The 60,948-nt window shown below is 40.2% G+C and overlaps 2 protein-coding genes across 2 annotated transcripts; one reads left to right on the forward strand and one right to left on the reverse strand.

Moving 5' to 3' along the window:
* The first annotated feature begins 46,671 nt into the window (after positions 1–46,671).
* Positions 46,672–53,760, forward strand: LOC128746151 (tyramine beta-hydroxylase). The gene is made up of 5 exons (XM_053843196.1): positions 46,672–46,684; positions 50,439–50,474; positions 51,860–53,124; positions 53,186–53,373; positions 53,436–53,760. The coding sequence occupies exons 1-5, from the start codon at positions 46,672–46,674 to the stop codon at positions 53,758–53,760; spliced, it is 1,827 nt and encodes a 608-aa protein (XP_053699171.1).
* Positions 53,761–53,895: 135 nt separating this feature from the next.
* On the reverse strand, positions 53,896–54,824 carry LOC128745295 (mediator of RNA polymerase II transcription subunit 8). Its single transcript, XM_053842329.1, has 2 exons — positions 54,561–54,824; positions 53,896–54,498 (listed from the first exon to the last, which is right to left on the reverse strand). Exons 1-2 carry the CDS (start codon positions 54,723–54,725, stop codon positions 53,917–53,919), a joined length of 747 nt encoding a protein of 248 aa, XP_053698304.1. The 5' UTR covers positions 54,726–54,824; the 3' UTR covers positions 53,896–53,916.
* Between the last annotated feature and the right edge of the window lie 6,124 nt (positions 54,825–60,948).

A 60,948-nucleotide genomic window follows, 5' to 3' on the forward strand; every position in this document is an offset into this window, starting at 1 on the left:
ACAGTAACCACAAAATATATTGTTTTTCCAACAATTATTGTTTCTCATCCATAGCTGTACAGCAGAAAAAATCATCCCGATCTGAGAACACAAACTGAAAATAATGATAACTTAAGTTGTACAATTATCAAAGTTTTGGAATCGTATTTTATTGGTTAAGTATATAATTTTGTTTAAATCAATGAATATGTTATGGCAAAGAAATTTCCGCCAGCAAAATCAAATGGGCAAAACATCTCGTTCCAAATAAGTCGAACGAAATAAAGACTCGAATGAATATATTTCTAGCAGCAGAATGTAACGCTAGACGAGCATTTGCTCTTTTGAAGTAGGACTACTTCTTTGATGTCTATATTGGGGTGCACTTTACAAAAACGAAAAGGGAACATGTAACGAAAAGTGGTTATGGTTTGCACGCCTATAACTCAGTCATCCGTCAACAGATTCTAGAGATATTGGTATCAATCGATTGGAAATTTTTCAAAAAATCCATAACAATACAATAGATTCCATGTTTCCCAAACAGACGTTTAATAATTGAGAAAATGTTAGACTATATTCATTATTTCATTATTTTCATGTTTTTGCCTTCCCACGCCAATGCTTCCCTAGCACAGATGACAGAAATATATACGAGATGAGCTATGGGTTTTGATTGTATTTAATTTACGCTCTATAGATTCCGCTCGAAAATTGTTGAGCTTCAGTGGGTGTTGCTTGCTCGGAATAAGGCATCGAAGACATTCAAATTCACCAAGCAAGACGCCAACAATCCGAAGAAGCCACCGACTCGCCCGCCAGCGAACGATATGGTTTTTGCTGCTATCAATACCCAGTAAAATCAATGGATCCTCGCTGCAAGCCGTTAGAAGTAAATCGCCGCTAGCCACAATTGTGACGTTCCAAGGTTGGACACATTTGTGGAAAAGGTTTTGAAATTAGCTGTCGAAAAGCTGGTCCAAACAAAAAGAACAGGCGCTTCCGATTTGTTCAAGGTTGATAAAACGGACAAAAACAATATCTTTGCTAACTGCTGCAAAGGCGGCTCCAATTAAAGCTGTACTACTGGAGTAAAGATGCGGGTGCCCCGAACAAAAATCTACTAAGCCAATGAAAACCGTAGCAAAGGCACCGAAAGCCCCAGTCAAAGGAAATCGTTCCAGCGGAGAAGGTGCCCGAAAAAGACTGTTGCCTAGATGTAAATTTCCTTGATTTGCATTACTAATATCTGGTAGAAAACAATCAGTTCTTTTAAGAACTACTGAATAAGAAGTATACGAAGCAGTTAAATTGATTTTTCTCACATTTTAAAGTGATGTTGGCAGTTTAGTATGAGCGTTCGAAGTATGAGCCCGTCAGAAATTACATGTTTAAACTGTATTAAGACAAACACAACTGTGAGTGCACGTCTGCCATGCTCGTTGCCGTGCCATCCCTGTGTTCAAACAATGTACGGAGTACGGTTTCATTGTACCGCCTTTCTTTCGTGTCTATGATTCTCTGCCCTACGTTGATCCGCCTTTGTTACAACTTGCTGCCATTTGCTCTGGTATATAATCAGAAGTAAGTCGGCAAACGGCATCATTTTTGCATTGGCATTGGTACGGTGCAGAAGCAGAACAGACAGCAGAGAGTTGCGATTTCCCTCACTGGACTCGGCAAACTGGTAAAATGCAGCGCAGCGGCAGCAGCAGCAGCAGCGGCAGCGGCAAAGGCAGAGCAGCGGATCATTGTTTGGTGTAAAGTGCGCCGAACGCGTTGGTACCGGAGCATCGATCTGTTATCTGCTATATTAGAATATTTGGTTGCGGGAGCGGAAGAGCTTGAATCAATGGAAAATGCTCTGTCCGGTAACCATTGTCACCATTGCCCTGGGAGGTGCTGTTTCAAACATTCAAGCCATTCTGCTGGCCGGATTTTCAACCACATAATTTACCACAACACGTCCTTTTTAGGACGAACGAATTTGTTTATGAAGAGATGAAAATTTTCTGCATACTAAATTTCTTTACTTAAATTTCCAAATGTCGCTGATTCTTTAAATCATGAAGAATTTCTTCTGATTTGATCTATAAAACGATACATATGTGGTGACTCACCATGCGGTCTTCTAACTCATGACGTTGCTTTAATCTTATTTTTGCCTTCCCACGCCAATGCTTCCCTAACACGGATGACAGAAATATATAGGAGAAGAGCTGTGGATTAAATTCCCTTTGAATCAAAGTTTGATTGTATTTAATTTACGCTCTATAGCAGCGGTTCCCAAATGGGGGTTCGCGAACCCCCAGGGGTACGCCAAAACTTTAGTTCGCTTCAGAATAGTATAGGGAAATCCGTCAGGGGGTACGCGAAGCGAAAAAAGGTTGGGAACCGCTGCTCTATAGAATCCGCTCGAAAATCTTTGAGCTTCAGCTGTTGCTACTTCCCCGGAATAAGGCAACGAAGACATCCAAATTCACTAAGCGAGACGCCAATAAACCGAAGAGTCAACGGATCTTCGTTGCAAGCCGTCTAGAAGTATATCGCCGCCAGCTACAATTGTGACGTCTCAAAGTTGGACACATTCGTGAAAAAGGCTTTGAAGTTAGTTTTCAACAAGAGAAACCTGGTCCAAACAAAGAACTGGCGCTTCCGGTTCGTTCGCCTACCAAACTTGCTAGCGAGAAGCAAGATTACTAAGTCAATGAAGACCATAGCAAAGGCATCGAAAACTCCAAAGCCAAAAGAAGTTCTAACGGAGAATGCGGTCCGAAAAAAGCTGCTGCCAAGCAGTAAATTTCTTCGATTTGTATTATTAACAGCTGCTAGAAAACAATCAGTTCTTTTAAGAACTACTGAATAAGTATATGAAGCAGTTGAATTGATTTTGCGAACGGCATCATTTTCGCGTTGTTTGGGTTACAAATAATAAGAGTTACGACTTTATCTCCCTGTCCGGATCCGGACACGGCAAAGGTGGTAAAACTCGGCAGCAGCCGATTATTGTTTGGTGTGGAGTGGAAATTACGCCGACCGTGTAGGATTCGAAACATCGATCTATTATTGTCAATTGCAAGGAAAATTGTCCAATCAATAAGTGCGCAATCGCTCATAAAAGTACTATTTTAGCTTAAATCGTTTCGGTCTCTTCGGCGCACTTATTGCTTGGAAGATAACGAAAAAGTGCGCCGAAGATCGAAACGATTTAATGCAAAATAGCATTTTATGAGCGATATCGCACTTTGGATGGTACAATTTTACTTGCAATTGACAAATAAGCTGCTATAATAGAATATTAAATATGCTAGAAAACCCAAAGTTTGGTCGCGGAAGCAAAGGGTTTAAATTGGTGGGAATAGTGATGTCCGAAATTTTCAATTATTCGATTACCGATTAATCGGTGAGCCTTGTCTGCACTAATCGATTAATTCAACTATTCGTGCTAGAGAGCTTTCTGACAGCTCAAGCACCCACACTAGCGAACACGAAATACGCGTGTATATACATGATGTTTACCTCATTTTGGGGAACAGCTGATGCTGGAGGAACAAACCGAAAAATAGCGATTACTAGTTGTGTTTCTCCGTTTGCCACACTGCAGAGCACATATCTCGGTAAAATTTTTCATCCTGTTCCAAATTCATGCACATATTTTGAAAATTTGCTGGTGTTTAAGCCAGCGGAAGACGAAACTCATTCTGTACCTTGGTGACAAAGGAATGTATCTCTTTTGTTTACTGTTGTTGTTTGCCTCATTTTCAAGCGCCAATACACACATAACTGGAAAGGTCTAGTGGTCTTCGATTAGAAATATTCGCATATTTCTTTGCATAATTCGATTAATCGAACGATTATGAACGATTACCGAGCATTATTCGGGGAGTATACGTACTGATTGAACTATTCGATTAATTCAACTACTCGTGCTGGCATTATTCGATTAAAAATTATTCGAATATTCCTTGTGTTATTCGATTAGTTGAATTAATCGAACGATTAACGGACATCACTAAGCCCATCTGAAGGACGAAAGTTGACAATGGACACTACGAGTCAGAAATTTGAGAATTAGAGATTGATGAACGGACCTTTTCAGGTCCACCATATAAATTAGCTGAAGAGTTGAAATTATGAATTTCTCACATGTAAGAACACAATTCTTTAATGCGCAACTTGAGCATCTATATATGAAATTCATACAAAAATCGCCGGCTTTAGCATTGGGAGACGAATTGCGCTACATTCGTAGTCCTACTTCAAGCCTGCGCCCGTGCCACTAGGCATGGACCCTTATACTTTTTTGATGCTTGTTGATGTTAAGCCGACTGATGACAGATGTGAATGTTTCAAACATTCAAACTTCTCACAGTGAGCTAAGTGAAGATGTCGGGACAACGGAAACCTGGTACAACAATATCTCTCCGTGAACGAGACCAGAACCAGAAATGGAGTTGACCAAATCATATACTGCACTCTTGCGATAACCTCCGGAAATTCGTTTCCCCCAGGTATGTGCCGGCGTTGAACAGACTTGCAATTGATTAATAAGCAAGCAACGGTTTGCTTAGTCATAGCCATGGTGATGAGAAAAACTACAAGATATACAGTCCTAAGGGTTGTACGAAAGGGAGAAAATATGGCACAAAGGCAAAAAATTATGTTTTATTTGTATGAGAGTCCTTATGCTCTATAACCACAAACCATCATAAAATAAATGCATGCCTCCAAAAACCCCCACATGCCAAATTTGGTTCGATTTGCTTAATTAGTTCTCGAGTTATGAAGAAATTTGTGTTTCATTTGTATAGTTAAAAGACGGATGGGTTTCAGTTCACCATAAAAATAATTGCTGCCTTCTTAAACCACATGCCAAATATGGTTCCTTTGACTTGTTCTCGAGTTATGAGGAAATTTGTATTTCTTTTGTATGGGAGCCCCCCCACTCATAAAGAAAGGAGGGGTCTCAATTCACCATAAAAAAAATCTTGCCTTCTAAAGCCCCCACATGCCAAATTTGGTACCATTTGCTTAATTAGTTCTCGAGTTTTAAGGAAATTTATGTTTCATTTGTATTAGAGCCCCCCCTCTGCTCTCCCTAAAAATGCTCGCACCCCCTCCAGAAAATTGCTGGTCATTTTATCTATCTAAAGATATAAATTGTCCAGTTTCGTTCAGTAGTTCAGTAGTTATTAGTATTTGAAATCTTTCATTCAAACGTTACACTTTTATTTTCGTTTTCACAAAGTGCTACCCAGTCCCAGTATAGTAAACAGAGACGTAGCCCTACGTCCAAAAAGATAATCGTTTAAACAATTTGCTTGAAAAGCGGAAAAATGGGTCGCTTTGGCCTGTTTTCTGCGGACTTCCCGTCTCGTCTAGCTCAATTTACACTCGCAGACATCCCGTCTTGCCTAACTAAATTTACACTCAATTCACTTCAATTCACTGTTTTAAAAGTATTTTTACAATTCCTTGTAAAACAGCAAATTTTTTACAAAACCTGATGAAAATTTAGTAAATTTTCAATCGCAATCTAGCTAAAAATTTAATTTACTGAAAATTATTTATGAAATACATATACCGCAACTGACGTTTGTTTTCATATTTATCACCATATCAGCAAGTAGCGCCACGGCGGCAATTTTTACTCCAATTCGTCAATTTAGGGTTAACCAAATCTCTTCTGACAGCTAACTCAAAAGTTTGGAACAATAAGTTTTGCTACAAAAATAAATAAGCAAACTGGTACGATGAACAAGAATAAATTCCAACGACCAATTCAGGAACAAAAGAATCGCCAGCTTTAAATTGTGATTCATCTTATCAAGAATAACTTCGTTAAAATACACATTAATTATTCTGTTATCTACGTGTTCGTACGAGACTTCTGTTTTGATTAGATTTTAGTGACTGCTGGAGTGCTGGGTAAAACTGGTTAAAGGGAAGGGGTAGTTGGGCACTTCTTCGATACGGTTTACTTTCAGGACATCAACTTCGTATAGGTAAACCAGGAATGAATGACCGGGTCGAATTAGATTACTACTCTTTAGAACCGAGGCCAATGCAATCACAGGTGTATAAAATCGTCTTTGGGGTAAGGAAAGCAAAAATGTGCTTGCATGTGATTGGTTGAAAAATTAAAATAAAAAATAATTTTGACTATTTAACAACTGAATATTAAAATTGCTGGACATTCTTTCTATCCAACGATATATTGACGATTGAATTCCATGCAGCGATAGAAAAGTTAATGATGTTTAAAATCTTTTATTTAAACGTTTTACTTTCGTTTTCACAGAGTGCTATCCAATATAATAAATAAAGACGTAGAGTAACCAACGTATTTTGGACCCCATCAGCAGCTGTACATAATTTGGACACTTACAGCAAAATCAAATGGAAGTGTCCAAATTATGTACAGCTGCTGATGGGGTCCAAATTAGGTTGGTTACCCTAGTCCTAAATCAAAATCTTTTCTTGGAAGCATTTCACATGAAAATATATGTATTCGATACAGTTAACTTTTATCCAGACAAGTCATCAGTTGACAATTGGTTTACTTAAGTTAATTAAAACAGCCGTATTGTTTATGTTACGGCACATCTATAATCTATAATTATCATCTATAATAACATACTATTGAACCTTCGTGTAATTAAAGTCACATGTCTTTTAACCAATTGATATTTTTCTCTAAGAAATTCAATAACACGTTCCACATAAATACGAACTGTGGCAATCTTCCTCGTATTCTCAATGTCAATTGCCGATACTTGTCCTCCATGTCTCAAGAATGCCGGAATATTCAAATTAGTTTCCTTTGCCGCACGTCTTCTTCGATTTGAAAACCAAGATTTGCTAATATGACATCTTTCTCCATCACGTTATCCACAAACCCAGATGTTTATGTGCTCAGAGTTTTATCAGAAGCTCTTTCTCAGAACCCTCGGGAAACATACATGATAAAACTAGTAGAACAACAGTCAACAGTGATTACTATAATATCACTTCCAAACACATTCTTGAAACACTCAAGAGTGTGTTTCTGAGAAGTTCTCTATGGCCAGTACGCCATGTTTTGAAAACGTTATATTGCGTTTAAATAGTTGAACAAAACTATTGCGATGTAGTTGACAGACAAACCTCGTTTAGAATACATATAGTATTTCGAAATAATAATCAAATCTTTAGTTTTTAAATTCCCATTAAAAATCCTTGCTCCTTACTAAGGTAGAATGGTGCCTATAAGTAAGATTCAATGGCAGAAAAGACCATTTCAACGGTCTTGTGATCATCCAATCCGGTATCAAATTTTATTTTATCAAAATTTTCCGGTAGAATCCTCATATCAACCTTTGTCAATTTTGGTGCTCTTAAAATCTTCAATCTCTTCTCTCTCTGCTCTTCGATCGTTTTTAGCATTTTTTCAATCATGTCACCCTGATCCATTTCTATATTTGCGTTTGAAAGGCTGTTCTCCAATCAGTCACTCGAATAAATGAAGCGAAAGATGTGTTATCGAAAGCGCCTTCAATTCTAGGAAAAGCACAAAGTGTAAAACGAGAGTTAATTGCCAGATTTTACAAGCATCATACGGAAATATTCTCAACGTTGATATGTCCCGTCAGGAGCGAGATCCGTGGCCACAAATGAGCTGCTGCATTGCACACAGTCATTAGGCAATTTGTTACGGATGATACGGCTCGGTGATTTTTTTCCACAAATCCGACGGCACTTTCGAGTTGGCACGCTTCTTGTATTTGTCACAGAATGACGCATTTCCTTCCCTCTTTACTACATCTCTATGGTTACATGCACCGCTTAGTGACATCGGTTCTATTAGTTCTAAACAGTACGAAGATTTGAATACGTAGCCAGACGTTCGGTAGTGCCAAAATACGTCCACAAAATGCTGGAGAAAGGAAATGAAGGTTATAATAATAAATGTTTATTTTCGCTATCACATGGTATTATTGAAACGCCGGCACAGTGCACAGCGTAGGCATCCATTGTCCTCTGCGCTCGCTGATGTCCTGTTATCCGTGACCGTAGCTGGCGAGAATCACTTGACGACGACTAGCTCTAGTCGCAGGTCAACGCATATTATATGGACTGGCTACCAGAGCTTACAAAAGAAGCTGAATAAATACCATAATTTAGTGACGCGTGGCGGCGTTTTATGCCAAATCAATAGCGGAGTGTGTCGGCTCTTTCATGATGATACGACAATTATTAGTTTGTTTTGTATTGTAACCGACAGCCAAACTGGAACTAATGCTCGGGTAAACTTCTGATCTTTTTCTGCACCCTTTCGAGGATGACTTTCCGCTCTGACGGTATCGTGGCGTAGTAAAAGGCTGTACATGAATCGTTGCTTACTCTGGAAGCGTTTTAAAATCCTTTTAAGGATAATAATCAATAACCTCTGGGAAAGCCGCCTATTAAAAATTCATCATAAATCAAAGAATCGGCCAAGCACGGCATACATTTAAAAGCATGTGTAAGCTAGGGAAAAATCAGGAAAACAAAAATCAATCGGCAAATCCCGAAAAAGTGCCATCCATTATCTGATTTGCAACATAAAAGGTCTACATTTCATTTGGAACTTCGCCGGTTTGTTAAAAGTTCATCAATAGATGTTTATCTTCCGTATATCGCTCCCCTCTTTATTGCTTTGCTGAAATTTGCGGATTGCGAATGGTTCAGTGAGTAATCGTTTTTCGAAATCGATTGGCAAATTTAAAATGAATGGATATTTTTTTTATGTTTTCTACGCTTTGACTAATAAATTCGGTGTTTTTTAGTCGTAGCTCAAAATGAACGTTATTTAATAGCGTACCACTTGGGATAGAAATAGATTCATTTTGAACATTATGTTTTTGGTTCTGATTATTTGTAAACTTATTGAACCAGACAATTTGTAAATCATGAATTATTTCATAATCACTTAATTATAATACATATCATAAAATTTAAAAAATTTCACACAACCACAACAAAAAAATAGGAAAATTGAAGGTTAGAAAATCAAATCCTTCTGCACCTTGAAACATAAACATTTCATTGCGTTCTGCACTCCATCAAATCTGTTCTCTCAAAAAGTCAGAAGGGTCAAATCCGGTAGGTAAACACAATAAACCGGATTGATGTACTTATGATGATGATGATGATCCTGGCCGTCCACCGTCTTTGCACAGCTTCCAGCATCCCGTAAGAACATGTATTATGCTTCGGTCTGGGCCGTATATCCCACATTTAAGAGGGTGTGTATATATAACCTTTCACACTTATATGGAATTGTGGTGTATTTTTCACTTTTTGCCATTTTGCCTTTCGCTTCCTGGGAGAAATGGCTACGGGTTCGCTTAAAGGATTTACGTTTGGCCCCTAGTGGAGGGATTGCGACGCGCCAGCCTGGAACCGAGCCATAAAATTGTGCAAAACCAAAGAGCATTTTCTCTATGACGTGCGAGAAAAAAGCGAGAAAACACGATTCGTTTATTATACAGATATGAGACAAGCGGTATTGATGGTGATTCCAGGCAAAAGGATTTGTTGGGGATTTGAAGGAAGAGAGCTTTTCATGCCAGAACAAAAGGGACGACACCACAGCATAAAAAATCATCGTCTTTTTAGGGGAGGCCGCTTGATGTCTTTGTCCAGTAAAAGCCGCAAGCAGTGTCAATTTGAAACTGTCGCTATGAGTCAGCGAAATGGCAGTTAATATTTCAGATCCAATTTTCTCATTCTCATCCTATTCATGGGCAGTTACGAAACTATTATCCCTACAAATCATAGAACGGAGCAAGGCAGAGGTTGTTGATTTTGACGTTACGCAATGCTGGGCTATTATCGCATAATGTGCACCCATTTGCTACGCTTTTATGTTTGCTTAAATTTTGTTTACTGAATTCTTTTCACGCGACATTACGACCGGAAGCGGTGACTGTGACTGCAGTGGATATGTGTGCGTCCGTCGGAGTTCGGAAACTGCGAATCTGCATAAGACCGAAACTCGGAACGGAACCGAGAACCGAGCAGAGCGGCACAAAACGTGCAGTTTCGATAATATTTCCGGTTTGGCTTTCGGTTCGCATATACGGGAAAACTGTTATTTTTTTCTCGGCATTGACAAAGAGAGTCAAAAGGAATCACCAGCGGAAGGGATGTTTTATGGGTATGTTTATTCTTTTGCACAGGCTTCGTCTGGAGTTGGCATAACTGGAGAAAATTTCTTCGTTTCCGGTGCACATTTCGTTGTCTTGGTCTGGACTGATTTATGGATTCGGAAGAAGTTTGGAATATAAATTGTCTATTTGCTTGGCTATTGTTGCCTACCCGATTCAATTAGACGATTGAGGTTTGTTGATCCGGGTGTTCATTAGAAAGCAAGACTCAAATTAGTCTTAGAGGCAGCATATCCTACAAATTATTTTTTTGCCCCCCCGATTTTTCAAGCCAATTTCCAAGGGGGGGGGGGGGGTGACAAAAACTTTAAATATGATTTGCAATGGCCTAATTAGTGTAAAACCCCAGTTTTACTTTAACTACTTGACTGGGGGCGAAATGGGCACCCTTAGGTGGGGTCAAACGAGCACTATGTCGCATTAACTAACCTGTCAGTTTCTTTGTTTATAGCGTCAATGCTTGTTTACAGTGATGGTATCAATATGCCAAGAGAATCCGGAAGACATAATTGGTCAAAAAAGGCCTTGCAAGTGGCCTTGACCACTTTAAGGCGAGACCGAATATCCCCAAACAAGTCGCCAAGTACCACGGCATTCTGCGGCAGACGTTAGCTCGGTATGTGATGCTATTCAGCTTTTTACGAGCCATAATGGCCGACGAGTTCGTAATATTTGAACAGCTTTTTTGACGTTTCCCTAATACATCGCACGTTTTCTTTCCGGGCGTTCACGGTAAAACTAAAGGAATGTACGGAAATAAAACGTGCGATGTATTGGGGAAATACAGGGGCTTGCGATGGGTGCCATGTTTTTGTTGCCAACATCTCAGCACATATCGACAAGGTTAGCAGCAAATCTACCTGTCAGACGGGCGCTATTTCTTGCATTTCTTGAAATAGCGCCCTTCGTTAACCTTCCTAATGCATTAGAAAAAAGTTACATATTATACATTAAGGGTCGAAAACGACCCAAGTTTTGAAATTGTTCTCATTCATCCATTTTCAATCCGAATTTCGTTTTCTTTACCTCGTTTGAAAGCTATGGCCAAAAGCTAGCACCCAAGGTATGTTGGGGAATATTTGTTGACTGATGGCCACTTCTGCGTCGGTTCCGGAACACCCACTACCAGGTCCCGGGGAACATTTTTATATTTTGAGATAATTCATTTTGCGGCACATCAAATCACATTGGCTTGATAAAATAAGACTAGTGGAAGTACAATGGGGACATTTTGGACTCGAATGGCCACTTCCCCATCGGTTACGGAACATCCGGTACCTGGTTTTTGAGTCCATTTTTGAATTTTAGGATGATTTATCTTGCGACACGTCAAATTACATCAGCTTGATAACGTAAGACTATTGAAAGTATAATAAAGACATTTTGAAGGCAAATGGCTACATCAGCATTGGTCCCGGAACATCCGGTACCCGGGTTTTGGGGCCATTTTTGTATTTTAGGATAACCCATCTTGCGACACATCAAATAACATCGGCTTGATTAAATAAGACTGATGAAAATAAAATAAGGTCATTTAGAAGCCAAATGGCCATTTTACCATCGGTTCCGCAACATCCGGTACCTGGTTCCGCGGGATATTTTTGGATTATGAAATAATTCATCTTGCGGCACATCAAATCACAACGCCTTGATCAAATAAAACAGTTACAAGAGCTATGGGGACCATTTGAAGACAAATGGCCATTTCATCATCGGTACCGGAACATCGGGTGCACGGTTTGAGAACATTTTTGGATAGGATAATTCATCATGCGCCACATCAAATCACATTGGCTTGATGAAATAACACTAATGGAAGTACAATGGAAAAATTTTGGAGCCAAAATTACCATCTCACCATCGGTTCCGGACTATCCGGTATCCGGGTTTCGGGGACATTTTTGAATTACAGGGTAATTCATCTGCCCCGAGTTACCCCGTTTTACGGTTCATTACAAATACCGGGTACCGGATTATATGCGACTGACGCCCCATTATACTTCCATTGTTGTTATTTTATCAACGCGATGTGATTTGAGGTGCCGCATGGTGAATTATCTCAAAAGCCAAAAATGTCCCCCGAAACTGGTACCGGATGACCCAGTACCGATGGTAAAGTGGCCATTTGGCTTCTAAATGACATTGTTTTACTTCCATCAGTCTTATTTTATCAAGTCGATGTGATTTGATATGTCGCATTATGAGTTATCCTAAAATACAAAAATGTCCCCAAAAACCGGGTATCGGATGTTCCAGGACCGATGCTAATGTGGCGATTTGCCTTCAACATGTGTTTATTATACTTTCAATAGTCTTATGTTATCAATGAGATGAAATTTGACGTGCCGCAATAGAAATCATCCTAAAATTCAAAAATGGACTCAAAAACCAGGTACCGGATGTTCCGTAACCGATGATGAAGTGGCCATTCGGGTCCAAAATGTCCCCATTGTACTTCCACTAGTCTTATTTTATCAAGCCAATGTGATTTGATGTGCCGCAAAATGAATTATCTCAAAATATAAAAATGTTCCCCGGGACCTGGTAGTGGGTGTTCCGGAACCGACGCAGAAGTGGCCATCAGTCAACAAATATTCCCCAACATACCTTGGGTGCTAGTTTTTGGCCATATCTTTCAAACGAGGTAAAGAAAACGAAATTCGGATTGAAAATGGATGAATGAGAGCAATTTCAAAACTTGGGTCGTTTTCGACCCTTAATGCATAATATGTAACTTTTTTTGCTGTGGCTCTCCTAGATGTCGCTGAAAGCTGAAACTCCCCCACAATGCTAATTTTCCAAAGTTAGGAAAAGTCAGAAAATTTCAAGTCTCTAGCTCGTACCGTTACTGAGTATCAAGCTTTGTAAGTATGCCGATGGGTCGAAAACGACCCCAATGCACTAGGAAGGTTAAATCAGCCAATAAGTTAGGGTGCTCATTATGCCCCTAATACCCCTAAGCATTATGAATGCTATTCATCTGGTTTGGGTTCCTGGCCATTCTGATATAACCGGATATTAATGTGCTGATGAACTAGCAAGATCTGGGGCAGAAAAGTCGGTTTTCGGTCCGGAACCTGCTTCACCAATTGAGGCATGTTGGATAAAACAAAGTATTCGATCTTGGTTTTCATCAGAACATGAACGTTATTGGAGAAATCTTGAAACTTGTCGCAAAACGCCTTGTAAGAAGGTGACGAATTTTTTTTTGCAGGTCTCTAAGGTACATTGCACTGTTCTTGTCAGATCACTGACTGGTCACTGCAGACATAATTATCATATGGTGTGATATTGCCTCCGCCGTCCCAAGGTTTCTAGTAATGATGTCAAGATCGTCTGCAAAGGTTAAGAGTTGACTACTCTTGTTGAGGACCGTTTCGATGCCCGCTGGCCAGATCACTCCTTCAATAGCGATATTGAATAACATACAGTCCACACTCTTAAATGATTCTACCTGTAAATAGGTCGGATTTAGTTAAAGCTAGGTTGAAACTACTCAAAATGCCCTTAAAGTGTACAAACTCAAACTTTGGGTAAAAATTTCAACCAATTTTGGCTACTTGCTACCGATAATTGAATTATTCTCTATGACAAATAACGCAATTTTAAGTTCCTACTACCAATTTTTTGGTTGAAAAATTACCTCATTCGTTTCCTTGCACCTTTGCTATCTAAACCATAGCGGACGTGATTGAGTGAGCTGAAATTAGTCGTATTTAAATCTTGGTGATATTCCCTCTCATATCATAGCTACTTGTCCTGCATTACCAATAGGGTAGAAAAAGACGGCATCCGTTAGGTGGAAGAGGGCACGAATAGTGGCCGTAGAATAGCAAAATAAAAAGTCAAGTACAAACGGTTTATCAACACTTACGGCTCGTTTTAATGCAATTGACTAAATGCATTATATTGTTACGTTATATGCGCATATATTGCTTTCGTTAATGCCGATTTACGTTAATGCTTCTATGCATCAACAATGTTAATATACGTTTTATAAGCATCAAGATTGCTAATATACAAGAGTTTGGCACCAGGGATGCAGAATTATTACCAATATACGGTTTTGGATTAATGCTTATGGTTACTTGGGTACCGTAGTCGGATTCACATAAATAATTTTTTTCAGTCGTACTTAGTTCAAAACTTATGGATTTGTGAAATAACTCAGCAAACCAATAAGCATTAGTATAAGCAGTAAATTATTCGTTTATTAGCATCCCTAGCGTTTTATACTGCAGGTTGCTGTTTATCAGCCTTTTGACTGCATAACTGTTGTAAATTGGCATCCACAATTCTACTTAAATTCTTCTTGTCGGTAACTAGCTGCAAATAAGCATTGTCAGCACTATAAGAGGGCTAGCAGTAAAGTAGCCGCATATTTTGCCAAAATAGCATTCAAGTAGAATTTAAGGCAATTTAAATGTTACTTGGCTTGCATTTAAATTGCATTGGTAATGTTTATTGGTTACCTGGGAAGTGATGCAAGTGAAGTGAACAAATCAATAATTTTCTCTTGATGTTTTATGACCCCAAATTTTTTATATATTCATTTATTTCATAAGTCCATTACCTGTGCCCGCGTACAAAACTTTACAAAGTTTGCAGATTCGACCCAAATCTGGGTGATAATATTGATATTAGCTCAATAGCAGAATTAAAAGAAAATTTTCATATGCTTCAACAATTTTCCTCCTGCTAACAAAAAGTTACCGGTTCATTTAGCGGCACATACATTTAGCGGAAGCTAACAAAAACGCTAGTGGTTTTAAAAATTAGCGAAAACGCTAACCTCTAACCAAAATGTTAGCTGAGCTTGTTAGCGGATTAGCAGAATTGTGCCCACCTCTGGTGAAAAGCCTATTGAAATGCTATGTTAACCATATTTTTAGCGCTTATTTATTACAGCATGGATGAAACTTACATTCAAGTGGGAAAAAACTTCGATATAATTGTTTATCCACGCAGATAAAAATCATCTGATGACCTGTTCCTACTTTGGAGAGTCCCTCGTCACATGATGCTTCCCTTGGAAATATTTCATGCAAGCTTTCACATATTGAACGACTTTTTGTTTCCAGTCTCAGGGTGTTTGAAAATTCGCATTTTCTAGAGTGACTATATACAGAGTGGCGACAAGTCATCCCAAATGTATGCAATGCGGCTTTTCCAAGGTTATTCTTTCTCTTTCCTGCATACGCGTTGGATAGGTCGTCTGCTCGATTGGAATGACACTGACAGATAATTATCATTCCAATTTTGACATTGTCGCCACTCTGTATATAGTCACTCTAGCATTTTCTATTCTTCAACAAATGCTTTTCTAAAAAGCTGCAGCTCTTCAAATCGCCAATTACCAGACGCCTGGGTGTATATTCCGGCCGTTGTGTGAGCAGCAGCAGCATGTCGCGCAATAAGGACAAAGCTTTTTCTTTAACTTCCTACAAAAGCTTTGAATGGGTGCCATCTCTCGGCAAATAATAAATATCGATGTGCCTTTTCATTTCTTAGGGATTATATATAGTTTACGTAACATGTAGGGTTGAAAAATATCTGAACAGACTCTCTGTTGGAGATCATTTAAAAATAAATTAAAATCAGAAAGAATATTAATGTTCTGCGGCTGAGGTAGTCTGACAGGCACCAGTAATCAGATAAATAATGCCTAAGCTGTCGAATATGAGAATAGTGCTTCCCGATTCGTTCGAAGCAAACTATTCTTATACAAATGCAGGATACGACCGTAAACAAGAATAAATGTGAATATCTAAAATATAATTTGATAACATTTATTAAGTTAGGTTTAGGTGCATACTGTTTCACCTTATTCGCAGCGAATATACGTTGTCTTCAAGGATCCGCGTGTTCGAATGGTACATAAAAACATTGGCGGAACTAGGGGAGGGCTAGGGGGGGCTAAGCCCTTCCTAGAAAAGATTTAGCCCCCCCTTGAAAAATTGACTAAGTTTTTTAATTTTTGAAAAACCAATAGTTAGATAACTATAGGTACGAAAAACTTCAGAGTAAAGTTTATTTGCATGACTGTTATAAGATTCCAGGCATTAATGTGCATTAAATTTTAATATGCCGACGAAATAAAACGGTTGAAAAAAATTCTGAGGGCTATAGCCCCCCCTAGGAATGAGCGCTAGTTCCGCCAATGCATAGAAATATCGCCTGCATCGATTTTTTGTTATTTTGATTACTGAAAAAAACGTACTCAAATCACAGACAAACAGATGAGACACTAGCGTCAATTCCATCGTTCTCTCAAAAAACACTCTTTTTCTAAAAAGCATGTTTTGCAATATGACCAATCGCCACGCTCGAGTGTTGCTTTGAGTTTTTAGTATAGAACTAATGAAATTTAAAAATCTTAAGGTATAAAACCTTACAAGTACAAGCTACTCCGCAACATGCATAATAGAGGGTGCTAGTGTGCAAGAAACATGTATAGTACGATGGTTTTTGAAGGATTTTATTCTATATGTGTGATGTCAGTTCGCCAATGCTTAAATGCTATATTTCAAGTGACAATAGTACGTAACGTTTTTGTTTTTAAACTTGTTAGGTACTTGTGCAATTTTTTACAAGTTAACAAGTTTTACAAGTTATACGTATTAGCTGGATATGCGATATAAACGAATAAAATGCAAATATAGTTTTTATTGCAACACAACACTTATATTCGTTGTAAGTTCGGTAAGATAGTAAGAGTTATATTTCTATTGATCCCAGGGGCACATGCGGTTCCGATAAAGTAAGAACTGATAGACGAAAGAATGTTCAGCTCAGATTTAGAATACGGGTTAGAAACCTTACAGCAATCCAGTGCTATGCGCCAAGAGGTACTGTATCGACGATACGCTTGCGCCATGGCACGAGTTCAACGACGAAAGGAAAAGTAAAAAGTGGGTGAAAAGGGCCCTTGTTCTTGAATCTCTCGAAGCTCGGAACTGCTTCGGTGGGACTGTCGACAAGCAATGAACCGGCATCAAAAATGCCTTCATCACGACCAGCAACGAAACATTAGGCAAACTGTGCAGCGGGCAGAGGGAGTAGATTTCGAATGAAGCTTGGAGGATGATCGACAAGCGGAGAGAGACGAAAGCCGGTATTGAGCGAGTGGCGAACCAGAGCGGCCAAGATATGCCGCCTTAGTGGTGCCAGAATGCATACTAAGATGCCGCTGAAGATACCAAAAACAGACTCATCTTTGTCCGATCTCGACTCGACTCAGATAATGCAACTGCTATTCAGTAACATATGGGAAAGCGCTGCTTTAAACGGTGCAATCCTCAACCGGATCCAGGAAAAGAACGACGATACTCTTCGGCGGCAGCAAACTGGATTCCGTGCTGGCCGATTATGTGTAGACCAAATCATAGTGCTCCGCATTGTATTAGTTCAGGTCAACGAATTCCAGGACTTTCTTCTGCAGGTGTTCGTTGACTTTGGAAAAGCGTATAACCACCTCAACCACTAAAACATCGGGGGCGTAGTTAAGCGTAAAGAAGTTCCAGATAAGCTAGTTCATCTTATCGAGGCTCAGTTCTGTAGTATATATGTCAATGATCAGTAAATAGTCAGTAAGGTTAAAAGGTAATATGGATAACAATAAATTAGAGTGTACGGTTGGACTGCTCGAAAATCGGCAGATTGGGAGCACGGCTCAAGTATTGGCGCCATTTCGGCGGGATAAAAGCCAGAGCAGTGACTTCAAGCCCATGGCAGACAACCATGTTCTCGCCGCCAACATCTCGTGTGTGCGAAAATGAGATAGCAATTCAGCACTGCGTTTCACGCAACTGCCAGCAGTCTGATTTGGGCCCGCTGTCAAATTTTGAGCCCCGGACATGCTGTCGCTGACGTTTACTGCAGCTCGATATAGAGATGTCGATGGGGTGAATGACTTAGACTGAGATAGCGCAATACTGATACCACAGAGAACAGACTACCAGGTAATTAACAAAAAGTGTGTAAAAGGTTTTTATGTAATCTACGAGTAATCCTTCAATAGAGCACCCCTCGAGCAGTAAGTGGCAAACTAAATCTTGATGTCGCTGCCATCGCTGCTATGTAACTCCAGCACAAAGAAATATTGATAAAGGTACATGGATATTTTTTTATGCGTTTGGCAAACTATTTCTGGAGGGCGCTACCGACAGATTTTACACATAAAAAATCGATTGCTTCCTTCGAGCCTGTTAATCTGTTCTCTGTGCGGAAACTACAAGTTCAAGGTGTTTTCATGCAAGGTGTTGCACAATAACTTCTTGTTTGATCCTACAAAGGATACTGCTGGTGTGAGACAGGGCTGCGTATTATCACCGCTGTTATTTCTCATCGTTACGGATGAGTTACTACTTACTAGTTGGAGCTATTTACAGTAGACCAAACCGATGATTGCCTTGGAAACCTCTAACGATGGAACAGCTAAATGATCTCGATCTAGCCGACGACATTGTCTTGTTCGCAATAATGCCGTATCAATATGCAGACCAAGTTAGATGAGCTCTGTGAGAGCTCTCAGATAGCAGGACTCATAGTCAATGTAGCAAAGGCTACATTGTAGGAGCAGATATCTGCAGAAAAACACTCGACTGGAATACGCAGGGACAACAAAGAAGTGGTAGACTGCGCAGTGAAGATCTCTGATCTCACCACTTTGCTCTGCCAAACCGGCGGACGTGGACCAAAAGTAATAAGTACCAATTGAACAACGTAGGTAGTCATGACAATCGAAGGGAAAGCAATGAGATTAAAAAAGAACAGCTTATAGCCCATTACTCTAACATGATGATAGCAATCAAGCATTTTAGACGTATATTAGGAGGCTGGCACCTTGAGTTCAAAAACAACCACGCGCTTCCTTTTTTGTTGGAATACATGGAAGCATCCTGTTAAACCCGGTTGAGCTATTTGGTACGATAAGGTATCAAAAGATTGGTAGAAGTAACTATCTAGCTAGAATAGTTTCATAATACTAGCACAGACTAACAGACGTAACACTTCGAACATATTTTCTAACAAAACATCGTTTCAATGACGCCCCTAAAACTTGGAAAAAACACTAGCAACACCTGGTGCCGTCTACGCGCTACGCAGAGTGCGTTGCTATAAATTTAGCAATGCTATTAATTTACTTGTATATTATCAGACAACTGCGCCAGCACAGGCGAGCGACGTTCTCGCGCAGCGACTGTTCACAGACTAACAGACGTAACACCTCGAACATATTTCTAACAAAACATCGTTTCTATGACACCCCTAAAACTTGGAAAAAACACTAACATCACCTGGTGCAGTCTTCGCGCTACGCTCAGTAAGTTGCTATAAATTTAGCAATGCTATAAATTTACTTGTATATTATCTGACAACAGCGCCAGTGCAGGCGAGCGGCGTTCTCTCGCAGCGACTGTTGTTTGAGTCTTGGCTTAAGCGAAAATTTGAAATGATCGTTTTTATTGACGATGGAATGAGACTCCAGTGTTACGTCTGTTAGTCTGTGGACTGTTGTTTGAGTCTTAGCTTAAGCGTAAATTTGAAATGATCGTTTTATTGGCGATGGAATGAGGCTTCTGTTACGTCTGTTAGTCTGTGATACTAGCGTCCTCTGATTCATAGTACTTTAGAGTAAATTAATTTACGCCTGAGATAAAACTCTAAAGTACTATGAATCAGAGGACGCTAGTATCACATACTAACAGACGTAACACTAAATTATTCTTATAAATTGATGGGGTCCTGGTGGGATGGAAAGGAATGTTAGTCCAATACTTGTTGCTACTAAAGACCAGGGAATCCTCTGCATCTTGATGGGCGGAGCTAGATGGATAATGTAAGTATGTAGGCATCAGTCATATGAGACTAACCAGGATATTCGAAAATTTTCTTTTAAAGCCAGTAACTACGAAAATTAAGATATAAAAAATACCTTTTTAACAATTTTAATATAATGCCAATGGTGCTCATATACAACCATAATTTAATTTATATCGAAAAATACCATGCACATGCGAGATTTACGGCTCAAAACCTACGTAACAACTTGAACTTATCCGCGATCAGGGAAATCAGGGATAATGAAACGAGCCAATATAGTCCCTAAGTTGATAAGCATTTCCTCTTACCAACGCTAATATGCAGAGATATAGCGCCCTACACACTTGTTAGTAACAAACTTTAAATTTCAAAAGAGAATGGTCAAATTAAATTTTAAACTAATATCACTTTCGTTTTCAGTTCCATTATATTCTACTGCATAATAGAAGACATTCCTTCAGTTATAGGAATCCACATACACTTTAGTTTGTAAGCACTGCCAAAGCAATATAGCAAAGATATTGTATGAATTTTTAATCCACCTCTTTCCAATTTGGTCAGCTTGGGTGACATTTTGAACCACGGTCCAGTTCGAGTAAGCTGACCGGATAGACTATTGGAATGAGTTTTTCCAGATTGTTCACAGGCGGTAAAAGAAAATCTCTGTACTCTTACGATCATGATTAACGAAGTGTAGTAAACTATTTTTTTATATTACTTGTGAAGAATTCAGCTAAAAATTACAGAATTTAAAATTATTCAATCTTAAAATCGTTGAAACAGAAGAGTTACAGCTAACGGAACGATAAAAACTGCTGCCACTAGGCGTCAAGCTCTAATTGACTGCTCTTCACTCGAAACGTATCCAGGAAAACAAATTTAGATTGTCAAACTTTTAAATTGTTCATCCTATTTTCAACGCTGTTTTCCGGATTTGCAAACGTTGCGAACGTGAACCTGAATATTTCGTCCCTTGTGAACCAGCATCCTTCGTACCGGGGGCGGCGGCACATTGCGGTGCTACGAAGCTCGACCCTCGACGATTCCGCCGAACCATAACCCATGCCATGCGCCATGACCGGAATATACTTTCCATAACATAGGAATTTTTAACGATTTTAATGAAGCTAATAATTTAAACGCTCTACGAGCGTAGTTTCCACTGTGATCACCTGTTTGTCACCCACAATCAAGCGCGAACCACAAGCAAGCAAGCGATGGGACACGGCTGCACCTGCCTTGGCTCAGCGGCGGTGTCTGCTTTTCTGTTAAGTTGATGCTGAAAGGACTGGGAATGTAGCAAAAGTTTCCACATGTATAATTGCACAGCTACCGTTGCATATTTTATGGTTTGTTTTTATCCCCCTGGATGCAAATTTGGCGCAGTATCACAATCACGTGTAACCGATCTGAAATATTGAATCCATCTATCTTTAAAGTTCAATTATTACACATGAGCCAACGGAGGGTTTTTTGAGTTTTACAATGAATTTCATGGGACAGCGTATCTATACACTGAACCATCGCATGCGAAGAAGCCTGGATGGCCCCAATGGGTGGATTATAAAACGCTCGAGAAACTTATTTTTGTGTAGAACCAGAGAGGCTGACGGAAACAGCACACAAAGTGAAGGTGGTAACGAAATGCTAATATTTAACTTTTTTCGAACAATTCACACGGGAACTCTCGAAGGAAAAGCATTGCTATAATGGGGTGGCTTTGCGGTGGTTTGTGAATTGTGGATAACAAATTTGTTTGTACACAACACCTATCAGGCAACAGCTGGAAAACTCTGCGCGCAGTGGACGTGACAGCTTGGAAGAGTAGGAATTGTAGACGGAAAGGGGGAAATATTCTTGCGGTAGGTCCGACGCTTCGCGTGTCGAGCCGACTCGCGCATTATCGGCAGGGAAAACTGAACCGGCGAGGAAGATACCTGTACCTTTGATCTATGCACACGTCCCGTTGAAAGGCGAATCATGGTTGTTAACCTTGCCAAGGAGCGAATAAGCAAGCACTTGTAAAGAGGCGTCTGACGAAGAAGATTTATTCTTGATTGGGATAGGGCCAGTATAGTTGACGGGTTCTCGTCTGAATTCTGTTTACCTACCTCGTTCATTATGAACGCGCTTCGTTCAAGCTGTAGTCTGAAACATAAATAATGTATCTCATTTTCTGACGTCACATCATATACTGAGAGCAAAAATGAAATACTTTTAAGTGTCTAATGCGTTTTTTCTTTTTCATCAATCAAATATCTCGGCTTTTGAACCTGTTTTTTATAGAGAAAGTTTCTTTTAATTACGTAATCTTTCCTCCTCAAAGGCTGGCAATGAGTGAACATGTGCAAATCTACCACATCTGTTCACTAACTCCTATCTCTATTTCCACGTGGTGCCGGCTGTACGCAACCTTGCTTGTTGTACGCAGACAGAGAAGGGAGAACAGTGGCTCCCGCTCACTCTACGATGACAGCCTTCCCTTGCTATTCTAGGGACCTTACGCTAACAACCTGCTGTATCCGAAAATTGAATACGTTACAGAAAACAGAAAAACAGAATTAGCATGAAAGTCCTTACCCTGCAGGGTAAGCTGTTTTGACTAGCAAGGGAAGCTAGCCGCCTGAAGCTTGAAATCCCGGGGGCTGAGCGGGTCCGTTGGCCGAATACTGACAAACACAAGATGCCGTCCGGGCACCGGGTTGCTCTACGCTGGCACACGAGGTGAAAATTCTGCTCGAGAGAGTGAAGTTGAATTTCGACTGAGCCCAGGAGCACATACGACTCCACTGACTTGGGAACCGATAAACAAAAGAATAATCGTGGCCAGATTAGGAACCTTACTGCAATCCAGTGCTATGCGCCAATTGATCTAGCCGACCTGCAGAAGAAAGAGAGTTTTTACAGCCAGATGCACAATGTTGCTAAGAAAATCCCGAGAGGGACATTCAAATCCATTTGGGCGAATTCAACGCGAAGAATGACTCAAACAACGCGGAGCTTGAACGCGCCATGGGACGTCATGGCCTTGGAGAGATGAGCGAAAACAGAGTTTTGTGATAATAACATGGTCATTGATGGATCGCTCTTTTCATATGCCGACTGGAGAACTGGAGAACTTCGAGGTGAAAAAGGTCTTTGTCGAACAACGTGAATCCCGATCTTCGGAGTTGTCATCTGGCGGAACTGCCGAAGAGCAATAGACCGGCATCAAAAATGCCCTCATCACAACCTAAGCCCTCAATAAAGTGCGCAGCGGGCAGAGGGAATGGATCTCGGTGAAACTTAGAAGAAGATCGATGAGCGGAGAAAGGTGGAAGCCAACATTGAGCGAGCACGAATCAGAGACAGCTGCCCTTCAACGATAAACCTATATACGCCTGTATAGCGACAAGCTTGTATACGGGACAAGAGAGCCTGGACAAACGGCTCAACCGAGGAAAGAGCAACCGCTTGTTGTACGGTATTTCTCACCACCTTAGTGATGCCAGAGTGTGTGGAACAAGATGTCGCTAAACTGCTAAAGGATCGAGGTGATCACTTACTGATTGACCGTGCAGAACTGCTTAAGCGATAGACAGAACATTCCGAACAACTCTTTTGAATTTTAAATGGCAGAGACCAACAAAATCTACAGCTATGACGCCAATACTTCATCGTATTAATCACGTCAACTTTGAGGCGCCATCAGTGGATCAAAAATCAAGTAGAAATCAAGAGTATGATATAGATTAGAGCGCCAGGGATAGCTGATCCATCTTTGTCAGCCCAGATGATGCATCAGCTGACAATATCAGCTGAGCAATATATTGAAAACGGAAAACCGCAACTTTTCCGGTGCAGTGGATGCAGGGCATATTGATCAAAACCTTTAAAAAAGGAAACCGAACTGAATGCGGTAGCTGGCGTGACATCACGTTGCTTTGTGTTGCTCTTAATATACTCTGTCTGTAAGGTAGTCCTCATCCAGCGGTGGCAAACTGGATTCCGTGCTGGCTGATCACGTGTGCCGCATACCACAACGCTGCACATGATATTGGAGCAAATCAGTGGACTCCAGGCCTCTCTTCTGATAGCGTTCGTTGTCTTTGAAAAAGCGTTTAACGGACTCAACCACGAAATTACGAAAGGAATCCTTTAACGATGGAAGAAATTGTCTTGCTGGCAGCTGGCATGGGCAAAACACTGAAACGAGCTACACGGTCGGTACCCTTGCCTAAAACGTAACAACAAACCTAATCTCGTTTTGCACGCCGTTCGCGTACAGGCAAGCAAACACGAAGCGTAGGAAGGATTACACCGGTGGCGTTGAATTTGATATATTTTCAGTCCCAGTTTTCAATGCTGTCTGCTAGTACAATTCTGAGTGCTAACTGAAATCGGGATCCACCGTAGGCGAGTATTTTCTTGCTTCCAAAACACGCATGGAGGCGCTTCATACTTAATCCAATTGGCCATGTGAGTGTATGAAATAGAAAAGGGAATACAAAAACACAACGCTAGCAAAAAGACCAGTTCACGCTGATCGTCCAGCATATGCCCGAGCAACTGTTACGAAGTAAATGAACGCAATCCCGAGTGTTTCCGACGTGTTAAAACACCGTTGTCTAAAAGACTACACTGAAACGGGTCACGGGTGCTTTTCAGAGCATGCTGTTTATTTCATTAGGCACGGTTGCAGCATACTCAAGTAAATTTCGTGGGGGTTTTCAAGTGCGGTATGCAGTATGGTTCAGTGTTAAGACATGCCTGGCTGTGGCTGGCACAAGTTAGATGACCAGCTGGCAAATGACTAAATAAAGCGTACCGTCGTCGGTGCCTTGTGCAGCTGTAGGCATTACCAAAACAGACCCTGCAGTGGTTCACAATCTCTTATTGAGCAAGTCCTATCCCTACCTCTTCATGATACCGACCGAGATATGAGCTACTCTTGTGGAGATCAGGTAACCAACCCCGGTCATGATTGGGAGGAACGTGTAGCTCGAGCTAAAGATGTTGAACCCCAGTCGAAGCCAAGATCGTATGCTGACAGCTCTTTTGAGTTTCGTTGGTCCTCTGGCGAGACAAGGGGTTGGTGTCGCAGGTCTTTCAAGCCGCCTAATAAGCAATGAACGATAAATGAAGAAAATCGGTCTGGAACAGTTGGAATAGACCCATGTGACGGAAAAGGACTATGGATTGGAAACTTGGGACATGGAACTGCCGATCTCTCAACTTCTAAAGGAGTGCTCTCCCTCGTATACAAGAGCCGCAAGTTCGGCATCGTAGCACTGCATGAGGTGTGCTGGAAGGGTTCAGCGGTTCATATGTACGTTCAGAGATTGACATACCTGTCGTGAACCGAAGCGATTGGCTTGCGTTCATCCACTCTTGCTATTGCTGCTGCTAAGCAGTAAGTGGAAGGGTCCGCGCCGCTGGTGGGTATTAGCCACCTTTAATGCGACGCTTTCGAACCCTACGGTATTGCTACCGATTATCCTTTCTGCTGCTAGTGAATCTTCGCTCCTGTTGCTGCGGCAGTACCTTTCGGTCCGAAAGGCGTCCGGCTGCCCAGCTATCGGTTTAGCCACTCCTTTCTGCCACTGCTGTTGGCTGCTGCCCCATGGTCCAAGGTGGGATGATCCTCCAGTTGTTGCCTCTCCGAAGTTCGTCACAATCACAAGAATGAGCATTCGTACGAGTATCGCTCGGCAGCTGTAATACTTTCCAATTGACGCGCTGTTGCCGTATTGAACTATATATTTTGCATTGACAGTGTTGTCAGAACATATCAATGCGAACATGTTTATTATTATTTTGTATTTTTTCAAATGCAATTCTACATGTTGATTTATCGTTATTTATTATGTTATTCTTATCTCCCACAATACCATCTACCAGAACTGCGGCAACACACACGAGCTAAGTACAACTTTCATAGTGATGGGCTTAAGAATCAAGGGCCGGTTCTTCAATATCTACGTATACAGCCCTCACCACAGAACTACCGATGACAACAAGGAGGAATTCTCACGCAGTTGAAGTGTGAATACTTACCGCTGCTGTATCAAGATCGTCATCGGGGATATCAATGCTAAGGTCGGTCAGGAGGTGAAACACAAACCGGCGTATACCCGCTGACCAACAAAATAGGCCTAAAATTTATCGACTTTGCTGCCTTGAAGATCATGGCCGTACGTAGTACCTTCTTCAAGCATAGGTCTATATAAGTTCACCTAATTAGACAGGATCACAGACTAACTAAGTTTTGATCGACTGTCGAAAGTTCTCAGATCGACGTAAGACCGTAAGATCCTACCGTAAACGCTAACGATGATCTGGGCCACTACCTAGGGATGGCAAAGATGCGCTCAAAACTCTCCGTTGTGAACAACATTCGCTACCCATGCCAGTCTCTGTTAAATCTCGCACGGCTAAAGCAGCCAAGCGTCGCCGTTAACAACAGGCATTTACTCGCAGCTGCGTTTCCGGAAGACAACGAACCGAACGAAGCTCCTCTCGAGTTGAGCACAACGAGGACCAACACGTCGAGATAGTGAGCTTACAGAATGAACATAGTGGAAAACTAGATCAAAACACGATGCTGCTGTGTGTAATTTTAACAGTTCAATATACCTGCGAACAGGGATGCCACATATAATTCTGTGTTTTTTGTTGGAAAAATCTTGCCATCTGTACAGCGAGGAAAAATTTCTGTGCAAAAATCTGTCCAATGCAAAACAATGAGAGCGAAAAAGACGGAGAGTCATTTTGCGGACTATTTCCGTTTCTTTCACTCTCAGTGAAAAGCTCAAAAATCTGTTTAATCTGTGTAATTTGCGAAAATCTGTATTCTGTGCATAGAGTTTCTGTACAGGCGATTTCTTTCAAATATCTGTTAAACACAGAATAATCTGTGCATGTGGCAAACCATGCCTGCGAAATGCAAGAAGAGCATGGATAAAAAAAACGACGCAAAAGGCCAAAGCCATACTAGAGCTTTACATATTGAGTGTAAAGAAGTAAAAGACAACGGAAAAACATTTTCACTAAACAAACTCTTTCATATACAGTGGTAACCCGATTTTGTCACTCCCCGATTTTGTCACCCCCGATTTTGTCACGTTTTTGACCCGATTTTGTCACGTTTTTTACCCGATTTTATCACGCTTTTGATTTATCAAAAGCTTAGTTTGAAAATCATTTTCAAACATGTCAAATGTGTTAAAACACTGTGAAAAGAACTGTGTTGATTATCGTGCAGTTTCCACAAAAGTGGTTTCATATCTCCACAACTATAATAGCTAGAAGGTCATTTTCTTTCGCAAAGTTCTTTATAATAATCTTCTCAACAATTTTGTAGAACATTGTTTTGCTCTATCTCTTACTACTTGAAAAATAAATTTTGTATCTTACTTTTAGGGGGGTTAATCAAAGAATCGTTCTTACCATAAGAAAGAGCTTTTTACGCTGTGAAATTTCTCAGAACATAGTTAACCAGTATAATCAACCATTTCGGCGTAATTAAAAAACGCGTGTTTTCATACCTGTGGGTTGTGCTGTGAACAGGTGACAAATGTCCACAGAGAGGTAGAAGGAAGTGCGAAATGTCCTAAAAGTGATCAGAATGAAATATATGTAGTTCGTTCTAAGTTATCTGCAAAAAAATTAAAATTGAAAATATACCCGATTTTGTCACTGTCCCGTTTTAGTCACCCCTAAATTCATCATGGGGGTGACAAAATCGGGTCATTACTGTAATAGCAAAGGAAACTGTTTTGAACAGTGAAATGAAAAAACAACAGCAACAAATACGATTATTGAAAACAACGGATTCCCAAACTAGCTTTCAAGAAGAATTAATCCCAGCAACTGTAGCAGATTAATTACCACACCAGCTGAGCAATATGGAGTGCGTAGTTAAATGGTAATTGGCATTGCTTCCAAAGGATTGAATGGAATCAGAATTAGAAACTGAAATCAGCAACCTGAACGAAATTTTGAAAAATTTAAATAAAAAGCCAAAGGAAAGAAAATACCTATAGGAGACTCTCAAGAACAAATTATAGAAAGCAAAGGAATTAGTCAGTAAAATGCATAACTTATTTTTCGATAAAAAATAAACATTAGTACTACAGAACAAAGTTAATCGCATCAACAAAAACTTTAAGTAATATAGTTGCGGCTTTAACCGTCCTCAAGTCAGTTGTGACGACAAAAACATAATAGCTGGCTATACAAATAATATTATCTAAACTAGAAAAAAGGCTAGAACAGCCGTGAAAGATGTACCTACTAACATAAATGCTATAATAAATAATTTAAATGCAAAATGCAAACAACACATTTCACCAGCTGTGTTATTAGCAAAACTGAAAGCAACCCGGCAAAGTGGGGTATTCAATAAATTCTCTGATGAATTAGAAGAATTGACAAGCCGGCTGGAATCGGCATACATAAACGACCAGATTCCAACTGACATAGTATCAAAAATGGCAGACAAAGCGGGCATAAAAGCTTTAGCCAAAGGATTAAAGAATTAAAACCAGTGGTTGTAGAATTCGCGAAAAAAACGCTTATTTGAATCAATGAACATCCCTCATGAACATACACTATTCGTCTGCCACGCCGATAATGCATCCTTCGGCTTTGAATCTCATCACGAATATAACCTCATCGTGAACATCGGAATTCGTTCAAAAATTGGATATTGAAAATTGAGCGTGGTCGAATTAGTGGGTTTAGAATACTTGGGGACGCCGGAAAATATTCAACATAGTATCACCATAAAAAGAGATTAGCTTAAAGTAGTGTTAGTTACTTTCGAACCAGCAGAAGGTGTTATTTCGCACTTTTGCGTAGCACACGATTTCGTACATTCAGCGATGCTACACTCTTAAAAGATTCTACCCGTTACTAGGTCGCATTTAGCTAAAACTTGGTTGAAACTACTCAAAATGCCCATAAAGTGTATAAACTCAAAACTTTGGGTAAAAAATTCAACCAATTTTAGCTACTTGCTACCGATAATTGAATTATTCTCTGTGACAAATAACACACTTTTAAGTTCTTACCATCAATTTTTTGGTCGAAAAACTACTCAAAGTCTGAGTTTGTACACTTGTAAACACATTTAAGAGTGTATGAAGTGTGAATGTATGTGGCTCATCAGTTATAGGCGAATTGAACCATTCGCATCTCTGTTTTTCTCATGATAAAACCGTTTGGCGATGCTCGGCGTATATATTCATTTTGCGAATTTTCCAATCTATGACTATAACACTCAACTGATTAAAAAATCAAGTATAGGCAATCGGTAGATCTGCAGAACACGATAGCGAACCAACTATAAACTCTAGTATATTATATTATAACGAAAGACCTCAATATAATAATAATAATCAATTTCATAGGGTACCTTACTCACAACGAAGTGGATACCAACAAGGTTGGAGAAATAATCCACCTTGGCTTCAGCAATATACAAGATACCCACAAAGACCATTTTACCAAAATCGGAATAGGCAAAACACACCAAATCCAAATCAAAACCAAAATGCAAACCAAGACCGGAATCAAAACCGACCAAACACTAATAGAAACAGTTCAAACCGAGGTAAGTCTATCTGGCTTCCACAGGTAGAGAGCGCAATAACAGATGGTAATTACAAAACGAGGATAGAACGGTCCTAGCTTCTAACTATCAACTTAACTGCAGCAGATTTTATAGGACTAGAGACTGCAATGACAAATACAAACATTACATTGATTATAGGTAGTGGCGCAAACGTATCACTATTAAACCTAAACAAGGTTTATTCAGATAAGCTGGTAAACACATCAAACAAAATAAACTTAATAGGCATTCTGAGCAAGAAACTTTAGGTACGGTAGATATCGAAATAAGCTTTGAAAATGGATTAAAAACTAAACACATCTTTCAATTAGTCTCTAGAAACTTCCCAATTCAAACGAACGAAACCTCACAGACATACCAGACTTCATTCACAACGAATTCAAAAATCTAATAAATCAAATTATTCGAACATCTTTTGCTTAACAAACGACATACTTTCAACCAACAATTTCTATACTCAAGAGATAAACGTGACAGACAATATCCGCACATACATTCCAAATTACAAACAAATCCACTCGCAGACAGCAGAAATTTAGGCCCAAGTTAACAAAATGTTAAGGGAAAACATTATCGAAGATTCAGTTTCTTCACATAATTCACCAATGTTACTTGTTCCAAGGAAGTCGCAGACTTCCGACAACTCGACAAAAAAGTTTTGGCTGACAAATTTCCACTTCCGAGAATTGACTCGATACAAAATCAACTCAGCAGATCAAAATATTTTAGCACTCTTGACTATGTTGACTTATGTCAGGTTTTCACCAAATACCATTGACCCAGAATCTAGAAAATACACAGCATTTTCAACACCATCAGGCCATTATCAGTACAATGCGCGAACGCCGATTGGATTGGACATCAGACCTAACAGCTTGCAGCATATGATGACAATAGCCATGCCCGGACTATCACCAGAACACACTTTCCTATTCAAAGACGACCCTATCCGCTTATCGGTATAGGTTGCTCGATCAAGCATTATTTGACAAATTTAATAAAAATCTTCGACCGACTTTGACATTACAAACAAAAACTAAATCCAAGCAAAAGTTTTTTTTCAATCAGAAGTACCAAGTACCATACCAAGGGCATAAAATCATCGACCAAGATATTTAACTCGACGATGTAAAATTTTCACCAGTGAAAAATTTTCTCAATTTTAACAAATTCTGATGAAAGCAGAACAAGTCTTAAAAAAACTGTTGTTTAGAATTTATGGAAAGGTCTCAAGGTAGCTTCACCAATCTGCTCTCAAAACAAAAGTGTAGCAAAAACGGTTTCAAAAATTTTCGAAAAGGAACTAGTACATGCATTTTGAACAAAAGCGGAGCATTTTTAAATTTCTGATTATCCTTATTTTATGAAATTACTGTCTAGTCCTGGACAGTGAGACTGGTTGCTTTCCGAAAAACATTTCCTGTTAACCGTGTTTTTCAAACTAATCAATCTAAAATCATTCCAAATGTATGCAACTGCCAGCCGGAACCCTTCGCGGTATATGTAGTGTACTAGAAAAAGGATTTGCACCGAGCAAAAACCTACTCCCGCAGATTCAGGTTCAAGAGGCAAAGAAACAAAGTATTCAACGATGCATACAATGTGTGTACATTGTACCGACATTCTCCACTCCCAAAGCTACGTAGGCGGAAAAACTCAACCGGTACACGAAAAACCGTGATTCTCTAGCCAAGCACCGGAAAATTGAAAAATTGTGGATTCTACCGTAATAGGTAGGGGGAAGTTGAACGAACATGTAAATGAATACAACGTAAAAAAGAAAAACAATGCCTAACCATAGTAGCATTTAGTACTCGAGATGTCACCTCTATAAAACCTGCCGATAAGTTACCTTTCTCACCTATGCAATGTCGTCGTCTTCATCGTTGATGCCACCATACTAATGTCGTTCATAATTTCGATAAGCCAGCAAATAGAGAGCCTAAAGCAGAGCAAATCCCGCCGAACATCAGCCACCCAGCCATTACCATCCACTACCATTGGTGCAGGTCGGGTCAGGCGCCAGCAATCGGCAAAGTGATAAAAGTACACCACCAGAAGAGGCACAAAGAATTTACGAATAAATTAGATCGAAAAGTGTGATACGGCTTCAGTTCGCCGGTAACCGTCGAACGGTGCGGAACCATCGCCAGTGTTCTCGTGTTTCATGTGCTTGTTGATCACTATTAGAACTGAAATACACGCCGGATAGCCTCACCAGTATCCTTTTTCGTTTTGTTCTGCTACCCCTTTTTCACCGGAGGGAATTCCCTTTCGAGGAGAGTGAACGTGTCGCTTCGTGGATTTCGACGACAAAGAAAAGGGAAACCGTGACGGATAAAATTCATAATTCATGAATTAATTAAAAAAAGTTCTTCAAGTGAACATGACTTTCGTCAAGTGGATGGTGCCACCGCTGAAGCGGCAGATAGTGCTAGGGCTGGCAGTTTTCCTTTTCAGCAGTGCCATCCAGGATGTATCAAGTTTTAGTAAGTTTCCCCGAATGCACGCGAATGCAAGCGAAGGAACGAGGTGGCGGGCAATAACTTTGGAAGCAAGTAAATGTTTAAATTGATGAATGGGTTTTCTGGTGCAATTAACGACAAAATCAGCTGCGGAGTTGAGTTCCGGAAACGGCTGTCAAATATTGGCACTGGATATTGCAAGAATGTAAATCTACTTTCACCTTCACGTTTCGGGGGTGGAGCGCAAAATTTGCTGGCTTGATTGGATCGGAGTAATTGAATTCGGTGAAAATTGTTAGTTTACCATGGTGATTCGTCGGCTGCCGCCGGGTGATCACGGATATGGCGTTTGAGTGATGGGTTAATTTCTGCTAAAATTGACATTTTAACCAGTGGCCCTCGGGCAGCGTGCTTCAGCTACCGGGCAAGGCAGCCCCGTTGAAGTGAGGCACTCAATGCAATTTAGTAAACCGATCATCCTTCCATGTCTTTGTGGGTCCATCCGAGCATGGAAGATGGAACGGAATCAACATTGGTTGGATAATATAGATAACGGCTATACAAACAACAATTAGTTGCGAAAATCCCACCCCTGTTTCCTTAATCTTATATTTGCGTATTTTTTGTTTGGTTACTTATTTATGTATTCATTAATATCTTTATTAATTATTTATTTAGTTATTTTATTAACTTTATTTGTTCTTTATTAATTTTTATTTTTATTTAAATTTAATTTGCCAGATCAAGAAACAAACGTCCTCTAAAGCAATTTTGCTACAGACTACAGGTACAGGATAGCGGACTCCCTTCTCCAGAGAAGATAGGCGCTTCGAAGAGTGGTAGACAAGTGCGGCAGAATATGCTCGGTCATCGAGGAGGCCGCTACGGCACTAAATAAAGAACCCGCGCGTACACGAACTGACTGATTTGATAGAGAACACCGTCAAGCGAAGAATCACCGTAGATTCTATAAAAGGATGAACCAAACTCGTAATGGATACAAACCTACTGTGTTACCTGACTCATAACGAATATACGTTATATACGGGGGAGGGTCTCGTAACTCACAAACTTTGTGGTTTTTCGTTTAATTGATCATAAATTCGAATAGAGCATATAAATATTAACTACATAACATAAGAAATTACATGTTTACTGCAAAAATAAAAGCATGAGAGATTTTAGAATTTCGGAAATAGGGATGCGTTATGAGTCAGGTAACACAGTAGTGCTCATGTGGGTAAAAACCAATAGGGAAACCTGATCACAGTTGATCACGAGACGGTTGACAACAGGTGAAACGTGAAAGCAGTTTTTCGATTTTCAATTATTCGATTACCGATTAATCGGTGAGCGTTGTCTGCACTAATCGATTAATTCAACTATTCGTGTCAGTGGTGTTCGATTAAAAATATTCGAATATTTCTTTGATTAATTCGATTAATCGAACGATTATGAACGATTAACGAGCATTATTCGGGGATTATTCGTGCGGCATAGTTGCGCCACACAGAACAAGAATAAAACCGAATGTCGCACGTCGATTATTACGGTTTTCAACTGCAACAGCAATACTAATTAAAAGTGCTAAAATGTTCTGAAGGTTTATAAGGATAACATAGGTGCATAAGAAAATAGAGACCGTGAGCTGAGGCGGAAGACATTGAGGTGTGTGAAGTCCAATCTAGGCGTCTCCATCCCGGATATTTATGACTAGAAAATACAATACAAATTATCAAGTGACGTGGAATATGCTCGCTCGGGAAGACTCTAGCTCTTATAGTAGACCAACCTCGTGTTTTGTCATGACCTTGAAATAAGGTCTGCCATATAATTGCCTATTCCTCCGTCTACTGTAGTCAAACCAGCTAATGAGAAATTTAATCTAACGTCCCGTTTAAAAATTTTACATTGCAACTAGACGTGGTGACGTGCCTGGCAAGTATAAGACAATGCTGACAATGCTCATTTGCAGCTGATTACCGAAGAAGAATCTGAAAAGAATTTTGGATACCAATTTAATACATTTAGGCAGTTAAAAAACTAACAAACAGCAACGTGCAGTATAAAATGTCAGATATGCTAATAAGGGGCTGATTTACTGCTTATGGCAATGCTTATTGGTTACCTGGGTTATGTTCGTCCCTGATTTAACTATAGCTGTCACTACTCTAAACAGGGATGGAAGATCAGTGATTTTGATAAAATCTGTGAGTAATCACCACACGCACAGATCACGATCCGTACAGATCATGACAAACAGTGAATCTTTAGCGTTAATCACAACATTTTGTTCTCTAAACAGTCTCAGCTGTCGATCACAGTGTTACATCTTATCTAACTGCGAGAAAAAGGTCACACATTTAGTTTGTATTGTGATTCATACGATGTACACAACCAATCGTCTGTATCTGTTATATTTCTCAACGCAATCATGCAATGAACATGATCTGACATGAGGTTTGTCTCTGATCTGATCGCTTCTATGATCTTGATCACTAGAAGCGATTTTTTCCATCCCTGCTCTAAAGTGTTGGTAGGTGGTATGCAGCTAATAATCGTTTTCGTGCCAAAAGATTCGAATTGTCAGGAGTCCTATTGAAAAAATTTTCACTATTGTTAAACGAGTTCGACGAAGCGGAGGGCAGTCACCAGTGCTAAAAAATGCGTTCAAAGTGCAAGAAACATTCTGATTCAGTCGCATCTTCAACTGTGCAGAGTATATTGAGCTCTGTTACGCAAAAAGTTCAAGTTTTATCAGAACCAAATACAACGATGTAATACTATGGCGCTACATAAAAATACTGCAATCCAGCCATTTATGAGTTTTTGCGGCACTCCAGTCTCGATTTGTGGGTTGTGCTTTGCGTCTAGCTCCAGATTAACTTTAAACCAGGCTTTATTATCAAAATTTCAAAGGAAATTACCCGAAAAGTCCGAAAAAAGGTCAAACATTTCACTGTTGTATTTAAAACTACATTTATATTTTCCCTCAATGCGCCCGTCGTGTTCTTAAGATTTTTTTACATAGAAATCACTCATCACTACGAGGAGTTACCAATTTTGAACACATTTTCCATATTGTCGGTTTGAAACAAATTTCATATGTGGCTCTGAAGCTCCAAAAGTGACGGCTGTCTTCAGACGGACCTTTCCGTTAGAGGGTTAAGATTTCATGAAAAATAATTTGACGGCTTCGTTGTGCCGAGATGTGCGGCTTACTCAAATCAATGTGCCGAAACTAAGTAAATGGTGTCCCACATCAAATTGCATCACGGAAGAAGCGCTGTAGAAAACTACCTAATTGACCGATCATTTTCAAACTTTCAGACAATAAAATCTAACCCATTAGTAAACTTTTGGCATATTTATTTTATTCAACTTCAATACCATAACTGTATGCTCGCACTTTACGCATAACTCTACTCAAAAAGTTTTGTAAAACATCAGGCTACAGCTTCTTCTGTACGGAAACCCACTTTTTCTTCATGTCTTCCTCAGATTTGTCCTCCTTGGCTTGCTTCATAATAACCCAGTATTTTTCGATGGGCCTTAGTTTTGGTGCGTTGGGGGCGTTTATGTCCTTGGGTACGAAAGTGACTCCGTTGGCTTCATGCCATTCCAATACATCCTTTGAATATTGGCACGAAGGTAGATCAGGCCAGAAGATTATAGGGCCTTCGTGTTGCTTCAACAGAGGAAGCAGGCGCTTCTGTCTATAGACACTCCTTGAGGTAGGTCTGCCCGTTTACAGTCCCGGTAGTCACGAACGGCGCGCTCCGTTTGCCACATGATGTATTTCTTGGCCAAATCATATACTTCATGGCAAACTATGAAAGCTTCTGCATCCTTACTTCCTTCTGAACATCGAACTTAAGCTGGATAGTGAGGTACAGTAGCCCCGGAAACTGCCAGGAGTCCGCCTTGACGTAAGTCTCATCATCCATGATGAGAGAGTTGAGAATTTTCCAGGTGTTTGCGCAAAATAAATTCGCGACGTTGCTATTCGGGTGACGCCATTTTTTTCAATTTTTGAATAACTGACCGCGATAAAAATACAGTGTAAACAATGCACTCTAAACTACTCCTACTTAACTTTTCAAGCAAAAATACCCAGTGGGTAATTTTCTACAGCGTTTCTTCCGTGATGCAATTTGATGTGGGACACCCTTTACTGTACGCAAAGAAAATGAAACACACAAAAATGGTCGCCAAGATTAAATCGGATTTTCATAGTCATTTGTTCATAGAACAAATGCCTGCCTCTAAAAACCCCAACATGCCCAATTTGGTCGCATTTGCTTGATTAGTTCTCGAGTTATGAGGAAATTTGTCTTTCATTTGTCTCTACCCCTCACATCACATTTATAATATTTTAATATTTATAGGCAAAATTTGGGAAATCGATGTTCAAACCAGCCACGTAGCCAGGGGGGTGCCCTGGGGGCCTTGCACCAACCTCCCCCCCCCCGAAATATTTTGGCTTACATTTAAAAACAAATCAATGCCGAATAACAGTACACCAAGCTAAAACTATAGCACAAGTATATTTTTCATGTTGAGGAACATTCTGCATGGACAAAGGCGACGAAATAAAGACATGGAATGGAGACTTGATACCTGGAACTGCAGATCGTTAAATTTCGTTGGTGGCGATAGGGTGCTGCTCGATTAGTTAGAACCCCGAAGGTGTGGAGGATCCGTGGCAGTAAAGCCCAATTTTTCCAGAGCGGTGGAGCGACCAACGAGCTGGGAACAGGCTTCGTAATGTTGGGCAAAATGCAGAATCGCATAATGGACTGGAAAATGATCAACGAGAGGATGTGCGTGTTGAGGATAAAAGGCCGTTTCTTCAATTACACTATCATTAACGTACACGAAGGTATACCCGACGACGAGAAGGAAGCAACGTACGACAGCTGCTCATGATAGGACATCAAGATTGTCATCGGGGCTATGAACGCCCAGGTCGGTAGGGAAGCAATGTATAGACCTGTGATCGGGCCCCATAGCCTGCATACCGACACAAACGACAACAGCCAGCGATGTATCAACTTTGCAGTTCCCGAGCACTTTCTTTTCCCACAAAGATATCCACAAAGTCACCTGAAGATCACCTGACCAACGAACTTCGAACCAAATCGACCATATTCTCATCGAGGGCCGGTTTTTCTCGAACATCACAAACGTATGATCCCTATCGACTCGGACCATTACCTAGTAGCAGCACATGTGCGCTTAAAACTATCGACGGTTTATACCTCGCAACAAACCCGCTCTTCTCTTTTAAACATTCGGCAGTTAAACAACCCACCAGTTGTCGAAAACTACGCGCGCGTATTGGATGAAGCTATGTCTTCTTCTGTGGAGCTTGATGCTTCGACCCTCGAAAACGGATGGAGTATGCTACGCTCGGCCGTCAACGAGGCAACCACGGTGCTAGGAGTGGAAACATCGAATGCATGAAATGATTGGTTTGACGGGGAATGCCAACAAACGATAGAATTGTAGGAAAAAAGAGCTTGGGAAAACTATCTACTCATACCCACGAGAGAGAATTTGGCCAAGAATCGACGAGCGCGGAATGAATTGACCATGATCCTGAGGAGGAAAAAGCGCCAGAAGGAAGACAGAGATCGTGAGGAGCTGGAACAACTATTCTGGGCTAATGACGCGCGCACGTTTTACGAAGAGATGAACCAAACTCGTAAGGGCTACACACCTAAACCTGGCATGTGTAGGGACAAGGGAGGGGATCTATTCACAAACGAGCGCGAGGCGTTCGATATGTGGAAGCAGTATTTCGATGAGCACCTCAACGGTGATATAACAATAGGAGACGCAACGGAAGTTAACCTCAGAGCAAGCATGGAAAAAATCACATCAAACAGCATTCATTTTGAAATCATCGACGAACCTACTCATCGTAAGGTTTTAATCGCACTGAACATCTCTGTACAAAATTACGCACTCATACGAACGAAGCAGAACAAGCAAAGCAAAGGAAAATATGCGACAGCGTTCGTTGGTGGTTTTGTTCACGCGATGGATCTTTCGTGTGGTGTGTTCATTATACTACGAACGCTTGGGAAAAGATTCGCTTTTGAATGCATTCACTGAGTCGCAAAGAATCGTTCAAAAAAAATTCGTTCGAATGTTTCTTCCGCGATCGTTCGAATGTTTCTTGAGCGTTCGTTATTTATTAACCCCTCTATGCGGTCGGCATCATTTTTAAGCCCCGCAAAATTAAATTAAATAATCGTAATTTTTAGTGTTTTCCAATATTGTTTCACCAAATTTGGAAATTTTCTCTTCATAATCGCTACAGATTGTGATTATATGTCATTCGGTTCTGGATAGGGTTGAGATACCGGGCGTACCGGAACCGGGAAAACCGGTAGTATCGGCTGATTTTTCAATACCGAAATACCGGTACTGGCACGGGAGAATACAGGTTGTTTCGGTACCGACCAATGATGCAATTTTTCTAACATTCGTCCACAAAAACAAAGACGAGTAATAATTTTTGCAAATTTTGGAAACTGCGTGGAATGTTTTAATAAACCATTATAACGAGATTGGCGAAATCGTTGGTAAGGGTCCGCCGAGCGTTGGTTATGCGAGTAGAACTGAAGGAAAAATTTGAAAGGCCTGCAGAAGCACAAGGCAGTGGCAGCTTGAAGGGACTCGATTAGGCCCGTATTCCAAAAAAAAAATAGGTCATATGAATTCACTTACAGTTGGATTTTGATTTTGGCATGGTTCGATTTTGGCATGCCTCGATTTTGGCAACAAAAGTATTCGTTTTTGGCAACACAAGATATTTCACTTCCAAAAATATGCTTAAATATCAATCAGTTTCCGCATACATCCCTTAAATGACGAAAAATGATGCCCTTAGTATGTTCATGAAAAAAAGTTATGTGCTTTCGAACAATAAAATTTTTATTGCCGTAGAACTACGTCTTACCGCAGGGTGTCAATAACTTATTTGTACCGGACGGATAGCTCTTGGCGGACTTTTTAAACATAAAATTGTTGCAATCGTTGATTAATGATATTTAGTCAATTTCTAAAGCATTTACATTCAATTTTTTCTCGTCAAAAAAGGGTCTCGATTTTGGCAACATAGGCAACACGCATTTGTTGCCAAATTCGAAATCATACTGTACTTCGAAACAAAGATTTGAAGAACAAGTATTTGACTATATGCTTTACGATACCTTGTGTACAGTCTGTCCTACGATGATAGATTCAGAGAGAAGATTTTGGGTGTCAGGCAATTTTGTTACAAAGGCATGGAGAATAGTGTATTGAATATTCTGTGCATCTTAAAGTCGAATTTTTGCAACCGCTAATTTTATTTAGAGTCTGTTATCTTATCTACACCGGTAGTATTATTTCCGGTTTTCGGACATTGTACTGCTAAAAATAATTAATACAGTTGGATTTAAAATTTGGCAACAAATGCCTGTCGCCTATGTTGCCAAAATCGAAACCGTGTCAAAATCGAGACCCTTTTTTGATATGAAAAAATTGAATGTAAATGCGTTAGAAATTGAGTAAATATTATTAATCAACGATTGCAATCATTTTATGCTTGAAAAGTCTGCCAAGAGCTATCCGTTCGGTGTAAGTAAGTTTTTGACAACCTGCGGTAAGACGTAGTCCTACGGCAATATAAATATTATTGTTCGAAACATTCTATAACTATAACAGCTAACTTTTTTTCATGAACACACTGAGGGTATCATTTTTGCGTCATTTAAAGCATGTATGCAAAAACTGACTAATATTTAACCATATTTTGTTAGGGAAATATTTTGTGTTGCCAAAAACGGATACTTTTGATGTCAAAATCGAACCATACCGAATTCGAAATCCTACTGTGTTTCGAAAAAGTTTATCGACCCGATCCCCAATCGATTAACTTTACCGAGAGTCTACTGTACCTCTAACCGTCACAGCTATCCAGCAAAAATCACTTTAAAATTGTTTTACTTGATGCCATACGTGACCAACATCGATCGATAACATGATAACATGAAATAAAATAATTTAATTTTTAGATTGGTCACACAAAGCCCGCACGACTAATTTGCATCATTTCATTTTTATTTAGCCTGTTAATGATGAGCGATACTTAAAACATAAAACAAAAATGGCAGGATTATTCCGTCAATACCATTACAAAATCTGCTAAAATATAAGTTTCAGTTAGTGCCTTAGTTGAAAAACTGCATTGAATGTTCCTTGCATAGCTACGTATTGCGCGGTTTGCGCTTTACCAACAGCAAACATTCTTCTATTTCGTTCAGTAAGAAGATCGTTGAACGCATTCATTTGGATTCGCAATCATAGTTCGCAGATGATTCTTTCCAACACAATCTTTTGATTCAAATGATTCTAAATGAACCTCGATACAAACGTTCCGATCTTGTTTGAATCATTCGCATTCTTCCTGCTGTAGGTCGGCGATTCATCGGTGAATTAACTCTGTAGGGTTCTATTCGAGAGCTTGCATGCGAGGGAGAATGATTGGAAGCAATACTTCGAAGCAAGCAATATATTCACCAAAAATAATGTGAGTGAATGAATTTTTCCATGCTTGCCTCGGAGTGCCTACAAACGACAACAGCGTACCGGCTCCCGATCTCAAAGAGATTCGGCGAGAAATTCGTCAGCTGAAGAATAGGATTATCGGTCTGATTAGCGCTTTGTGCATCGTCAGCCTTGTGCGGCGTATGCTTCTTGATCGAAGCGTCTTGTGGAGGGAAAAGTAGGCTTGATGCGAGAGTGCCAGAAGCTATGCAGTTTTTAAAAATCCTGTAAAACATTCTTCTCACCAGCAAACTAATTAGCAGAAATCATATTGTACGCAAACTTATGAACACCATCCCAAGCAACCATGTGAGTTTGATTGTACTCTTATGGTGGTTTTCATGACCAATTTTGGTCTTGAATGCCATCATAACAGTGTAATAAAACTCAAATGGTTACTTGGGCATTAGTTACTTGTTAATTGTGTTACTTGAATACTTAGTTAAACAAATTAAAATTATTTAATTCGAAAGAACATTCTGTAACATAAGCATTAAATGTATTTCTTAAACAAATGGTTTTCTGCATACTAACTTGGCCTCCCTCCAGAGGCGAGTGAACTTCTTAAGTTTAAAACTTCTCTAATAAAAAAATGACTTGACCCCCCCCCCCCCCCCCCAACCGAAAATCCTGGCTACGTCACTGGTTCAAACATCAACGTTTCGATTTACGAAAGTGACATCGTCCATTACAATTAAAAATGAACTTGACCTTTTTTTAATTCTCACTTCAAAGCAGACTAATTTGGGAAAAATTTTAATTTTTTGTATAAAATTAAAATGTAATATCAATATGTATTGTGTTCTTCCGACAAAATAATATCAGCGTATCTCAGAAAGCTCAGCACCTAACAATGTTGGTTGAAAGTTACTTTCATTCAAATAAGTGAAAAAATAACCTGCAACAATTCTAAAATACAGCGAGTAACAAAATTCCTCAGCTGCTTATAACTTGCAGGTACATCGCTTTTGTTGTGATAATTTTTCGTCAGTAAAAAGAAGCAGGCCCGACATAGCAGCAGTATATGACATAATACCCTCGCGAGTGCTATTTTTTCGAAACGGTATAATGTTTTATCCCATCTCATAACAACGACACCAAACGGAATGCACATTGCGCAGTTCTGGCATCGCGCGAAAACCCTATACAAAAACTTGGCCACCTAGGGGTATTAGGGGCATAATGAGCACCCTAACTTGTTGGCTGATTTAAGCACCCAAAATGACTGAATTTTTAAAGTGTCGTCATTGCAAAACATACATTCACTATCGATAATGAAAGGCATACTGTTAACAAATTGAAAAATAATTGGCATGATGACGAAAATTGCAATTTAATTTCATGCTTCAAAAACTAAAAATCGGTCAGTGTGTGGGGCACAATGAGCACCCCCTGGGGCATAATGAGCACTCTTGTAAACACATGCTTGAAGGGTGTATATAAGTACAACAACCACACACACACACACACACACACACACTCACACACATGCATATACACATACATACACACATACATACACATATACACATACATATACACACCCATACATACACAAACATAAAACGTGTAAAAACGTCGAAAAAACTATTGACCGCCAGCCGCTTAAAGCCAATTGAGCCGCAGAGGTTGCCTCTGGAGCACACAAGAAATGCTTCGGATGACGCTTAAGCTAGCTATGTTTTAGTGTTGAAGACATAGGCTTTTCCGTTTCCCTCTGCCGGGTAGTAATACCGTAGCATCGAATCTCCATATACAAAATATGGACCACCAGCTCTTGTTCTTCAGCGGGAATGAAAACAGTTTTGAAGGAATCAATTTGGTCCACCTCCTGCCCCGAGATTGCCCTTTCGTATGGCCCCACATACCGAGCTAACATCTGCCGCAAAATGCCGTGGTACTTGGCGACTTGTTTTGTGGATATTGCGTCTCACCTTATAGTGGCCAAGGCCGCTTGCAAGGCCTTTTTTGACCAAATATGTCTTCCGGATTCCCTTGGCATATTCATACCATCACTGTAAACAAGCATTGATGCGATAAACAAAGAAACTGACAGGTTATTTAATGCGACATAGTGCTCATTTCACCCCACCTTCTTCTTCTTCTTCTTCAGCAGCATAGAGCCGGGGTGGCTCGTGCTGTTTCAAGCACTCGTCTCCATTCAACTCGGTCTTGGGCCACTCGTCGCCAATTTCCTAGTCGTCTCAGAAGTCGCAAATCGCTTTCGACCTGGTCGAGCCATCGTGCACGTTGGGCCCCCCTGTTCCTGGTGCCGGTGGGGTTGTTGAAGAGGACCGTTTTCGTCGCACTGTCGTCCGGCATCCTTACGACGTGTCCGGCCCACCGTAGCCTGCTAACTTTCGCTAGATGTACGATGGGAGTCTCCCCAAGCAGTGCCTGTAGTCACCCCACCTAAGGGTGCCCATTTCGCCCCCAGTCAAGTAGTTAAAGTAAAAATGGGTTTTTACACTAATTATAGTGTAAAATCAAAACTTCAATGAAGGCGAAATTTGAGATACAATGTATACATCATGTTGCAGTGTGCACTTGATAGATTCAGATATTCAAATGATCGTAAAAACTTATTTGGTAGTGCACCAAAATTATAATTTTTTCAGCGTCTGAGAACCTAGTTAAGTTTTTTAATATAACTTCGTGTTTTAAAAGTAGAGATCACTCATTTTTTGATAAATTGATGCTGTAGTACCTACAGCAGTGTTTCGCATGCCATATGATGTTACAAAATGCGTACTTTCGTAGAAAAGAGGGGTGCCCATTTCGCCCCGTGTGCTCATTATGCCCCTAATCCCCCTACATTCAAGTCTAAGATATTCCTTCCTGTGAAATCTTCTATTTATATTGCATACAGAAATGGAAGATAGAACACGATGCTCACCCCAAGGTCAGTTATCCTTTCTTCATTAATAATGAAATAAAAGAGAAAGTTAAACAAAAGCGCGCAAAATGAAGCGAAGCATCTCGCATGTAGAGTGCTCTCCGCTGCACCTAACCGAGTCTCGTGAAGTAGGTTAAAATAATGAGCATGTAGTGCCCCGCTGTTATGCTGCTGTAAGGATTACGGAAGCAGCTAGCTGGATAAAAATTAACATTGCCTTCCGAGAAGTGTAGAAGTGAGCTGCGGAAAAGGATGGCAGAGTGTGAGAAACAAAAGTCTAAAAAATGAATGATGATCAGAACGTGATGGAATATGATGACACTGCTTCCCGCCTATCATCGATAAGCATGGTTTCGGAGAGAAGAAAGCGGCTGATGGTTGATGAGAATAGATGGCTTCGGTGATAATGTAGTGCGCGCCTGAAGTTATGCATCTAAAGTAGTACCAGCTACTGCGGACTGGATGGCAGCAGTGAAGTGTGAGACCAATCATTCTTCCGCCCATCAAGAACGATGGGGACGGGGTTGCTTGGGGTAACGTTGACGCTAAAATTCCTGGAAGGGAAACTGCTGAATGAAGAAAAATATGTACAAAGGAATTTCATTTGCCGCTGTTTGGCTCTATAATACTAACCGCCAAGAATGTTGAATGCGTGTTGGGGAATGTTCTTTTATTTCTCACCCAGTTCCACCTGCTAGCCAACGGCTGGGATGGTAGGACAGAAAAGCAATGATGCTGGCTCCAGATTCTAGCGCACCAACTGTCACCCCTATGACGCGCGGTGACGAACAGGAAGGAATAAATTCTCTCACAATGATAGTGTGGTACAGCGTGACCGCATCCCATGGCCGAGAGGTTGCACAACAAACATTAAAAGACCAAACCTGGGTTTCGAAATTCGCCACACAGGCAAAAAAACATACTGCCCATGAGGATGATGATGATGATGATGCTGCTGGTACACTGCAAGTTGCTACTGGAACCGTTCGAAGTGGTTGGCAGCGTGGGTAGAAAACTTCATTAAATTGGATTAACGGCTTGAAATAAAAAGGCGTTAATTACTTCAGTTAAGGTAATTGGCGGAAAAGCTTTGACTGATGTTACTGCTCATGGTTGTTTTGATTCTGGAACCAGTGAAGAGATTATGGAAAGGATTTTTCTTAGGAAATGTGTGTATCCACCGCAGACGGCTTTTGGTTTGCAGAATATATATGGGTCATTCCATCTTAAGAGTTTGCAATCGACTACTAAGTAGCGGTTTCAACCAAAGTTGGTATGATTGTTCATTCCGATCCCACAACCAATTTTCTAAAATTTTATGCCGATTGATCAATCCCCTTAGCAGTGTCGGTACTTCTTTTTTTTTAATTTTCAAAAAATCATTTTTCGGTTTAAATAATTCTGAAACAGTCAAACTTTGGGAAATTGGTTATGGGGCGGAATGAACAGCTATGCCAACTTTACTAGAAATCACTGATGATCGATTGCAATTTTTTGTTAGCTTTTTTGGTCACTTGAGATGGAATGACCCATACGGCATACCGAACAGACATTTTATTTGAAGAGATGTTTATTCAACCATTATACAGCTAATATCCAGTAAACAAGCGCTTGATAAATTGTTATTCAACAAAAATGTTTGTTGGGTATACGAGTAGTTCTCGTAGTTCAACGACGTCACTATTATAGGGAACTCAGACAACCGCGGGAATAATACGATGAGAATCAACGATGCATTTAAGCTGAAAGCCGGGGCTACTGTTTCCTCCCCAAAACGTTTCGATCAACGAGCATACACCACCGCACAAATCTGGCGACCCAAATAACCGCTAAGCACTGAATTAAGCTTGAAAGCTGCTCTATATTTGCAAGTTACATGCTGCCAGATATAATTCAGCATTGTCAATGCATAGCAGCTTTAAAACAGTCTTCTCAATGCATTTGCCTGCTGTTGGGTTTGAACCCGGGTGTTCCACGTTGTAAACCTATCCCGATCCACTGCGTCAACTTTGTCGTATACAAGCGATGTGAATTTTGCCAAAGAGTTGTTCTTAAGTAAAAGTTCGTTTTAGAACTTGCAGCAGCTTTATGCAGCGCGAGTTAATTATAGAACATAAAGTGAGATACCGTGAATTCGGGTGAAATTGATCACTTTTTGGAGTATCGATCACTGTACAGTCAAATTTCGTTAATTGCCCTAAGCTTATCGCCGATTTTGACAAAAACCCTAATTAATTAAGCTGAGCTGTTTTCACTAACAGTTCAAGTGTTGTTCATGTCATCTTTTGGCTTAATCAGATCAGCCCGGCTAACGAAAGTTTTTGTCAAAATCGACGATAAGCTTAGTGCAATTAACGAAATTTGACTGTAATCTCTTTGACTGTAAATTTGACTGTAAAATTGGAAAATCTCGGGCGCTGAGACCAAACCAAAAGGCAAACACTTGAAGCGGTATAATCCACGATGAGTAATGAAAGTCATCACATCTCGCGTTTCACTATCCAGCTCCAGCAAGAAAAATGCATCTTTGATGTCCAAAACACTCCAGAGCTTTCCTTTTCCCATTCTCATCAAAATATCATCGATTATGGGCATCGGATGTCGATCCCTGATCACCGCTTGGTTGACGCGCCGCAAATCCACACACAAACGTATACCGTACCCCCGTTCGTTTGACCATTTTTAACTTGAACACTTTTTAATTTGAACCCCGCTGGTTTGCACGACGTGCAAATTTCTTTCTGGTGTCCCACAAGGATCAGTTTTGGGGCCGCTACTTTTTTCTCTTTTTATTAACGATTTGCCTAATGTATTGCAATTTTGCAAAATCCATATATTTGCGGATGATGTTCAAATCTATTATTACTCGTCGCAGCTAGAAATTAATGAAATGGCTCGGCTTATAAATAATGATCTTGCTAATATATTCTCATGGTCTGAGAGAAATTTACTTCCTATAAATTCCTCTAAAACCAAAGCCATGTTCGTAACACGAGGACAACGTCCAACCGTTTTGCCAGATGTTATGATTAATAACGAAAAAATTAGCTATGTTCCGAAGTTATCCGTTTTGGGGGTAATTTTCCAACAAGACCTAGAATGGGACGATCAGGTGAATGCTCAATGCGGTAAAATTTACTCGGGATTACGTCATTTAAAATTGACTGCATCTATGTTACCCCTTTCTTTGAAGCTAAAACTATTCAAGTCTCTGCTGCTTCCACATGTCAACTATGGAATAGAATTAGTTCTAAATGCCTCTGCTAGAGCCATCGAGAGACTGCGAATTGCAATAAATTGTTGCATCCGCTGGGTTTATAAGCTAAATAGGTATTCAAGAGTTTCACATCTTCAAAATGCACTATTAGGTTGTTCTTATAGCAATTATTTCAAATTGCGATGCTGTGTAACTTTTCACAAAATACTTCAAAATGGACCAAATTACCTACGCGAAAAATTACAGCTTTTTCGAAGTTCACGGGTGAGGAATTATGTTTTGCCTCGTTATACGTCATCACACTATAGTGGTACCTTCTTTGCACGTGCAGTAGTCTGGTGGAACCAACTTCCTGCTGGAATTAAAACAATCAATACATCTTCACGGTTCCGTCACGAATGCATCGAATGGTTAGAAGGAAGGAATTAGGTCCAAGCATAATAGTAGTTATAAGAAAACATAGTTAGTATTAATGTGGTTGTCAAAGTCAAAGTCCGATTGTAGAAATCAATAAGAATTGTTCTTAATCTACAAGTATAATAAAATAAATAAAATAAATAAAATAAAATTAAAAATGGTTCAAATGTCATTCTCAACATGACATCATTTGTTTATGCAGACAATGCACATAAACACGATTTGTTTGTACTGACCTAGCTTGTTTAATCGGTTTCACATTTCGTTTTCTTAACGATTAAGATAGAAATCCGATCGGAAAATGCAATATTCGCACTTGCAACTGCCAACTAAAGCAAACCACCAAAATAATAACAAAGAGCAGGGCGGCCAGTTTACACAGGCTTCAGCATATTTCGGGTTACCAGTTGTTCAAATTAAAAAGTAACCCCGTTAGTTTGCATGAGGAATCGTTCAAACGAACGGGGGTCCACTGTATCACCATTTGTTTTCTTCGCTACCTAGGACAGGACGTGCCATCTGACTTCTTATTAATACCGCCATCCCGATTGAATATTCTTTGCTACACTCTGCACCACTGTTGCCTGCACATATTATTTTAAGAATAACTTCGTTTGCCGAACAACAGCTCCCGAATACGTCACAGTTTATGCGACCAAAATCATGTTTTGCATTTCATTTTGAAAATTAAAATTCGTGTACGAACACAATTAATGATGAACCAAGCATAGAACTACGAATTACACAAGAAATCAAAATTCGGAAATGATAACTTATTGTCGTATTCCCACTAATGAGTTTCAGCAACACTGAAAGTGATACCGCGTTATATTTTCCAGTCAACGGTTGCTCGTCGCTTTCAGCCAATCAGAAATTGGGCCAATTTTGGGTCAACGCCGCGGTTAACACTTGGCACGTCCTGTCCTATAGTTCGCTACCACCAATGGCGAAACCCACGTGGCAGGTCCGTTTTTCACTTTGATGATATCCCTCATTAGTAACTCATCCAGTTTCTTGTTTACAGCAGATTCCATAGGAATCGGAATACGACGCAAAGGTTGAAAACCAGGTGTAATATTTGGATTCATTTTAATATGAACTTGTATATCTGCCATCTTGGAAAATGGCATATTTGTGTCGTTCTGATTCATGAGTAGATTTACTACATTGCAAATCTTTAAAACACCCAGTTGTTTTGAAGTGGTGTCGCCCAATAAGTTGCGTTGTCCACTCGGCACTACGAAAAATTCCGCTACGGCTGAACGAGATCCAACTCTAACGATGGTCATGAAGGTTCCTAAAATCTCTAACGGATTGTCACTACCGTAAACTTTCAAAATTCTTGTGCTCCCTCCTATGCATTCTTGAACGCTCACTTCGTTATCCTTCAGGAAATTCCACGTTTTAAGAGTGACTAGGTTCGCGTCCGACCCAGAATCGATTAACATTTTTGTATCAACGCCTCCAATCTCACAATTGATTACATTCGTGTCGTTTCCGGAGTGAAAGCTGTAGTACACTCTGTCTGAACATTCTGTCGAAGACTCATCATTTGTAGGGTTTGTTTGTGTGACATCAGCAACAACTCGAATTTTGTTCGGGATTTGAAAATTTGAAAATGAATTGGAACGCTTTCGGCAAAACTTCGCAAAATGATTCGGTTTCTGACATTTGAGGCAAATCTGTCCTTTCGCTGGACACGAAGAAGCATTTGATATGTCTCCATACCGTCCGCGTGCAAAACACATTACACTCAAGTCTTTTTTTACACGGTTTGTTTTTTTCGATTACTCGAAAACGGTGCAGCTAAGGAACTATTTACAACCTACGTGAGGAATGTCGAGCTACTCCCAAATGTATTGAGAAATAAATGAATGGTCTCTAAGTTACCCCGTTCTTAATACTCAAAAAACTAAACCGTGTAAAAAAAGTACTTGAGTGTATGCTGCCCTCGCCACCTTTTGGGCCAACCGAGCCAAAACGTTTGACGAAACGACTTTGCTTGCGAAAGTTTCTAGCTTTACTTTGCTCTTGAATCTTATGAACGTCCAACGGGTTGTCATTTAGAAGCGCATTTCCACTATTTAGCTCTTTTTCTTGGGTTCGAACGCTTTCTATTAGTTCACCCAAAACTTCAATTTCAGAGAGGGACTGATCTCGTTCCAGTATCTTATGGCGAAGTTCTGACGAAGCAAACCTTCAACAATTACGTTGATCAACATGATTTCTTCCATCACCTTTCTAATCTCAGCCTAATATTTGTCCAGACCACAATCCGTTAATTTCTGCTGCAAACGCAGTACGAAATTTGCGAAGCGTTCATTAGCACCTTACTTTATGTTACGCAATTTGTGTCTCTCGAGCACGTCTTGCTTGCGCGGCTTAAAAAATGCATCTAATCGCTCAACTGCTTTATCATACCATGGTTTTTCTAGCAAAACTACTGGAAATTCCTCAGTACCTTCTAGAGTTCGATAAACCTTCTGAAGTTGAGGTCCGCCTAGGTGCAGCCATCTTGGCACGCATAGTTTTCTGATCTGTGATGCCATATGAATCAAAGTAATATTGCAAGGATCCCTTCCAATCTTGCCATTCTTTAGCCAACTTTGCATTCTCGATCTGTTCACACTTGAACATTGGCAAAGGACGGCTTTCATCCATCTAAAAAAATCATGATTAAGTCGGTGCAATCTCAATTACATGATAACTGGTGAGCTACTAATTAGAAAAAAAACACTCCTTTCTAGGCTCTCTAACTCTAGATGATTTACAATACATGGGCACTTTAGCACCAGATATTAAAATAGTAGCTCTTTGTTGAACCCGATAACTGAATAACACAAACATATTACTAAACCCTCTAGCACTAGCTCTCAGACACTTATCGTATCGTATATTTAGGCACTATAGCCCCAAATTTCAATAACGTTATTTCGTTAGATGACATTTATAGCCTTACCCAGGTAACCAATAAGCATTTCCAATGCAATTTAAAAGCAAGCCAATAAGCATTTAAGTTGCCTTAAATGCTACTTAAATGCTATTTTGGCAAAATATGCGGCTACTTTACTGCTAGCCCTCTTATAGTGCTGACAATGCCATTTTGCAGCTAGTTACCAACAAGAAGAATTTAAATAGAATTGTAGATGCCAATTTACAACAGTTATGCAGTCAAAAAGCTGATAAACAACTACCTGCAGTATAAAACGCCAAGGATGCTAATAAACGACAGATTTACTGCTTATTTTAATGCTTATTGGTTACCTGGGTAAGATCCACCACCTAAACATCTTTCCACCCAAGAGCAAACGTTTCATGATACCTGGATCAATCAAGTTCAGTTCTATAAATAATCATTCTATAAATAAACATTTCTATAGTTACAAGCTACAACGCTGATTAACAGTCGAATAGAAAAATTTGTCGTGAACTTTCACGCTGATTAAAAGTACGATCGGTGCTTTCGTTGAACTTTGTCAAACAGAGTTCAAAAACAGTTTCTTAAGTCCTTAATGTGAACTTGAAAGTTGTTTTGAAGGGAATTAAAAAAAATTGTTTTGAACTTTTTAGTTTCTAACAAATATCTAACAAATCTAACAAATATCGGTACTTAAGTTCGGTTTACACGTATAGTTCCATATAAAGCAGCTATAAAGTTCCGCGGAACTAAAAGTGAACCAAATATGAACTTCTGAGTTCGTTTTTTAAGCAAAATTCGAACTTTTGGTTGCTTGGGAACTGCTCTTCAAATAAAATGTTTGTTGGTTAGCTCTGGCATCGTTACCAGCTATGTCAAAGGGATTTGTTCGATATAAGACAAAAATTGTCTTATATCGAGGATGTTTTATAACGAGGCTGTCTTATATCGAGGTATCCCTGTATGGATTTTACGAGGCTCACGGAATACGTACGCGCCCTTGTCGTCATCGTACGCCTGACAAAAGTAGGTAGGCGGCGATGGACCAGCCACGTCGTAAGAAAAATGGTTCTACACAACAACTCCAACGGCACTTGGAACACGGGGGTGAAGCGAGATTACTGGAATAGCTCCAAAGCGACTTGCAACTACTACGACGCTTGTAAAATTAGCGACGAGTAACCCAAGATCGAGTTGAATGGAGATGACTGCTTGAAATAGCACGAGCCACTCTGCATCTATGAGGAGGATGAAGGAGACGACGAGAATCGTACAATTAGCCGATACAATACAGGGGCAGACTGAACTGCGCTCAGGATTTTCTGCTCAGGTTGCTAGTTTCCCTTGTAAGTTAAACCAGCTTGCCCAGCTGGGCAAAGTTTACCATATTTCTTGTTCCGATTCGTGTCCATGTTTTCATGCTGAAGGTCATTGGCAATAATCTAGATTGATTTCTTCTTTTATTTTCGAGTACAGTACGGTGTTATTCCCTGGTTCCCGTCCCGTAAATGGAGCTGCCATCTTAGATGTAGTGGGCGGAAATCATGTTTTCGTATTCGATATTTCGTAATTAAAATATTAAGTGTACCGCAGAGAAGAAACTTAGGTTCTTGTGCGTTAAGAACTTCTATACTGATTAATTTAAAATTCTGCAGTGCTAATTCTATTGCTCGCTATATGCACATCATATTTTAATAAAAAATCCTTGTTTCTTCCCTTCATCTGCGTATCGCCAGACATCTCCTCAGCACAGATCCACACGCTCAACTTGGACCATCATAAGCTGAAGCTGACGTGGATGATGGACTGGTACCGGAAGGAGGTCCTGTTCCACGCGCAAAACACTTTCCAGCATGGGCGGTACAAATTCTTCGCGATCGGGTTCTCGCCGCGAGGCGAACTCAAGCGAACCGACCTGTGTGTGTTCTCCACCAGCGGGGCGGGAATGTTTCATCAGGTGCTGGATACATATACCTCACGAGACTTCAATCGGCTCTACGCGGACACAACGCAGGACTGTTCGGTGATGCGAATCGATGAAAGCTCGATTGCTTTCCGGAGAAAGTTCGATACCTGCGATCCGCAGGATGTGGCCATCCATGGTGGAACCATGTATGTGGTGTGGATGAGAGGGAAAAAGGAATTGGATTTTTCTACCAATTGGACAGTCATGCCGACAATTGGTAAAGCAGATCGTGGCGTGTTGCCAGTGCAAATTTTAAGGGCGGATGTGATTACAGTTCCGGAGAAAAAGTCAACTGTCAAGAAGGTGGAAATAGCGTTGAATCAAGCGATTATACCAGCCGTCGAAACCACCTATTGGTGTAAAGTTCAGCGACTAGAATCATGGTTGATTGCGAAAAAGCATCACATTGTACAGTTTGAACCAGTTATCACGAATGAGCACGTGGTTCATCACATGGAAGTATTCCAGTGCGTTACTGATTCAGTTCAGGATATACCAATCTACGAGGGAAGCTGCGCTGATATGCCACAAGAGGCGAGGGTTTGTAATAAAGTTATGGCCCTCTGGGCCATGGGAGCTGCAGCTTTTACATATCCACACGAGGCGGGTTTGCCGATTGGCGGGAAGAACTTCAATCCATTCGTACGGCTGGAAGTACATTTCAACAACCCTGGGCTGAAGACAGGCATCGTCGACAGTTCTGGTATGCGGATTAATGTTATTTCCAAGTTGCGAAAGTATGATGCCGCCATTATGGAGCTGGGATTAGAATATACAGACAAGATGGCGATTCCACCAGGACAAGTAGCTTATCCGCTTACCGGTTACTGTATAGCTGAATGTACTCAGGTGGCGCTGCCACCAAGTGGTATCACCGTATTCGGTTCCCAATTACATACTCATCTGCGAGGTGTTCGTATTTTTACAAGGCACTTTAGAAAGGGCGTTGAATTGAAAGAGCTCAATCGGGATGACTTTTACTCTCACCACTACCAGGAAATTCGTCAGCTGCGTTATCGACCGAAAGTTTTACCGGTAAGTAAGATCGGCTGTTCCTAAAAGGTTTAGTTAGGATTCAAATTTCATTTATTGCTAGGGTGACGCACTCATGACGACTTGCTACTACGACACCCGAGGCTATGAAACCGCAACTCTGGGAGGATTCTCGATTAGCGACGAAATGTGCGTGAACTACATTCATTACTATCCAGCGACGAAGCTAGAACTGTGTAAAAGCGCCATTTCCGAAAAATCGCTGTACAACTATTTTAAATATATGAAAGAGTAAGTGCCAAATGTTGTTATCTTCAGTCCACATACCTAAAACATGTGCTTTTATTTTCCAGAGTGGAACGACAGTCCTCTGTACAACCCGATGGTGCTCGGTCGGAAAACTATCATGGTATTCATTGGACAAAAACTCGAGCCGATCAGTTGTTCGAATACTATTTAGAGGAACCACTGAGTATGCAGTGCAACCGATCGGACGGCTTACGCTTCGAAGGTTTCGAGTGGGAAGGAGCACCCATTACCGAGTTTAGTCCACCGCGCAGCACGCTCAAAGAAAATTGCCCAGTGCCTGCCGAATTGAATTGGTTTAAGCCACTTGAGGTGGGAAAGTGTGATGTTTTTGGAGAGTGCATTTATGCGGAGGAGAAAATCAGAGAATAAACCTGTAGATAAAATAGACCCGGTACAAAAGTTAGAGACTATTCTGAATCGAAATAAGTGTCTTTAGTTTTGTTTTCTGCACTAAATAGTTCTCACAAATAAAACGATTTGTATATATCTTACACCCTATAAAAACTTTAATTTATTTTATGCCCTCTATCGATATGGATGAACCTGATTGGCCGCCTTGATGTTGGTTTTGATACCAGATGGCATTTTGCCGAGGGGGCCAGCAGAGGACGGACTCATCGGTGAGGGCTGTCGAATTGCCGGAGGTATCATAATTCCTGCTCCCGGCACACCGCCAGGACCAACTGGTATATTGAGACCATTGCCGAGTCCAACGGCAGCTACCAGTGCCTGTGTGTCAGCCATCGAACTGGTCTGCTGAATACCAGGTCGAGATGACGCTTCCGTGTCCCATTCTTCCTTCGCCTTGCTAACAATGTCCCAAACATGCGAGATAACTTTAGTGTACTGAGCTACTTGTTTTAGTGCCGTCTCTGTTTGCAGATTGTTTGCTTTCGCTTCGTGAGCTGCCATGCGTGATTCGGCTCCTGGGTCAGGCTTCGTACGAAGATAGTCAGGAACTAGGTCATGTGAAAACACCGGAATGCGACCTTCAGTTAATTGTAGCAGAGCTTCATCTCGCTCTGGCGTCAGCAGCAGAGGAAGTACCGTCAGATTACGAAGCGGAGTTCCGATCTCCGATGACAATATTTTGGTAAGACCGGTTAACTGCAAAAACATAAAAAGAAAAACGTCAGCAAACTAAAGATAAATATACCACGTACCCATACATGACTAGAAATCAGAGCGAAATTATCCAGGAAGGTCGGCCAGTTGATAGTTTCGTACTCGGTTTCAAGCCGGTGAATCATTGCTCCGATGGAATGCTTCAAGTCGTTCAACCGATTGAGAACGGCTTCCAGTAGCATATCTAATTGCTTCTCTTCGCGCTGCATTGTGAGTAGGCTTTACACAATAGTGAATGAATTAGAAGAAAAATAAATATTCGATCAATAAACCGTAAAATTCGAAGACAAATTTCCGATAGAAACAATAAAATCGTATTTCGCAGCAAGAGCAAATAAAACAATAATAAACGATGACAACATATTTGACATTGACATTAAGCTACGAACATGCCCTGCGGGCAGTAGCAACCGTGAGCAAGTCTAGTGCTCCCAGGAATTTTGTACACGGAAAAAAATCTGTACGCTCTATATGAAGAGTTTTGCAGTTTTGCCAAGGTCTTACCACCCCGGTGGCAACTATGACGTTTGCGACCAAAATAAGTGAAGCTAACATTGGCTGGATCACTGGATCACGTGTGCATACAAAAGAACGAATCACACGGTATTTCTGCAGCACCAGAAGTAATTTTCGTTGGGTTATCTATCTATCTCATCTGAAAAATTACGTATCCAGCTGTCCACGAGCGATAATGGCGGATATTGAGCACAAGTGGGCACAATCTTTTGACATTAATTGGAGGAGCATCGAGTTCGCCCTGACGGAGTTACTATGGATACATTCATGATTGTTTGTTGTTCGAATGTAAAAATGTAAACATAGTTTAATTTTGCAGATCAGCTGAAGTGGAACATAACTAAACGGATTCAAACTTTTATAGTGGTTTGCGGCCATAATTTGCTGAGGGCACTGGCTCAGAATACTTTTTCACAATCGTGCGAATTAAACATTCGAAACATTACACATTAACGCAAACATTAACTTCATGTTGGTCGAGCCGTTGTCAAGTTTGCTCTCGAACAGCGTCTCGACTTGATAAGAAACTTTCCGTTGCGTATTTGGACATTCTCCTTGAAATTTGCGAAAACTGCAAAGCCACAATGCATAAAACTTGTTTCCGTTCAATTATGTTCCTCTTTAGCTGATCTGCAAAATTGAACAATGTTTACATTTTTAAATTCGAACAACAAACAATCATGAATGTTTCCATAGTAACTCTTTCAGGGCGAACTCGACGCTCTTCCAATGAATGTCAAAAGATTGTGCCCACTTGTGCTCAATATCCGCCATTATCGCTCGTGGAAAGCTGGATTCTCTTGGCTGAATTTAAATTATAATTACAGTCGTATTTCGCTGGTTGGGCTTCTAATACTTGGGCTTCGTTTTAGTTGGGCCTTCGCTAGTTGGGCTATGGCCCAACTAAAACGAAACTGGATGTCAGAATTGGTAGTCAAGTTAGAACTGACAATCACTCGTCAATTCTTTTAAGGGGTAAGCAGAAGCGTCTCAACTTGTAATTAGCATTAATTTTCAATAATCATTTTTTGACATTTTCGCAGATTATTTAAAAAAGAAAAACCTCCGCATATTACCCATTTCGATTTAGCAAACTTCGATTAGTTCAAGAAATTCAAGTCGCGTAGCTTCGCTACATTGTTCTCAACGTATTGAATAATTAAACTCGGCTAAGTCTACGGCTATGCAAATCCACTTTAATACATCAGCTTACTTAGGTCTCTTTGAAAAAGTAGCTTTTGTATACGGCAGACTTCGCAGCTAGAGTGCAGAACTATTGCAGTGCTTCTTAGTGCAATCCTTATTTAGATATCTGGCGTAGTAATATATTCAGTTCAATAATATGTATATTTATGTCCATTTTATACCTGTTCTTAAAACAAATACCGTGGACCCCCGTTCGTTTGACCGTTTTTAATCTGAACACTTTTTAATTTGAACCCCGTTGGTTTGCACGATGTGCAAATTAAAAATGGTTCAAATGTCATTCTCAACACAACATCATTTGCTTATGCAGACAATACACATAAACACGGTTTGTTTGTACTAACCTAGCGTGTTTATTTTGTTTCACATTCCGTTTTCCCAGCGATTATGACAGAAATCCGATCGAAGAATGAAATATTCACTGCTTGCAAGTGCGAACTAAATCAAACCACCAAAATAATAACAAAGAGCAGGGCGGCCAATTCATACAAGTTTTAACATATTTAGGGTTGCCAGTTGTTCAAATTAAAAACTAACCCCGTTAGTTTGCATGAGCAATAGTTCAAACGAACGGGGGTCCACTGTATTATCATTTTATGCTTCAAACGAACAAGAATCCGATATTAGCTCAATATCGTTTCAATGTTTTACAAAATTGCAACACCTACAAAAAACGATGCAGGCACCCCTCGTTAAATCTTTCCCTTCCGTCAGTTGGCCCAACTAACGAATCACTTTCACTAGTTGGGCCGAGGTGGTGGCCCAACCAGCGAAAGACAGCTGTTTTTCTGGAGGGCGCCACCGACAGATTTTACACACAAAAAATCGATTACTTCCTTCCTGTGCCTGCTAATCTGTTCTCTGTGCTATTTGTTTACATTGTTGCGCCGTAATCGCGAATCACTCCGGAAATGTCAGCAATCTCTATTCTTACCTGAGTTTTACCCGTTTTACTCAGCTAACTGGCACCTTTATCTTATTTGCTTTGCGATGACAAGGGCTCACATCACTGTGGGCTCAGGAGTCGTGGGCCCCACTGACAGCTGAAGAACTAACTGAAGAGTGGCAAATATCCAGCTTTCCACGAGCGATAATGGCGGATATTGAGCGCAGGTGGGCACAACCTTTTGACATTCATTGGAGGAGCGTCGAGTTCGCCCTGACGGAGTTAAGCCCCAAACACAATGCATACGGATTTCACTACGTTGCGGCAAATTGACAGTTTTTCCATGGGTTTTCTGTCAAATTTCCGCAATTGGGTCCTAAAGCCCTATGTCGTTTTTAGCTTGAATCGATGAGGTTAGGGTTAGGAACACATATTTTGATATTCAATTTTATATTTTTAGGCTATTGCCGTTAAAAACCAAGGGGTCGGACATTCAGCACATAGTGCCCCGGCACCGCAGGGATATCAAAACGTCACACCTCTAAAGCCTTATAAAAATAACATTTATACGGCTTTACACATCTCCGGTTCAATTTTACATATGATATGGGAGCACTACCAGTTGTCAAAATCATCTCGCACGGTTGCCAGATCTATCAGATTTTAACGAATTTAACAAATCTTGTAGTTCGGCACTTTCTGTACAGCATCGGCACTGTTCGGTTCGTTTCAAGTCGCCTAACATAAAAACGGCTGTGCCGAGTGACCGACCCCTTGTTAAAAACCTTTTTTTTAATTTTGTGAAATTTTGAACAAAAAATAAACATTTGGGCAACCTTATATAGACAAACTATAGTTGTGCGCATGGTTGTGTCAAGCGGTGTCTAGACAACACGAATTATAAAAAGAAACCATAGTATGTCTTGAAATGTCATGGAAAACTTTTTGTTTACCTTCACGCTCATGTGATAGTGTGTCAAAAAGTCAAAAGTTGCAAAGTCAGGAAATGGCTTGGCAATCGCGACCTAAAACATTTTCTGAGTTTACAGCTCATTTTCCGGTTCCGGTCATCTTAGTTTAATTAAGGCCTTTGTCAAAATCAGCAATAAGCGTAGTGACTGCACTTGGTCACAGCGTGAATGGCTTCAGTTTTCGGATGCAACACCCGCCATCGAGATGCGACCGTGTTTGGTTAGAAACGCACAGAAATTTTTGGTCTGCCGTTCGCCCTACTGCTGATTCACGTCGGAGTAGCAGAACATACCAATCTGATTGATAATACGGTGCCAGTTTCGGTTGGCGTTTTTTTTTTCATACTGTTCTGCGGGGTCGATTGTACCGAGATTATACTGTTGGCCATCAGTTTGACATCGTTTAGTCATTCTTAGCGCAAACTAGATTTGGACAAAGTCTAGCACCGTGAATCGATGGATTGGAATACATTGCCCGAATCAAAACTTTTATCCGATAACTAGTACAAATTTGATGTTCCACTTCCTCACGACCAGCAAAACGCAGACAAGCACAAGAGACAACTGCGAAGCTGTAACTGTCAAAACGATCAGCTGCCCTACTGTCAAACCAGAGTTGCCAGTGAGAAAAAGTTATCATTGTTGCCAGAAACATGTTATTTTCGTTATGTCAAGGAAGATCTCTAATGTCAAGGGAGAATAAATTACAATATTTTTGTTTTTTAATTTTTTAGTGCTCTGCATCTTTTTTAAAAATAAAAAACTATACTCTGGTAATCATAATGGGAAGCTTTATCGTTTCTTCTAAAAAAATCATCTTTTTATCACAAATTTTAGGACCCAATTGTTTGTTGTTCGAGTGTAAAAATGTAAACATTGTTTAATTTTGCAGATCAGCTGAAGTGAAACATAACTGAACGGATTCAAACTTTTATAGTGGTTTGCGGCCATAATTTGCTGAAGGCGCAGGCTCAGAATACTTTTTCACAATCGTGCGAATTAAACATTCGAAACATTACACATTAATGCAAACATTAACTTCATGTTGGTTGAGCCGTTGTCAAGTTTGCTCTTGAACAGCGTCTCGACTTGATAAGAAACTTTTCGTTGCGTATTTGGACATTCTCCATGAAATTTGCGAAAACTGCAAAGCCACAATGCATAAAACTTGTTGTCCGTTCAATTATGTTCCTCTTTAGCAGATTTGCAAAATTGAACAATGTCTACATTTTTACATTCGAACAACAAACAATCATGAATGTATCCATAGTAACCCCGTCAGGACGAACTCGACGCTCCTCCAATAAATGTCAAAAGATTATGCCCACTTGTGCTCAATATCCGCCATTATCGCTCGGTGAAAGCTGGATATGAAGATAGAACTAACAAAAAGGCGAATGTCGCAAGCGTAAACAAAACGAGTGAGAGTTGATTTTCCTATATGCTGGCCCAGCAAAAAGTAACTCTCACTCGTTTTGTTTACATTTGCGACATTCGCCCTTCCGTTAATTTTATCTAGAATATGATATCTCGTTTACGCTAACGCTAACATGTTGGCATCGAAAACATGGCTGCCTGCCAGCTACTTGGTGTTACGGTTTTATCTGAGAGTTTTACTATTGCCCGTTTCTTTAGTAACAAAACGCGCTGCTCACTTTTTTGTTAGCTTGAAATCGTCGCAGAAAGAATCTGCTTGACTGTATGTGAGTTATAAGTATATATAATGCTTGTCTAGCACGTAAGCTATTGATCTACTTGACAAAATAAACGACATTTGCCCCTGCGACGATTCTGGCGACGGTTATAATTCATCGCGTACGGAAGGGTGGGAAATTGATAATACTCTGCTCTATAAATTCTCGCGTCACTTTTCATTTCGTCCAATGTAACAAATGTAAACAAATCCGGTTTATCACAACAAATTATTGCTCTTTTTAAACTCTATGTTATACAAAAACTAATAGAATTATTTTGAGGTTAAAAAATTAGCATTATCAAAATGTCCAATGTGCACATTCGAATTACGGATGACTGACTGTTACTTCGGTTGTTCTCATCTGATGTCCAAAGTGCAAAAAAAATCAAAACAAACCCAATCTGTAAACCGGAGATGGTCAACAGTCCAATGTAACTTTTTCCATAATAAACCAAAACTGCTTAGTTTTAATTAGATTTTTAAAATCTCCGTTAAATATTGGATGTTATTGTTCATCAACCACGTCGAGTGAATGACTGAAAATTATTTAATTTTGAAACAATTTGAAGTTCAATTCGAAGAACTTCGATCTCGTTTTTCTCAATATGGTGGAATTGTTACATTGGACGAAATTGTTAAATTGTTGTTAAATTCGAGGGCTGCAACTTCCAAGATCCCGGACGCGATCATAAATAGAAAATATCGATAATTAAATATCGATATGTATGTTAATTATGGATGAATAGACCTTTCCAGTTATGTGTGTATTGGTGCTTGAAAATGAGGCAAACAACAACAGTAAACAAAAGAGATGCATTCCTTTGTCACCAAGGTACAGAATAAGTTTCGTCTTCCGCTGGCTTAAATACTAGTAAATTTTCAAAATATGTGCTTGAATTTGGAACAGGATGAAAAATTTGACCGAAATATGTGCTCTGCAGTGTGGCAAACGGAGAAACACAACTGGGTGGTTGAGCTGTCAGAAAGCTCTATTCGCGTTGACGAACGTAACCTGCTGCCACCTCCAAAAGTTTACTGTAGGGGTGAAGCGGAATAGGAATTTCTTAAAGAGCGCAAGAGATCGAAACATTTTGGCAGATTTTCACCCACACGTACATACGGGCATTTCTATGAGTGCGCAAGAGATCGTTTAATGC

This window comes from Sabethes cyaneus, chromosome 1 (assembly GCF_943734655.1).
Source record: "Sabethes cyaneus chromosome 1, idSabCyanKW18_F2, whole genome shotgun sequence".
Classification (NCBI taxonomy): Eukaryota; Metazoa; Arthropoda; class Insecta; order Diptera; family Culicidae; genus Sabethes; species Sabethes cyaneus.

Coding starts and splice junctions, on each gene's coding strand:
- LOC128746151 (XM_053843196.1), top strand. Junction 50,475..51,859: donor AATGCTTATTGGTTACCTGG/GTAAGATCCACC, acceptor GCGTATCGCCAG/ACATCTCCTCAGCACAGATC. Junction 53,125..53,185: donor ATCGACCGAAAGTTTTACCG/GTAAGTAAGATC, acceptor ATTTATTGCTAG/GGTGACGCACTCATGACGAC.
- LOC128745295 (XM_053842329.1), bottom strand. CDS start 54,725: ATGCAGCGCGAAGAGAAGCAATTAGATATGCTACTGGAAGCCGTTCTC. Junction 54,499..54,560: donor TCGCTCTGATTTCTAGTCAT/GTATGGGTACGT, acceptor ATGTTTTTGCAG/TTAACCGGTCTTACCAAAAT.